The sequence below is a fragment of the Emydura macquarii genome, unplaced genomic scaffold, assembly GCF_026122565.2.
Source record: "Emydura macquarii macquarii isolate MOO-44397 ecotype Brisbane River unplaced genomic scaffold, CSIRO-AGI_Emac_v2 contig_2768, whole genome shotgun sequence".
Classification (NCBI taxonomy): domain Eukaryota; kingdom Metazoa; phylum Chordata; order Testudines; family Chelidae; genus Emydura; species Emydura macquarii.
The window spans coordinates 22392205-22464293 of record NW_027132905.1 but is presented as its reverse complement, the minus strand read 5'-3'; positions in this window follow the sequence as shown (position 1 = coordinate 22464293).

Below are 72089 nucleotides of genomic sequence, written 5' to 3'. Positions count from 1 at the left end.
TTTCACTCTTGAAAGTCAGGGGCTAATAGTGACTATAGGGCTATTGTGAATATTCATTGGATTTAAATACTGAATTAAATGCAGATTGTTAGGATTCATATAAAATTTAGACTTGTACAAGTATTTAGGCCTGTGTATCTGCCTGTGATGGTATTCTGGGCCTGCTTTCCCGTCTGAAAGCTATTGTCCTCAAGATATACATGTAAACAAAGAACAAAGACATTGTGTGTTACTCTTGCCTACCCACAACCAGATAGGTTTTCTTTATTACTGTGAGAAGAGCTAAGGGATGTAGTTAAAATGTTTCGAGGTGCAGTGGGGGTTTGATATATGAATGTACAAATGAAGGAAAGGTCTGACTCCTCTTCAAGACAGATGCCAGAGCAAGGTCAAGCAAAGGGAGTAGAGGGGATAAAGGAGCACTAAAGGGCTATAAAAGTGACCAGGGCCAAAACATAACCTTGTTCCCTATCCCTCATATAGGGTACAAAAGAGGTGGTACTGAAGCCCCCAGACTCAAGACCCTCCAAAATAGAATATGACCATAAATTGTACAGGAAGGTACCAGGGGCAGGCACTACAAGTATAATTAAGCCTACCAAGAAGAAGGTGGGGAGGAAGGAGCTCTATCGGCATATAGAGCTATGGTTAAGGGAAGAGGGAGCTCTATGGGAGTATAGAACTATGGTTGGGGGGAAGGAAACTATCGGCTTATAGAGCTACGGTTATGGGAAAGGAAGCCTGGCTGGTGTGAAGGGCTATGGTTTTATGCTTACTTGTTTAGCTGCAATAAGCATTGCATTACTTGCACTTTGGACTCTGGCCTGCCGCTTTCTGTCTGTGAATGGTGTCTGGGAACAGAGAGAGACAGGGGAGCCCTAACACAAGTTTCCTCCCACTTCTGAGCTTGCTAAATGGTAACAGAAGTACAATTACTACAGTGGAAATTGCTATGTTTTTTGTGACTTGACTGCTCAGGTGAGAATGTCATTTTCTTTTTTTGAACTAGAGCACAGGTTCTGAAGGAATGAAAATCAGCTGAGAAGTTTCATCAGCAAAAGCAATTAGACCTACAATGAGCAGAGTTAGTGAGCGAATCTCAGATGCAGGTTTGTCCTCTGAGGCTTCATCTTTCCCTTTACACAGATCAAGATTGTCAATGGGATTGGATTCAATAAGCTTTGTAGATGGTGGTATTACTGATACTTTAGCAGCGTGATATAATTGAAATACAGGATAAGAAATTGACACTGTTGGTCCCAACACTAAAAAAAAATAAATCAAAGAGTGAGCTGAAAATATTCAATAAAACTGTGCATTAATTCTTCACAAGTGGCACTAAGTAATCTGAAAGCTGGTTCAACCAGTTGCTTAAAGATTCCCACCGCACTAGGGAGTCCTCAGATGGTGTAGAACCATTGTAGCCTCTGGCACAGAGGATGTGGCTGAGTGAAGGAGGCATCCTTCCTTAGCAATTCCTGGCTCATAGATCAACCTCTTGGGGCTGTGGGCAGATTGTACAATTTATAGCTGTCACACTGTCTGAATGAGAAGGGCCCTTGGGATGTATTCAGGAACTCTGATTACTCCTTTCTACACCAGTCTTGCATTGGGGGTGTCATGCTGGGTAGATGAGGGGGAGAGCATTTGTTAGATTGTTTGACATCAGTATGTCAAAATCATAATAATCCATGTAAGATATGTCATGTCAGGTACTGTTAGAAAGGTTGTAATATGCTAAGTCATGTGGAATCAAAGAAATAAGCATTACATTTATTAATAGAATGCTTGGCCTGAAACTGGTCATGGAAGGCCTGGCCTGAAGTTGTAGCCTGAAACTGAAATAGAAGCCCCAGGCTAAACCATTAACAGAAGGCCTCAACTGAAATTAGGATAAAGATGTTAAAGTCCCACAAGAGGTCTCTGAACCACACCCGAGAGGCAAGTTCTCTGTTAAGCCTTAAGTCTTATTGAAGTCTGTGAACAGACTTCACCTGTTTGATAAGTACCAGTACTTGTCCCTTTGTCTTACCGGCCCCACAGAGACTCACATCATTGTATACTCAAGTGACTCATTGGGCGTCTCTGGGAGGGCGTCTGGTGTGCCCACTATGCATTGTGATTGTCTACCTTGTTAAGTATAAACTGTTAATCCAATCCCACTATGCGATCAACATGTTAATGAACCTAAGCAACCCCTATATAAGTCTTTTGTATCTGGTAGCCAGGGGAAGTACATTTGCCCAGCATCCAGACATGCTGCTTGACTTCCCTATAGCCACCTGGGTTTTCCCTATGGCTATAGTATTCCCCATAGCTATGGTTATGTGATCGTGTGTGTCACAATTAAAGCTGCACCCAATCCAACTCTAAAATGTAGCAGTGTGATTCTTTTCCACGACAGTCAGATGATAATGCTTATGTTCATGTGTAATATGTGAAATGGAAGTTATAGATATATTTGATATATCTGTATTTCAAATTGTGCTATCTGGGTAACAACTCAGACAGGATGGATGCAGAACAATAGCCTGCTTAATGGCCCATTAAGACACTCATGGATGCAAGGGGCCCAGGAAGAAACTAAAGGCATACCTGAAGAGTTACCAGGATTGGCCCATGTGACTCTGGACTCCATTTTAGTTCTTGTAACATTCCACAAGACCACATGGCCCAGGGTCAGAGGGTATATAAGGCAGAGGCCTTGGGAATCCATTTTGTCATCAGTCACCAGTCTTCTATCCTGAGCTTTAGCCACCTACCTACCTCTGGATCAAGTCATCTGCAACTGAAGCTATGTAACAAAGGACTGAGACCCATCCAGGTACTGGATGTATACCAGAGGGAAATGTACAATCCTGCAATTCCACATTTCTTCTAGAAACTTGATGTATATGGACTTTCAATCATTTGTATGTATCTGATTTGCTTTGACCCTTTAGCATTTTTCTTATGGTTCATTTCTTTCTTTTTACAATAAACCTTTAGTTTTAGTTACTAAAGGATTGGCTGGCAGCATGGTATTTTAGGTAAGATCCAAATTCATATTATTCTGGTACTGTGGCTGACCCTTTGGGGTCAGAGGGAATCTTTGTAGTAAAGAGCATAGAGTTTAAACAACTGGTCTCTTTATTGGACCCAGTGCTGATTTGGGAGCCAGAAGCTGAAATGCAGTAAAGGGGCTGTGTGTATTTGTATACTGGCTTCTGTGGGGATTCAGAAGTGCTGTCTGTGGCTGGTTGGGAAGTCTGGCTTCAGTGCCACCCACCAGTGCTGGGAGAATCTGCTCTCTGTTTGCAGCCTGCCCTGACCTTGGCATTTTCAGGGGATACACTGGGCACGGGACGGGTCACAATAGCTGCTCTAAGCAGTGCCTTAGAATCAGAGCATTACCTGGCAGCCGGAGGATCGAGGGAGCATAAAAGCGATAATGATGGAGATACAAAGGATACACCCAATGTGTCTAAGTAAAAAAACTGGATGCAGTGGGAAATAAGTGTAGGGCTTCAAAGTTTTCTTTGGCATCTTTTTGTTCTGTGTTTGTACAGTGCCTAGCACAATGGAATCCTAGTAGAGTCTTGATTCATGAATGCAGTACCACAATTCAAACACAACCACCCTTTATGCTATATCTTAGAACTAAAGGAAGGATTGGAGGGTACTGGCCCTGTTATTAATTTATTAAAATTACTGGAAGAAATTGTAGAGGATAATTTTGAGACCTGTTAAAATAACAAAAAATATTTTTAGTCTCCTAACAATTCACACTTTAATGAAACAAAATGGAGCAATGGGAAGGGAAAAACATAGGACTTTCTTACGTATGTTTTCTTCAGCTAGGCTCTGATCCAAGCCAATAGGCAGGGTTTTTTTTGTTTTGTTTTGTTTTGTTTTTAAAACACTGCAAAGGCATCTGGAGAGGGCCTGCAGTGAACAATGTGGAATCCTACTTTGCCCAAGGAAATTCACTGTTAATGTTTCCTGACATAGCCAGGTGACCCAAAGCCAGGAGATTAGAACTTAAATTACTGAGAAATGATTTAGTAAATACTATATATATATATTTTTTGCTAAATGTCAAATCCTTTTTCAGGAAAAAAATGACAACTGATTATAATAAGGCTAAAACAGTGATTTTCACAATTAATGCCTCCATGTTAGCTCACTGATCAAACTGCCAAGAAAGTAAGTGATTCTGACACAATTAAAAACTTCTTCCTCTGAGAATTTAATTTGGCCTTTTCTTTCTTTTCTTAATTTAATTTTATGGTCTTTATATATTTCTATAACTGAAATAATGTGTGTAACTGACTTGCATAGATAGCTCTTGTTCCTGATGACACAATCTATAGTCCTTTAGGTCACATTTTTCTTTTTTTTATTGAGATTGATTTGATTGTTTTGTTTATGGATCTGGAAATTATAATTAAAATGGAATGGCTAAACCTTGAAGTCCCATCCATGCAGGAGTAAGTATCTATGGTTGCAGATACCTTGGAGGGATCTGGGCCTTAGTTAGCAAAAGGCTTTCAATTTTTGTAATTTTTTTTAAAAGTTCTATCCTTTCCAATGTTTTCCCCCATATTTTTATTCTGACTAAAAGCACTACCTCTATTAGTCACACAAAGAATGAGATTAACATGTTATTCAATGGGACTAAATTGCCACACACTTCTGAAAATTGTGCATTGACATTTCAGAAGAATTTAAGTTTCAACAGCCATTCATATTTCCTAGGTAGCCTGTATGGAAAAGCCCTTCACAATCATTAATCCTAAAAGGGCAACTTTCCAAGAAAAGCAAAAATAAAATCATATACCTTGAGACTAGTTTACTAGCTCTAAGAGCTGTATATCCTGTCTTCAGATATGCAGATGGAATAATCTTTGTGCATGATGACAATAAACCATAATCTTCATCTCAACCAGATCTTGATATCTTTCAAAATGTATGGGCCAGATTCTGCCACTCTGACTCACACTGAGCAGTACTTTACTTTGTGAGTAATCCACTGAAATCAGTTAGACTATTTATAATGGCAATGTACCACTCAGTGTGAGTGGCAGAATCTGTCCCAAAGTTTAAGACATCTATGTATTCCCTCCACATTTGTGCTTAAAAATGTAGTTGAACCAAAGTCAGAAGTTTAAGCCTGAAACCACAATTTTTCATACTTTAGCTTCTCGAGTGAGCATATCAGGAAAATATTTAATGAGTGCAATTTATCCCTACACATTGTGGACTTTGTGTATTTATTCTCAAAAGGACCCGAGCACCTCAAAGTGCTAAAACAGTAAGGCATTTCAGCACATACGTATGTCCATCCCTCTGTGGCAAATCACTTAGGCATGTGCTTTCTGAGCATGTTCTTGAGTCCCAGTGACTCCAAATGGGACTTAAACAAGTGCATAAGTGCTTTGCTGAATCAGGGTCTCAGTTACTAGGCTTCTATTTGCACTTGGACAATTTCCTTTTAATGCATAAAAACCATGTTTTTTTAAAAATACACAACTGAGAACCAAATATAAAGACTAGCATGTGGTTGGTGACATTTCCTCAGGGACATCTATATCCATGGATGAGTGCAATCTATTCTTAAATGTAATTGCTCCATTTGTGACAGTTACAATACAGATAACATTTCCATTTAGGAAGTAATCCAAGTACAATCAGAACAAGTTATTAATATGAGTTAAAACTATTCAACTTTTTTCTAAAACTGTTTCCGAACTCCATTCAGTGAAAGTACACAACAGAATGGACACATGGAAAATGTGAGCAGCATTCCACCTCTCTGGGGCGCATCCCACATGTCATGAAATACTGATGTAGCTACAGTATGTCTTGAATGTCTGGGCTACAATTAGGTGATTGTATAAACCCTAATTAGATTATAAGATTTAAGGGGCAATTCTGAGATATGGTGTATTTCTGCTTATGCCTATGGTGCATGAGGTATTTAGACCTTACTATTTCAGACGAACCTTATTTATCCCTCTGAGATGAAATTCACTGGCACAACTAGGCATCATTTAATGCCCATGAAAATCCTCAGACCAGGCCTTGATCTGACCCTTTGCATAAGTATGAATCTGTAAAAGGTTCAAAGATGCTGGAAGCATGGGTAGGACCAGTGGTTTGTGCTCATGAAAATCCAGTGGCCTTTTGTGTATAAGGGGACACTGAAAGAGTCCCTAGAACCAACTCCAGTTTAGGGATGTAGGTTTTCCCCACCTCTTAATCTGTCCAGTTGCTCAAGTTTTCTAGGAGATTCAAAGCTTTCACCTGTAAAGTTAGTCAAACAATTATAATGGTCTTTTTTTCTAGTAAAGAAAGACTGGAAAATCTCTTCTGTATCAGATACCCATAATGAAGCATTATATACAAAAATGCAGAAGTCGAGACTGTATTCGTCTGTCAGAAGTGGAGGGGACTGGACTAGAGTTCCCTTCCAGTCCTACATTTCTATGATTCTAAGATTGGGCCCTGGTCTACACTTACCTGGAGATTTGGCGGCAGTTGACGCAGAGTAGCTGGCGTAACTCCCGTTGACTGCTCTGCTTGTCTTCTGCGCGCCATCGTCAGTGCACTGTGCCACCTGAGGAGGTGATTTTAATACGTCGACTTCCTGATCGATTGAGTGGGTCTACACTGACTGCTCAATCGATCCAGAAAGATCGATCTGATGGCGATGACTTTGCCGCCATCAATATAGACATACCCTGGGTCTGACAAAGAACAGAATCTAGGTAAGCCAGAGATCCAGCTGAATATACATGATTAATGATGGACATTTAACGGTACACAAGATAGTCCTAAATAATCCCGGATTCTGGAGTCCCATTTGCAAAGAATACCAAAGCTGGTTTTGTTCAAAGGTTTCACTACTTAATCAAGGAACACATGGAAGGACAGCATCAACAGACTGAAAAACTCAGCAAAGGATTTAAAAGTTGGAAAAAATGTGATGTGAATTTTTTCTTCAAATTAATATTCTGGCAGCTACATTTTGAACAAGCTGTAATTTGTACAAGGCACCTTCTGTTAAAATTGCCAGCACAGAGTTACAGGGAACAAGCCAAGTTGAAATCAAAGCATAGCTTGGCATCAATACATTCCTTCATCCTGGCTAACTGAGGCCTATGTTCTTGAGATCAGGATTTTTTAACAATAGAATGCACGTTACCATAAAAACAACTCTGCTAAAACAAACAAGAAAACAAACAAAAAACAAAACAAGCAACTATACTGGCTTCTGATTCTATAAACACATTCTGTGCCCTCCAAAGAACAGAATGTAAAAAGGGAGAAGACTTAAATAAATGACTGACCAATACTCAAGCTTTGACAGCTACTATTTTCTATTTTATTTCAGTATAACACAAGCAATTTCATAGCCAAAACCAAGTTCTTAGGTGCTGAATTTAAAAAGGAGCTAATCAGCCATTCTGTCAACACTTAATTAACAGAAGAAGATGAAATATTAAAACAATTTGCCAAAATCATGAAGAGAAGGACAATCCACCTACAGTTCACAGTGGGATATGGAAGAGATTTCTGAATAGCTTTGTGTATTGGGTTGGGCTAGGAATAGGCAGAACAGGGGACTGGCTTCTCTGCAGCAACATCCTCTGCTAACGCTGTAGATATCCAAGCAAAACTCAATGCTTCCTGAAGCAATTCTAGTTTTCTCTTGATCTCTTTTGCAGCTGTTACTAAGCAGCCACAGGGCACAAGCAGCGTCACTATAGCTCCTCTTGGAGTTGTTTCCCTAGAGGGAGGTCAGGACACTTCTTGCAGATGGCTCCTGCTGCTGTTGGTCCTGATCTAGAGGGTAGCATTGCCTCTTTTCCTGGATGACATGCTTGGCAGGAGGAAATGCTGGTCATTCAATGGTCCTTCACAGTTCACCTTGATTCAAAAAGACAGGAAAAAACATTCCCACCCACATTTAAAGTCACCTTTGAGATTTCTGCTCTTAGGCAAATGGAATAATCATTTGCCTGCATAGAGGTGTGATTTACACTGCAGTGTAGTAGGGAGTGGTTATCATCCAGATGTCAGAACTATTCAGAGTGGGATCTCCTCACTGAAGACAATCACTGGTGGAGGAGGAATATTTTCAGAGGGCATATGGAACATCTCTGATCTTCTTACCAATATTTTTCTCCCTCAATCTCTTGTCTCATTCACTTTTGCTATAGTGAGTGGAATAATCATAAAGAGGAGACAGATCTGGATGTATTTTATTTTAATTAGCTTATCTAAAAAGAGTTGCCAGGCTGACTGAATAGTTCCATCAGCATTCTATTTCCTAGAGCATCTGAATAATTTCTCTCCTTACAAGTGAAGCAGAGCCTTCTTCTATCACACCATGGACTAAAAAGGTGAAACTGTTATTGTTACATGTTTCATGCAGGAAACGGATTTCCATTAGTAACTCTGGGAAGAAATTGTTCCAATGACATGTAATTTTTTTCTCAGCATGGGTGAATCTTAAAAGTATTGTGAAACAATATCTTAAAATAAACTGATTTGTATGCACATTCTGTGGTCACATTTAGGTTCTATTTATAAAATCTATTTTGTTCTGGACTCAGACAAACAAAACTGAAATGCAGCTGTGTAACACATTGATAATTTTCATTAGTTCTTAAAAGCCTCAATAGAATTTCCCATTTTATTCATTACATCTAAATAATTCTGGAAAACTTACACTGAAGGTAACCTTACTATATTATCTTATTTGTTAATGAGAAGAAAGAAAAAGAGGAAGAAGTCTTAATAAGAAACCAAAAAAGACAAAGAAGAAAAAGTAGGACGAAAAATAAAAATCACAAATGTAAACACTGGAAGCCATGCTAGCTGGGGGCACTCTTGCATTACTGTAAGAGGCAGATGTGAGTGAGAGTAACCCCTTGTAATTTGAATAGTTTTTCTTTAATCAACATATGGGGGCAGGGCTTTGCCTCAGTTCCATTATTTTTAAATCTCAAATCCTGATGTTCTTTCAGAGAAAGTGTCAAAGCACAGCTACAACCAATCTTTAAAAACCAACCAAACAAAAAAAACTTTGTTCTGGCCAAAGAGACAGGTCTTCCTTTTCTGAATTAATTCAAAGTTCAAAATCCATCACAAAATATTTGCAAACACTGAAGGGCAAACAAATAACACTCTTCAGGGAAACAAATTAAATTAACTTTTTTAAAGAATTAAATTTGGAAAACAAACAAATATGCAAAAGATATTTAAAACTCACCCCCCCCCCCCGTTTGCTATTTTATATTGTATGAAGAAGGCATGCAAGAGTAATTTATTTTCTTCCACAAAAGGGTTGTTAGGTTATTTTTGCTTATATTTGCCATAGTAGATAATGCCTGGTTTTCCCTAATTTTGTTGAAGTATCTCTTGGGGTTTTCAGAGAAGTTTGTTGTTTAACTGCACCTTTAATGACATTCTTTCTCCATACAGTCATTGGCATTATATATGTTACCAAAACCAACATATTTTAAACACCCTGACTAAAGATTCCTCTCTTGTTCAGTTTTCACTCTCATCTGCTGTGATGATTAATTCTCCAGTTAGCAATGGGTCTTTCAGGGTAGACAAAACTATGTGTTTCAAATGTAGAAATCAAGCTGGCTAAAAAAAAGAAATTCTGACACAGTCAGGCCTTTCTTATTCGTCACAAAGAAGCCAAAATGGCACAAACTTTTTTTTTCCCTGTCACCTTAAAGAAACTGAGGGAACGACTTCCATTTTGCATGCTGCATTTTGAGACCATGATGGATTGAGAAGGTTTCCAAAAACTCAGCTTTGATGCCCCCAGTATTCAGACATGAATAAATGGACTTTATGTACTTATTTTGAGGATATAAGAAGTGGTTCAGTCTATTACTGAAGTGATTCAGAATATTGTGTTGGTATCTACATTCTGTGAGTTTGTCAGCATAGATGGGCTGATAAAAATGATGCTCAGTAGGCTGGACTGTGGGATCATGTGAGTATCAAACTGTGTTGCTCCTTTTGTGTTCTTAGTTGATCACAGTAGCCATGGAAAGCACTTGGTCTGTTAATTACTAGTGCATGCAGTTATCAAGACAAAGTGTATGGATTGGTGGATTTAGAGAACCAAACTTCAAATAAGCTATGTATGGTATTTACATACTGCTGTGACATTGGCCTCTAGGGGAGCCACACAGAGAGCTTAAACAGAGCAAAAGTGCAAAGAATGGGTCAGGCAGGTGGTTTCTTCCATAAGATATACCAAGCCAGCAGCAAACTGCTTCTGATCACTTTACTGGTTATTCAGAAGATAAAAATACAGTTCCCTTAAAGCTATCCAACCCTCTGGCTTCCACTCAGATGGTCAACTCAAATATGAAGGCGAGTGCTGAAAATCTTTATCTATCATATGTAAAAAAAGTTCTACCAATCTCAAAGTATCAAACCCATGACCTTTTATTTATATTATATATTTATTTATGTGTGTGTATATATATATATGTATATATATGTATATGTATATACACACACACACACACATAAAAAAGAAAAGAGGACATTAGTTAAAAGTTTATATACATACAGAGGAGAATAACAGCTCATAAATCATTTTCAAAGTAGAGATAACTGAGCTGCAAAATTCTTAATTTGCAAAGTCTCTGGAAATTACCCAAACAGCTTGGGGGTCTGTTGGATGGCTGTCGGATCCGTCCAGACTGCTGCAGCCCTTCCTCTGGTCCAGACTCCGGGGAAGGCCACAGCACCTTCCTAAATGGGGAACAGCGTCTCCGTATGCATCGTAGTCCGGACCCTCAGGGAGGGCAGGCGAGCAAGCAGTGGTTCCACTGTCTGCAGCGGTATGGAGGTATAGGCTCTCCCGGGATGGCTAGGGAAGGGAGGGAGGGGGATGCAGGCCCATCCGTCTCCACTGCGTCCCAGCCCAGGGCCCTAGCAGTGGCAAAGGCATTGCCACTGAGTCGGCGGGGCTCCCGACGCAACACACCGACAGGGTCCTGGGCCACTTCCTCCCTTTATCCCCAGGTACTTGTCTCGTCAGGGTCTTTGGGGTCGTTGGGGTACTTGGTCCGGGGTAGGCCCGCCAGTCCCTCCTCGTCGGCAAGGTGGGGAGCTCCTCTGCGATGGGCAGCTCCTCCAGGTCACAGGGCTTGTGGGATGGCTCGGCATCAGGCAGCTCGTCCAGGTCCTGTCCCATCTCTGGGGGCTTGGCGTCGGTCAGCTCGTCCAGGTCCTGTCCCATCTCTGGGGGCTTGGCGTCGGTCAGCTCGTCCAGGTCCTGTCCCGTCTCTGGGGGCTTGGCGTCAAGCAGCTCCTCCAGGTCCTGTCCGGCCTCGGGGGGTATCTCCCATCCAGTTTGCTCAAGGATCTCGGTCCAGTCCCGGGGTTCTGGTAGCTCGGTCCAGTCACTGTGGCCTGGTGGCCTGGTCCAGCTACCTGAGGGACCTACCCAGTCTCCAGGCCCTGAGGCAAGATTGGGGAATAGTCGGGGTCTCTGCTGTGGGAGGAGAGCGTCCCTGGGGTCAGGTCAAGTCGGATCCGGGCCTAGGCCTCAGCCAGTGGGGCAGCATGTCTACCTCCAATGGCACTCTCTGCCCTACTGATCCCCGGGGCCTGCCTTTTATACTGTCTCTTCCGATAGAGACTCCGCCCCACTGCTGCTGATTGGGCTGAGCGGCGGTCCTATCACTGTCCGGCCTTTCGGTTGCTGGGCAGACTTGGCTGCTGGGTCTGGTTTGGTCCAGCCTGGCCACTGCGGCCCTTCCTCGGATCCAGACTCTGGGGAAGGCCACAGTGCCTTCCTACAGGGTCATTAGTCTTTGTTTTAAGCTTCCTTGTTAGAAATCCAGTGCAGAGTAAGGAAGCAGGAAATGAAGACCAAATAATCCAGTAGGTAATCCTTGAGTGCCTAATAGCTGGCTAGTGGCTTTGAAGTAACATCTCCCATTTTTTATGCACACCAGTAACTAGCTATATTAGCATAAGGCAATCAGCAATTGAAAACCATTCACAGGTACTTCCCCCAGGGATACAGAAGCCCTGGGTCCCAACACTTTCTGAACTGGCTCACCAGACTGAGGTAGTCACGCAACCTGGGAACCTAGCCTGAGAGGGGGGCTGCCACAGACCCTAGAAGTCCACCTCAGGATTTCCCAAGTTGTTGTCTTCTGGGAGCCTGGAAGTCCTGAGAGCATGGTCCTTTGTTGAGAGTTTATTGAATCTGAGATGTTTCCACACAATAGTTTGGGCTCCATTGACATTTTCATGTTTCATCAGAAAATTCCTGACCAGCTCTAGTCTGTTCCCTCTGTATATTGTACTTCCCTATGGGGAATTTTCTTCTTCAGGGAATATAGCTCTGACTGTGTTGGTCTATTGCTGTAAAACAGGATTCCCCTTCCCCTGCCCAAATAAAGGGTACTGTACTTCTCCACCCTCAGAGTAACAAGGTGTGGACAAAGCCAGACACTGAACAAAATATGCTTCCCAGGGACACCACAGAAGTGCTATGAATTGCAGATGGCCACAAATGAGGACAGAGCAGAGGGAAAGGAGAACAAGTTGTGTATTACTCTACTCGCATAGAAAGCTATCACATTCTGGCCCTAAAATGTTCTTCTTTTTAGACTAAATATTAAAAAAAAAGGATTTTGGGGAGGAAAATCATAAACAAGGTAAGTACCTAAGGACACATTTTGGGATAAAATTTTCAAAAGTGGCTAAGTGATTTAGGAGCTTAAGTCCCATTTTTAAAAGTAACTAAGGTTCCTAAAATTTAGATTCTTGAAAGTTTTTGAGACTTAGGCTCCTAAGTGTTTAAGGGCCAGATTTTAAAAAGTATCTAAGCACCTAAAAATGCAGCTAGGCACTTCTGAAAATTCCCCAAGGCACCTATCTGCATCTTTAGACACCTGAATACCTTTAAAAAGTGATAGACAGTTTAGTCTTATTTTCAAAAGTAAATTAGGCACTTAGATGCCTGAGCCCCATTGATTTTCAATAAGACTTAGGCTCCCAAATTCCTAAGTCACTTATGAAAATGGGACTTTGCCATGTAATTTAGTCTTAGCAGAGCAATGCCTGAATAACTTTAAAAATCTGGCTCTAACTCACTTTGAAAATGGCATACAGACTCCTCAGTCACTTAAATGCTTTTAAAAAATTGACCCTCGGTTTCCTGAATATCACAAAGCAACAGTTTGTGTGTGTGTGTGTTTGGTTTTTTTAATGCTACTAAAAAAAATGTAAATTACTGTGCAAACCACTGTTTCTTTAATTCCATAAGAATGAGATAATGGGGATAATGAGGACTGTTCCTTCGTAATTCTAGTGTGATATTTTTGTGGGTGGTTTTTAAAGCACATGGTATGCAATTAGAGATAATATAGACAGCTCCTTTGTTTTTCTAGTGCATATCATTCAGTGGTTATTTATTTATTTTAAGTGTGTAACATGTGATTGGTGATAATGTGGACATTGTCTTTATTTTGCTGCTGTTATGCATCCCTGGGTATTTACACTTTAAAATAATATGATCTGAGACTTATGATGCAGATTTTTAAGCCACATAGTCTGCAGAACATTTAGAGGGAATGGGGATTCTTTCTATCCAGGCACAGTTGGTTTGATTAAAGAATGGTGATTATGAAATACATCACAGCTCATATCTAGTTTGAGGACCATTTAGCAGTAGCCAATGGGAGCTACTTCTGAAATGTTAGAAAACAAAACAAGAGTCTGAGCTAAAAACCATACTGTACTTTATCTAAAGGGGTATCATTCTGCTGTTTATGTATGACTAGATATTCAAAAGTGTGGAGCATCTGCAGTTCTCATGGACTTCATCTGTAATTCTGAAAATTGGGAAAATTCTGAAAGAATAGTGTCTGACTAACGTTCTGAATCTAATAACTCTACATCCAGTACTCATATACCTATCTGTGAATCAAACCTCCACACCAACTACGATACTTTTGTGACATCTCCTTATGTAACAGTGCTGCATCAAATATCTCAACTTTCCTAAATTTACAATTAAACAAATTAATTTGCTAACTGTCAATGCTACGAATTCTCCCTGAGATTGTATAATCCAAAAATCTTTGACTACAATTGTACTTTGAACTCAGTGTAGGGCAAGAAAATGAACCACTCTTTTATTATTCTGAGACAGCTGGTTTATAAGCATTTGCTTACCAAACATAGTAAGAGACTGCAGATAATACAGTCTATTCCTTTGTTGTTTCAGTGTGCATCTTTTAGTGTTTGTTTATGAATAATATCCCCAGGGTACTGATAATATTTTAAAAGATTTTTTTTTAAAGTCTGTTTTTCATTTTGTTTTTCCCTTTCTCACTTTTTAATTATTTTTATTTAAGTTGAGAGGAAACAAAGACTAAATTCCTGATCCTGTAAATGGGACTCCCCAGGGACGTAAGATACCACCCACACACATCTCTTTGCAGTACCAAAATAACTTTACACAATTAACTGCATATTTATGTAAAATATCTTGACCTATTAAGCCACAGTTCAGGTGCTGTTAGTCGTAGGAGTAGTCTTTTAATGTGTTAGTCATAGGAGTAGCACCACAATTTTTTTTTTCAGGAAATCTAAAACATTCCATTTTATTTGGAATCATTGAAAGAGTTGTTGAATAGCTTTCATGGAGCTTTACACAAGCAATACAAGTGGGGGAAAGACTAAAATTTGCATATGGATACATGAATGCAGTTGTGATATATAGCATCATTGCTAGACCATTTTAGATTACATTTGTTACTAATATAAATTAGTAGATTAATATACATTTAACATTATTATTAATTAGTATATTAACATATTATACATTGATTATGTGCTGTCCCTTTCCTTTTTCAAAATTAAAAAATAAAACCCATATTATAAGCATAAAGGAATAGAAAAAATTGTTTGTATTCCTTTGTCTTGATGTCAGTAATAGTGACTGTTGCATTATTTAAATATCTTCCTCATCACATTGATTTTGTTGATTTATTTTTGAAGAGTTAATAAAGAATTATTTTTAAAAAGCATATACTCCATTTGCCTTATTTGTAAAGACTCTTAAATTTTCAGGGGGAAAAAGTTCAAAAGAATAATATCATTAAAAGTGTCCAAGGGCTTGATCAAAAGTTATTGTAGTCCATGTAGGTTTGACTTGAATGGACTTTGGATCAAACCCTGGCATAGGAGTTCTCCATTTCCTGGAAATTTTCATCATATCACCTTGATCGTATACAACAGTTAATTTATAAATCAATTTTATTAAAAATCAATACATTATATACATTATTCAATATTATATAATATTATTCTAAATTTTGTCATGAAAACATTATAATTTCAGCACCTTCCTTTGTAAAATAATCTCTCATAAATTTCCTTTGAAGTGTCCAGAAATATTCAAATGTTTTCTGTAACATACCATTTTTCTTCTTTTTAATATAAGATTTTGTCCATCACCCAGACAGTCAAACACCCTAACAAACTATAACAGTTATTTTACAAGTCCTCCATTAATATTACAGTAACTAAAATTTGAGAGACCAGGCGTCTAAACACATTTTCAATAGACAGAGATAAATCAAATACAAAGCTGTATCATACCAATTTGGCATAGCTCTACATTGGGCAGAATACCTCCCACACCTCTCCCTGGTCAGTGGGAAAGCATACAAACTACCACAGTTCTGTAAGGGGTGCAGCTTACTTTCCCTCGCATATCTGCCTTATATAGGAATCTCACTCCTCCCTACTACTTTGAGATACGGTGCTTCTTAGGTCGGAGTGGAATTTTGGTAGAAGCCATACACTCCTCCAAGTTCAGGGGTTGCAACTGTGTTCAACATTTATATGGGCCATATAACAGCGAGAAGGCACCTTCCTCCCTTTACCCTCATGGCATGATTATGTAAGGGCCAGGAATAATCTACACTAATACCTAACATTTACTGTTCAGATGGATGTGTAAACTTGTAACTACACCTTTACCCTCTTATCTCTCCTTTCAGTTTAGAGTTTGGAGATTAACCACATAAAATTAAGGTGTGTATAGTCCTGAATTGCCACTTAATTCAACAAAAATGAAGGTGCTCAGCACCTGACAGGAGACCCTCAGCACCTTGGAGGTGTGAGCTTTTTTTCTTCAAAATTATTAATTCAGTTTTTTCTCAAATTAAACTTCTGGCTAATTATTTAAATTACCTGATTCATTTGATCTTGTGCCTTTACAAACTCCTGAGGATCTTTTTCACAGCTGATCCATTGACCTCATCTTTTTGATCAAATTACACTAAATTATCAAAGGAATTCATCCATCTTCCAGATTAAAAGATCCATTCCCAGTAGTTTAATTTGCCTGGGGGAGGCCAAAATCCTGGAGGATGCAGCCTTGCTTTTCTTTCTAGTGTGCATTTTTGTATTTGCAAAAATTTTGCCCTCCTTTTGTCATGGCTGTGTTCTTCAGGTTTTTTCCATTTTCATTACACTGTATTGTTTTGATCATTACTGTACCCACAAAAAAGGTTCTTCCAAAGTTTCTATTTTTCCTCCCTATTTTACATTCTATATACTTTTGATTCTTTTTAACAATTCTGTCAGTTATTGAAAGGCATATATTGTAATGATATTCAACCAGAGGGAAAAATCAGTGTGCATTTTTTAACATCTTCAGCTAAAATCCCTGCATAGGTCTATATTTTAGGTGCATAGATTTACACTCACAGATATTAATTTATTATTAATGATTACTATTGCAGAAGCACCTAGGAGCCCTAGTGCTAGAACAGAACTGCATTGTGCTAGACACAATGCAAGCACTGAACAAAAAGGTGGGTATTGATATCACATTATCATTGGGCTTTCATCAGATACAAAGAGGCATTACCACAAAGATTTATCAGGAGTTACAAAGGATGATAAACTAAATTAGAGTCAACACAATGCAGTTAAAACCCATACCAAGAACACTGTAAGGATGATCCATGACTTAAAAAGATCAACCACTGAAGGTTTAATTAAATGAATATGTGATTATCATGCCCAGTTAAGGACCTTCTTGCATATTCTGTGCATCATCCTTTCATACGAGAGAAAGATTCATAAGCTGGAGAGGGTTCAGAGAAAAGCAATACAAATGATAAGCTAATAATAATACCTAGCCCTAAGATCTGGAAAATAAAAAACCATTAACATACTTAGATGACAAACTTGACTTATTCAGTGTAGGAAGCAAAAGCTACTTCATCATGGAATTGAACTCATATAATAAAGACAGTGTAATACTTATCATTGAATTGTGATGTATGTCATGACATTAGATTAGTTCGTGATGCTTCTGGAGTGCTATGACTGAGTGTCAAGATAATACAACATAAAAACTATTCCCTGATTGCTTCTGAGTAGGAGTGATTCTTAGTTTGCAAATTGGTTTGCAAACAAATCACTGTGTTTATGTGAAATCCCACCTCTTTTGACTGGGATGTCTCTGTTCCATGACTGGCTAAGTGTAATGTTCAGAATCAAGTTTATGGTGTGAACATTCAAATTTATGAACCCCAAATTAGCTTTAAATAGGTCATACAAGAAACTTTGAAGAATCTATTTTGATCTAAGACCTGTGAGAAATTGATAGCAGAGATGGAGACAGCCATAAAGGGAAAACAGGTGTTTTTGCAAAACCGAAATCAAAATGCTGGATTGCAGTGTTTGAGTCACAAGAAATTCTGGCCCCGTGGAAGATAATGGGAGGTTTTCCATTAATTTCCATGGGACAAGATTTCATTCAGAGACTGAAACTAGCAGTAGGTAATGCGGTGAACCCGTTCAAAAACTTCAGAAACAAACGCATGCTGTACCCAGTATTCCACCCAAAAACGAAAGAGAAGTTGAAGTCAGCTGTCAGCGGAGCATCACAGCTTAAAAAAAAAAAAAAAAAAAGGGAAAAAAGGTGGAAAGGCTCCTTATTATATAAAGTGGATTGCTTTTGATTTCCAATCAGCTCATGCTATTTCTATACCATTATCTCTCTTATTACAAAGCCAACAGAAATAGATAAAAAGATTCAAAAGAAAGATCTGTCTGCTGGAAGGACAACAACAACAAAATAATCCACTGGTTTAATTAAAACTCTTGTTTTAATGTTGAGTGCCCTAGAGGAACTCAAAGATCTTCCAGCAGCTTTGCAAGGAAGAGATGATACCAGACACCCAACAGCTAGCAAGTTGACATGCAAAAGAACAGAAGGGACAGTCGTTAGAGGAGATATCTGGGGTGAATCTATTCAAAGAAATTGATACCTGGGGGGAACCTTCATGCAGGCCAATTATACTATGCTCCTATAGACACCATGGCAGTAAACCTACATGAAACCACTTCTTCAGTAAGATGAAATGTCTTGTGTAACATTCTTGGGGGATTCCACTGTCAACTGAGTTTGGAGAAGCTGATTTTTATGAGCTCTTACTTTCCTGAGCACCCCTCCCACATTTATTGTACAGTACTAAGTACTATACATGAAGTTCACAGATCTCATGGAGGACGGCACAGATCCAATTTTGGTAGCTGGCAGAAGCTTTGGGAGTTTATACATGCTGTGGGCCAAACAGAAGTCAACCAATACTGAAAGCGAAACAGGATTCAGCAAAATTAATGACGTACATCCACAATAATCTGCCTTTCACACACTGATCATCATTAATGCTTTTCATCTCTTGTTGCATTAGTGTTAAAACAATGGGCGCCAGTAACATATACAGTAGTGACTAATTAACAGGCATTCTGCAGACTACACAGCATGTAGGACAAGAAAAGGAGAAAAACAATTAACACATTCGGAATGAAGAGGATCACTTTGCTAATTTGGAGACTGAGAACCATTAAGCAATTATTCCCCGCCTTCCCCCCCAAAGTACTGTTGGAGTCACTGAACCCAGAGGGGTTTTCAGAACCAATGTGTTTGGACTCCATTAAAAGTGAAGGCAGTAGAGGGTATGAGCAAGTGACAGAGAATGTATCGCTCTGAACATAGAGGGAATGTGACTTAGTTTTGGTAGAAGCAGGGAAGAGGTTAAGAGGTGAATTTAGTGCTGGTGGAAAGTGCCTGATTGACCGCTCTGGAGATTGAAGCCTTCTATGTAGTGGCAAAAGAGGTATGGTACCAGCAGAAATAATGTATATTTACTTACCCTGTCCTATGCCAATGTGACCTGGAGGGAAAATAGCTTGGGATGAGAGGATAGTTCATTCTCCATAATTGTGCACTCCTTCTGTTTAGACATCTGACACAGTGTGGCAGGGCTGCTGTCTGTTGACTCAGCCTACTAATAGTTTTTGGAATCTATCAGGAAGGTGCTAACTCATCCTTGCTGACTCATTGGGACAGGTGCCAAGTGTAGCTCATTAACTCCATACTGGATATAAGGAAGGAGGGAAGTAGCTCTCTGGGTAAAGAAATCTCTGCTGGGAAATCCTATGAACAGCCAAGTACAGAGTGAAATTTGAGGCTGCAGTTTACAGTTCTGTCATTTGAATTACCAGTAAACTAGCCCACAGGAAGAAGGCATGTTTTGAATAAAGAATATGCGTAGGGTCTGTTTAGAGTAGGGTGGGAACAATACCAGATTATATATATACCAAATGTGGCAGTGAGGATTTATGTGATATAGACACTGAGCTGCCAAGAAGTGGACAGAGCCCAGCCAACTTATTACACATAGGTGTGGTCTAATGGTTAGAAACAGGGATGAGAGCCAGGACTTCTTTCTCTAGCTCTGCCTATATTTCACTGTGTGATCTTGGGCAAGTCACTCACTCTTCCGAGGCCTTGGTTTACTACAAGGTGTTTAACATTTAATTAAATAAAATAAATTACTTTGAGACCTTTAGATGAAAGGTCACACACACACACACAAATTATTAGTATTGAACAGATAGCAAAATATTTGGCACAAAGGTTTACCATAATGGCATATTTACTCTGTTAAAGGCAGTAAACTCTTTTTTTGATGTTAAGAAATATATAAGGAATTGAGACTGGGGCTACACTCTGTTAAGTCCAGCCAGACTAAGAATTGCACAAGGAGGGCAATCTTATGTTTATTCATCACTGGCAGATGCTAATACACTTCTGGATCAACGTTTGGCAGAAATATGAAACAACACAAAGAATTCACAATCAGGTATTGAGTTAGAATGCTGAATACTACTGATGGATTGATTATGTTTTTGAGCTATTTAGATAATTGGACATACTAAGCATAAAGCTTTTTTTTCTTTTTTTTTGCAATGATAATGGACCTGTCCTGTTGTGGTCTATTTAGTAAACACTTTGACTTTTTTTTATCTTTAAAAGCTTGTTTACATTCCTGTACATCCCGGCTATATTGATATTCTGTCCTTTGAATTATAGTGTCACGCTAGTGATGCTATAGAAATAGTTCAGTGGGCACTTACAATATAAACCTCTGTTTTCAGAGGGCTGAAACAATAAATCAGCAAAACATAATCATTCTTTAGATCTTCCAAGCCTGAAAAATGACATACTGGGCTAAATTCAGCTTTCAGTTACAGACATGCAACACTATAAACTCTATGGCCCCAATTTAGAAAAACACTTGAGTATGTGCTTAAGCTTAATATTATATGGATTTACTCATGTCCATAAAGATAAGCATGTACTTAAGTGCTTTGCTGAATTAGGCCCCATATATCCTACTATGTCCTTAGGAAAGTATCTGAGCATCTGATTTGCCCAGCTATAACAGATGAAGAATTTAACCCACTTAGGTGTCAGTTCTGCAAGGTATGTATGCATAAGCGTAACTTTAAACACATGAGTAGTACTAATGAAGTTAGGCATATTCCTGAATTAAGTGCATAGGGCTCAAACTCTATCCCAGTGAAGTCAATGGAAAAAGTCAACTGATTTCAATAGTGTAACATGATCATAGTGTAATAGTGTAACATGAACATGTAACATGAAGGGCATGATCCTGTAAGGTGCTGGTCACTCCTAACTCTCACTACAGTCAGAGTTGAGGGCATTCTGTACCTCAGGCAATCAGACCCCCAAAATGGGATTAGTCTGGGCTTTTTTACATTTGCCAAATGTTCAGTTACAAGCATCTGTATAATTTCAGACTCTTCAGGGCTCATACAAAATCTTTGTTTAAAAATCAATCAGAACTATCTGGATACTAAGGTATAAGTGCCATGGAAATCCTATAAAATACAAATACATGCATTTTTAATTATTCACGTTAATAGTTGTCTTTTTGGGATAAGAATTAAAAGGAACAGTTCACTTTAAAAAAACTAGCTACATTTTCTTAAATAATTATTCACTACAAAGCTAAAATGTATATATAGTATGCCATCTAAATTTTAAAACATGGCCTTTACTGCTCACATATGACCCAGAGGAAAAGAATCAAAATACAGAAAGGTAACATACCACATGATCAAATATTTCTTTTTCCCTTCTGGGTACCATTACCTACATTGTGCAAGTTCATTATGCAAACTAATGTTAAAACATTCTGCATCTTACCTGTAGGGTCATACAATATTCAAGAAAAGTTTTACTAAAAGAAGTTAATTTAGGAATAAAAATCAAACATTTCAAAAAGAAGATTGTCTTATATTGTTCTGCAAAAAATGAGTCCAAATGGAGGCTTGAAAAGGGACAAGATGTCTGCACTACTGTAGATCCACAAGTGGAACCATCTGTAGTGGGATGACTTGCCGACATCAGTTGTAGGCCTATTTTAAATCATTGCTTGTCATGCATAATGCAGTTTCTCAAAGTTCTGTAAATATGAACCACTATCTCAATTTGTTAAAAAATAGCTCTGGCTGGATTCTCAGTCAAATACATTATAAAAACATACATAAGATCATTGACCACTGTATGACTTTAATATCTGAGATTTATGAGCATTGTATTTCCCGTGTTGCAATTATGTGGGTTGCAAAGGATTACACAATACCGAATCACCTTATGTAAGCAAGTTTAGATGAATTTCCATTGTGTGTTTTATTTTATAATCCCAAGATATAAAATTACATTAGATGCCTCATCTTTTCAAAATAGTTTCTTCTTTTTTTTATTATTATTATTATTAATCCCTCATGCAAATCAGAAAAGAAACTCTAAAAAAATCATCTAAAGCAGCTTTGCTGGTTTATTTATGTGGTTTATGGTTTAGCTTCTATACAATTTATTTCATCAGAGGATTCATATTCTTGGTCCATAACTCTATTTTGCTTCTTAAAGTAATCATTCTATTAAGTATAGACTGGAGACATTAGTGGTTTGTTTCTATTTCGTTCAGGCTCCTTATTCAAAAGGTCTTTCTGCAATCATAATCAGACATGCTATTGTGTGAAATGGATGTGTGAAATGAAGGGGCAAATCCTAACCCTCTCCCCAACTATCTTGGAGCTGCTTAGACACAGTGGAACTAATGCATTGGGGGATTACCATGGCAAGATCACATGTAGGGGTCCCCACTGCATGCATGCAGTGAGCTGTGCACAGCAGTGGTTTTGGAAGTGGGGTGGATGTGGAAAATGCAGATCCACCCCAAAGAGAGGGGACTGGGAGCAGCTACTGCAGCCATGAGGATGAAGTAGTGGCTGTGCAGAAGCTTGGGGGGATAATTTGTTTGTCTCAGCAGAACATCCCAGTGTACAACCTAGTTTTCTGTGCCCCTAATTGAATAAGTATCTGCCAGATTAAAAACCAAAAAAAAAAAAAAAAAAATCATTATTGTTTATTAGAAAATAATTCTTGCTTGCTCCTACAAGTAGGGTTGCTCACTGCAAATTTAATGAATTAGTTGAACTCACTCTCTAGTCAACAGTAATTCAAATCACAGAACTGTCCTGGGGCATGGCAAAAGTATATATTGCTCTGTTCAAAGGTGTTCAAGACTCACTGACAATGGAAAATTAGGTAATCTTCATGCTCTAGGTCCAGATGTCTCCAACTGAAATGCATTACAAGAAAAAAGGCAAGTTTATTACCCCTACCTTCAACTTGCAGTGTAACATTTTGCTTTATAGTATTCTAAATCTTTCACCTCCCATGAACAATGAACTTCAGAAAAGAATACGAGGAGAAAAGCAATTTTGCTTTAAAGAAAATAATTTTAGAAATGATTCTCTGAAAAGAGTTTTGAATGAAAAAAGTTTGGATAAAAGATAAAAAAAGGGCTATTCTATGTGCTTTGTAATGATTTTGATTTAAGTCCCATGTAAACTTGAGCCATTCAGGGAGGAACGGGGTAGTAAGTGTAATGAATGGGTTGTCAAAATGGTATAACAATACTTAAAGCCTACCTGTCTTTTACTATGCAGACTATTGTGCATAACTACAAGACGCTCCTTATCTGCCATGGGTATGTAACTCCTACAAAATAAAAACTGCTACAGTTGTTAGCAACATTTTTTGCATTTTGTTCAAACTCTTTTAATCAGCCAATTTATCCATATATTTTATGAAACCAAATCCAGATAAATCTTCTGTTGCATAAACATCTAGCAAAGAGGACAAACTTGATTAACTGAAGTTTTCACTGTTATTGAATCAACCAGCAAGCTACTTAACTTCAGCAGGTTTTTCTCTGGGCTTTCTTAATAGCCAGTGGGAATTATAGTCTGCTTTGCCCCCAACCCCTGAATACAATAGAGAACTAAATCAAAATTCAGAAGCTCACCTCTCAACACCAGAACAAAACATTGACCTAAACATCAATGCTATGCTGGACGCCTTAGGAACAGAAGGGACTGACTGTTTCCATAAATTGATTATTAAAAGCGTAATAAATGTTCAGATTGAGAGTCTGTCACATTACTTTAAACCCTTCTCCACGCTTCCACCCTTCTCTCTTTTTGCCTAGCACAAATAAATAATTAATTGAAGTCAAAAATGCTCAAGGAGTAAAAAATGCAATAACATGCTTCTTCCCTATAATGTATACTGGGAAACTTCTAATGAAAATTAGGATGGGGAAAGGTTGAACAGACTCTGATGGTTTTAAGGAACCAAACTGCACATAGCAAAATGCAATTAACATTGCAATCGTCACATTACGCAATACAAGATGTGTTAGAAATTGGGCTGAAAAAACCCTGGCTTGTGACTAGCTGCAATCAGACAAATGATTGTGTGTGTTAATAGAATTTCATACTCTCTCTGATATTATTCTATCTTTCTACCTTTCTTGAGTGGCAGATTCTGGTGTCCTTGACTGAGGGCCCGACTCAGCAAAGCACATAAGCAAATATATCATTTTCAGCACATGAGAAATTCCATTACTGAGCATGCATTTAAGTGCTTTGCTAAAAAGGATTGAGTTTTCTTATATGTTTATATTTAAGAACATGCTTAAGTGCTTCTCTCTAGAGGGACCACTGTGAAAAGTTCAAACAAGACCAGAACAAAAGGAGCTTCAAGTTCTCCTTTCAAAGACAAACTCAGCTGGAAAAAATAATCTTTTCTTATTTTCTTTTCAAGTGTTTCTCTTTAAAATTTTAATATTTTAAATTTACATTATAAATTATTTGGGGTTATTCTCATCCTTAATTTTTTTCAATTTTAAAAAGCTATATTTAGTTTTAGCTCCCATTTTTCTCATATTTCATGTTTTCTTTCCCTTGGGAACCATATAGTTAGTCTAATACAAATGCTCCAGAACTCAGGCTGGGTGTAGTAACAACATGCCACAGCATACATACCATGTGATGACTTAGGTCCTGACCACTCAAACACTTACGGATGTGAGTAATTTTACACATGTGAGTAGTCCCTTTGAATTCAGTATGATTACTGGGATTACTATTTGTGGGATGGGTATTTAGGCCCTGATCTAAAACCCACTGAAATAAAAAGAAAGAGTCTTGTAGACATCAGTGAACTTTGGATCAGGCTCCTAGACCCTGTTATATTAATTTAGATGGAATGTATGAGCCCAAAGAGTCAGAGGTGTTAACATAGCCCAATCACTGTCCAGACTAACGATTTAGCGTTGGCTTCTAACTTGCTAATTGCTTGTAAAGTATGCAGGCAGCTTTTTCTTTGCTTTTCATGAAAAACCCTCAAAAAAGAGAATGAAAATAGTTCCCTCCAAAGCATTTGTGTGAATGTTCAAAACAGCCACCATCTGATGAGAAGTGAAAGGGAGAGTAAGATTCTCTTCTGAAGTCACTATTGTAACAGATGATAGAAAACTCACACAGAGAAGAACTGTGATGTCTGTTCTTTCCAACTTTTGTTTTGGTATTAAATGGCAAAGGTGAAAAACATTCATTCTTCACTAGATTTATAATTTGTTTTAGGAAGAGGTGGACTGGGTGCCTGCTTTAGTAGATAAAGCGCTAATCCTTTCACCTCTAGGACAGCTGTTTTTTTTTCTAACATAAGTTCCTAAATAAACAGAATTTGGTGTTCTGCTCACAGAGAGTAGTTCATCAGAAAACCAATCGCCACATGTATTTCAGTACAATTGGCAGTCTTTGGCAAAGTGAGACTCCAGATTAAGCTTGCATGGGGACTGAATCATCTGTTATCCCCAGAAAGGGTGCAATCTTCAATCCAGGGCAGAGGTCAATCACAAAGCTGTGTGTTGAAAGCATACATTTATGACTAGATGCACTACATCTGGTGTATGAATAAAAAGTACTTCCCCAGTACCACTATTCTCTTGACTTTCAATTAGCATAATCATTCTGGGGTGGCAGGGAGGGAGGAAGCAATAAAAAGGGGGAAAAGAAAAGAAAATTAAAATGTTAAAAACTCCATTATACTTTCATACATGACCTTTAAAAATTTTAGACTTGAAAACATTGGCCCACGTTGCATATAACAAGGTCTGACAGCTGTAAAGTTATAGATTTTTTTTATGCCTTTCCACCAAAATCAAGCAATAAGCAGTCTCTGTGAGTTTCAGACTGGCTGTCAGTGAAAGAAAATTCAGAATTTTGATCAGTGCTTAACTATTGGAAGAAATACACTCTGAGAATCAGAACATCCTCTGTTCTATAAGCTATTCGCCTTGTTTGTCTATGAGTGAGTTTCTGCTAATAAAACATGCAAAATGATGCAGATTGAAGTTCTGCAAAGAAAATAAGCTTTCTTGAAACTACTATGTTAGCTTATTTGCCTACTTACCATGTTGTGACAGCCTCAAGATCTTGAAACTGTCTACAGATATACACAAACCATTAAAAACTCCAAGAAAAGCTGCATTTCAAATAACAGCAAGTGTCAATATATCCAGGAAAATGTAGGGCACTAAAATATTAATAACAAAACAGCTGTTTAACAGCAGCCTACCAAACATTTACAACATGTTGACGCTATTTATAAAAGAAAAGAGGGTTCATTATATTTGGAAAAATGGTGGCCTATGGTTTCCCAGGATGTCTTTAAATCACAGATCAGAAGTAAAATGTATGGTACTTAGCCACATTTAAATTTTACCACTGTAGTAATGAAAGTGACATCCCACTTAGATAAAAAAACCTCTCTGTATACACTGACTCTCTTCCTTTGACAGCTTTCAGCAAAACAAACTAGCTAATGCTGTTTATTCTAACATTAACATTTTTGTTACCTGTCAATTGTGTGGGTTTTTTTTAAACAACCAACCAACCGAACACACAAAAGCAGCCAGAAAGCCCCTATATTCTTTCAGGATGATTGAGCTTAAGCGGATACATATGACCTCTAGACGTAAGAAAAGACTAAAAGTAATTTGAAATAATAAATTGAGATGATATAATGAATATTTACAATACTATGCATGATGAAAGGTCACTAAAAATTAATGTGACATATACAGTGCACTGAAAAAGATATTTTGAAGCAGAAACTTAATGGGGTAACATGGAGTAACATTTTCAGATGAGCTGAGACCCTGGCCTCTTTTTATATGGACATAATTTGCACTTGTGCCTAGAATCAGATAGTGAGAAATGGAAGCACTTGGATTGGAGCCTGCAACTGAAGAAGTGTAAGAACAAAGGATAGCTGCCCTAATGAAAATTTACTCCATAAAGTCTTTATAATCTGATTTTCTGGACTCTGTATATAAGAAACAGGATCTTTATTAGGTTGTGGAGTTTTGTTTATATTTTAGATTGCTGTTTTCTTAATGAGAAATTGATGAATGATGACATCTGGAAGAAGAAAAAAAGCATATGGTTTAACTTGCTGTTTCTACAGAGGTTAAAATAGGCTTTGTGATTTCCTCTGGTTGCTATTATGACTGACAGATCATCAAATAAATCACTGACTTTTTTCCCCCTTAGTTCTGGTCCTCTGTATCATCAAAGACACTAGGGGGTAAATTTGCAGTGTGGCTCATGAGGAATTAGACACGCAAGGCAAATTAACATAAATGGGATTTGTGCACCTAATTCCCCACACACCATGCTGTAAATCTACCAGTAGTTTATAATGTTCATATTTTCTTTTTCATTCTATTTTTAATTTTTAATTATTAATTTCAGATATAATTGGTTTCTTTAAAAGTATGAAATGCCTGGTATATTACCTACAATATTGTTTAAGAGCCTTTGGACTTAATACTGAAGAGGACAGGGAAAATATGTGTATGTGAAACAAAGAAAATAGGACTAAGCAGAGGTTTTATATGGGTGGGCTAATAATACCATTAAAATCAGACCTTCTTTTCTTAGTAGCTACCAATACCACCAGGCTACTGTACCTGCCTTGCTTCCTTCCTTCCTCCAAACTGTAACTAAAATATATAAGTATTTATCAGGAAATTCTAATTAAATGAGAAAAATGTGTAATGGTTTTAAACACATTTTAGGGCCAAATGGTCCCCCCTGCCTTTTTTGACAAGAAGGAATCCTGGCACAGGGGAATGGAATGAGAATGTGATTCCTCCATGGCATTCTACTCCCTTATCCCGCAGCCCTACAGCACCTGTCAAGCTCAGTAGCTGAATTTGTGGGGGAGGACAGACCAGGAAGGGGATGGAGGTGGTCACACACTACTGCATTCTCTTCCCCCAGCGCAATGGGGCAAAAAACCACAAATCCCATCTGTCACGCTGGCTGGATCATGGGGGCCCTTGAGGTGTATTCAGGAGCTTTGATTACTCCCTTCTACTCCAATCTCGTGTTAGGGGTGTCACGCTGGTTGGATTGCGGGGGAGCATTGATGATATTGTTTGACATCAGTATGTCAAAATCATAATCATTCATGTGAGATATGCTGTGTCAGGTACTGTTAGAAAGGCTATGTGCTAAGTAAGATGATGTTTATGTTCATGTGTTATATGTGTAATGGAAGTTATGGATATGTTTGATTATATCTGTATTTCAAATTGTGCTGTCTGGGACACACCCTAGACAGGATGGCTCCAGAGCAATAGCCTGCTTAATCGCTCATTAAGACATTCCTAGGTGCAAGGGGCCCAGGGAGAGAAGCCAGGGATATATCTGATGAGTGACCAGGACTTGCCCATGTGACTCTGGCCTCCATCTTATTCCTGTAAAATTCCACAAGCAGCATGGCAAAGGCCAAAGGATATATAAGGCAGAAGCCTTGGAATCCATTTTGTCTTCAATCCTGTTCAGCTTTCAACCACCTATCTACCTCTGGATCAAGTCATCTGCAACTGAAGCTGTGCAACAAAGGACTGAGACCCATCCAGGTACTGGATGTACACCAGAGGGACTATACAAGCCTGCAAACTCCACAATTCTTCCAGAAATCTGATGTATATGGACTTTCAAATCATTTCTATGTATCTGATTGCTGTAATCCTTCAACATTTCTCTTATAGTTTGTTTCTTTCTTTTTATAATAAAACTTTAGTTTTAGTTACTAAAGGATTGGCTGGCAGCGTGGTATTTTGGGTAAGATCTAAACTTATAATGATCTGGTACTGTGGCTGACCCTTTGGGGTCAGGAGGAACCTTTTTGGTAAAGAGCATAGAGTTTAAATAATTAGTCTCTTTACTGGACCTAGTGGCAGATTGGGGGCCGGAGACTGAAATGCAGTAAAGGGGGCTGTGTGTATTTGTGTACAGTCGGTATAAAGATACCCTCCATGGTATCTGTTGGGGTGCCTCAAGCACCCTCTGCTGCCATGCACCACTGGCATCAGCATAAAGGGCCCAGCCAACCCCGAGGCCCCTCAGTGCCTTCCTTCTAGAAACTCCGAAGCAGAGGGGTAGGAGGGCGGGTTGTGGAATGGACATGGGAAACACACCTAGAAGAACAACAGTTATGAAGGGTTAGTTACTGTTTTTAATTCTTTGAGAGACTGCACATGTGCATTCTAACTCTCAGGCAGTTAAATAGGTGGAGGGATCGGAGTTCAGGTGCACACAGACTGCAGTACAGCTCAACCAAATTTGGCATCATCTCTTGAATTTTGAGTGACAGTCTAATAAGAGACGAGAATGTGCACCAATGATCAGATTGCTGCTATGCAAATGCCCAGGATAGGGACCTGTGTTAAGAGTGCAGTTTAGGGTGCTTATGATCTTGTGGAATGCCAGTGCTTGTCTAACGTTCAATGTGTGTAGCCATTGCTCATACCTATTTGTGTGGTTTGGGGTAAAATACAATTAGGGTGACCAGATAGCAAGTGTGAAAAATTGGGACACGGGGTAGAGGGTAATAATTATCTATATAAGAAAAGCCCCAAATATTGGGACTGTCCCTATAAAATCAGGACATCTCTTCACTGTAAGTACAGGCAAATAAATGGATTGATTGATATGAAAACTTGAAAATACCTTAGGGAGAAACCTCACATGAGGGTGTAAGTACACCTTGTAGGATGCAGAAGAATATTGTGACGCGAATATAGCATAGTGGACAGGCTAGGCCCGATGGCCCAGGCAGGACCCCGAGATAAGGCAGAAGTGTGCTAACTGCAGAAATGGTTTAAAGCAGCTTGAAAGCAGTCAAAGTAGTAAACAACTAACCACAGTTTATAGCTGACTGGTACCAGGAAGGCACCAATAGTAAAAGGAAAAATAAGTGCCAATAGCCAATCCTTTAGCAAATCAAAAGATAATCAATTAGGATGAAGGAGTGGGTTATATCATGATAGGGATGACACGCTGAGATTGAAGCTCTCTGTAGACCAGTCGGCCGAACAATGCTGCAGATAGGTCCGCTCCTGGTGCAGCTCATTTATAGAGAGAAATAGGGCGTCCTTCCCTCATTGTGGTAAGCACCTGAATTATATTGCTGGCAGCTTAAATAAACAAATCTTGTGGGCACTGGCTCGCCCAACTGCTCTTTTCTTGCCACCGAGATCTGAAACCACAAACCCTCTGTCTTGGCGGAGTACACACCTTATCTTTAAAGAAGTCTGTGTATGGTGGTTTGGCTGTGAGAGTGTGAAGTTTGGAGACTCTTCCGGCAGAAGTGATACCAATTTGGAAAATCATCTTCCAGGAAAGATGTAGTAAGGAGCATGTTGCTAGAGGTTCAAATGATGGTCCCATAAGTTTAGACAGAACTAAGTTCAAGTCCCAAGGGGAAATATGCTCTCTTTTAGTTGAGGGTATAATCTTTGCAGGCCTTTAAGAAATTTAATTGTCATGTCATTAGAAAAAAACAAAAAACAAAAAGAACAGTTATCCACATGAGTATGAGGGTGGAAAGCTGATATTGCTGCCAGGTGAACCTTGATAGAGGAAATCACTAAGCCTTGCTGTTTCAGGTGCAGCAAATAGCTGAGTATTTGTTAGATGGACAAATGCATTGGTGAGACTTCTGTCTGATAAACTCTCATAGAGAACTGCTGCCATTTTGACAGGTGGGTGGTGCTGGTGGAGGGCTTTCTGCTATCTAGTAAGACCTGCTAACTTACTCTGAGAAAGTCTGTCTGTGGCATTTAACCATGGAGCTTCCAGGCTGATAAATGAAGGGATTGCAGGTTTGGATGGAACAGCTGACCATAGTCCTGAGCGATCAGTTTCAGGTGCAATGGGAGTGAGATCAGAATCGCTACCAAGAGGTCCAGTAGAGTGGAGAACCAGTGTTGGTGGGGCCATGCTGGGGCTAAAAAAATAACTCAGGAGTGATCCCACTTGATCTTGGTAAGCACTCTGTGTAAGAGTAGGATTGGATGTAATTCAAACCTACTTTGTTTCTCTCTCTGGGGCTTTTCTAGTAATGTATATAAGGATGAGGCAACCAAAACTGGATTCACTGCCACAAGGCACAAATCCTCCAATGCAGTGAAGCAATTCTGCACCATTTAACTGGGGCAAACATTCCCTAAAGCCAACTTAGCCAGCCACCCTGCCCTTCAGGGTGGGGCAGAGCTACTATAGTACCTGTAATGCCACATGCATATCCCAGTACGGCTGGGGTATTGCTATTGCCAGCAGTGAAGGAGAACATTGCCCTTGACTGCCTTAACAGCCCTCTGGGGCAACTGGCATTGGGTGCTAAAGGAGTCTGGGGAGTCAACCAGTGCCAAGCAGCCCTGGGACTGTGGGATCGCAAAGAGGTCTTTAAGCCACCTTTGCACTTCAACCTCCTGTCTTGCACTAAGGGCTCTTGGCTGGTCTCAGGCTCCAAATGAGGGTGGGTCATTCTTTGATATGTCACTAATGTATATTATTGCAACTACTATTTTCTATTCTTTTCCTGACGCACCCCAGCTCCATATTTGCTTTTTAAAAAAACTGTTACTGGGCAGCTTGCTCTGTGTAGTAGGTTGACATAGTGACTCCTAAACTTTTTTCTGCCAAAAGGTCATCCTCAATTCAGAGAATATGAGAACTGTAGGTTATTTTTGCATATGTGAACTATTCTCTGTACATCTAATTATATTTTATCGCACTGAAGTCCTCCACTATGCTTAAATCCAACTAAAGTTTCTCTAATCCTTCATAGATTTAAAAAAAAACAAAATAATTTAGCGTCAGGGGAAAAAAAATCACCTCACTCTCAATCATTAATATATTAAACACCATCGGTTCAAACTACTAGCCCTTTAGTACCCTCAGCATTACTGTCTCTGCACTCTGAGGAGCAGCTGTTCACTGTAAATTTTATTTACCCTCCATTAACAAGTTTTGAATGTATGCCTGGACTTTACCCCTTACCCCATGTTTTATTTTTTCCATTAATAGGCTCTTTGGAGAATTAGATACAAATAAAACATCAGAAAGCCCTGCTTATAGGCCTTCTGAATGCAGAAAGAGAATGATGCAGTTTGCTCCAAGTGAGAATCCACAGTTTACAGATTCAGCCGAGTAGACATGGAAACAGGTTAAAAACAAATTTTAATTCACTACATAATACATGCAACACATCTAGACTTGCCATCATCTAATCTCCAGTTACAGGACATTGTGCATTTTTTTTTAAAGGAAGAGGTAGTTTAATTCTTTGTTCAGATCATACATGGCAAAAGCAAGTGGAAAAATGAGATTTGATGAGATTAGCTATTAGTATACTTGAATGGGGTTTTACTCTATAACCTATGTAGAACTGTAATCTTGAGCTATTATTTGAATGATTTGTTTATGGTAATGCCTATAATGTGCTAAGATTCATGAAGGAGATGATTCTTGCTTTGAAGAGCCCACAAAGGACAGACAGACAAGTAGGCAGAGTTTTGGGAACTAACAAAAGGAAGCTAACAAATGGGTTGACAAGGCTGGGGGTATTGGTGGACCAAAGGAAACAAGGAGTGAGGTAAAAAGTAATTAGGAGTGACTGAGTTATTAATTTTAAGGTGGTGTCAAGAAGGTTAAATTTGAATTGGGTTTTTCACATTAGCTTTTCAGTGGTATACATTAAAAAAACCCGTCTTTAGCTGATAAATATTCAGCAATTTGCCAATACAAAATGTTAGGAAATCCATTAGCCTTTGTATATTGAGTTTGTTTTATATAAGCTTTCCCCTTCTACTTCTCCCCACCTCCAGGCCCCCTACACTACAGGGAAATGCAGCTGAAGAGGTCACTTCAGGATACATCCTCAAAGGTGAAGTGTAAAGCTCTGTTTTACAAAAAACCAAACCAAACCAAAAACGAACAAACAAACCCTCCCCTCAACAAACCAACCCCCCAATCCACAACTGCTTCAAATTCCAAACTCAAGACACCCAAATTTTACAACTCTGAAGGCCACATAAGCAATATTTCAGGAGCCTGAGATCTGCACGTAAAATGCACATTAAATTAATGTAATTATTATTCACTACAAATCCACACAACTATAATGTGTTTTTACCCAGGTCTTCTTTGAGATGGACAGAGACTGAAAGCAAATGTACAGTTGCTCAAGCTAGTACCATGTGTTAGTGATCATGGGCTGACCATTTTATGAATCCACAAAATTTGGGCAGTTCTGTGTCCACCTTGATTTCACAAATTAAGAGTTCAGTGTTTTTACAGCACAGTGGGATCCTGGTCAATGAATGGAAGTCCTAAGCACAACCATAATATAAATAATAATACTGACTTTAAAATTAAAAATATGGAACTGTTCTCCCCTGCCACAGTTGGTGAAATCACAACCAGCTAAAGCATGCATATTAACTGCATTCCTGATTCACTTCATTTTCAATGCCTATGATGTCATCTTTTCCAGAAGAACTTTGAATTCACATCCAGGCAGGTTATTGTTAAATCCATACATTTATTTTGCTCTGGATGTGTGTGTGTGTGTGTTGGGGGGGGGGGGGAGGGGGGTGTCTTAATTTTAAAAATATATCTATAAAACTCTTTTCATTTTCCTTTAAGAACTAGCTTGTCTTCATAAAATTTGACATGGGACTATTTATCTGTCCTGAAATGAATGTAGTATTTCATGTGCCTTATAGAATGGGACTATTATTTTTTGTCCTGAAATGGGATGCTTTTGTGTATGCAGCCCAGAATAACATTGGCCATTTTTGCAGTCATTTCCCTTTGCAGACTCATATTTAATTTACTTTCTATTATCACCCAAAGGTCATTCTCAACATTATCACTTCACAATAATTTTTCTCAGTTGTATTAGCCTGTATTTTCGCATGATGAACAACATTTTCTAATCTCTCTTTTGTATCATGCCTATTTTTCTCAACGGTGTTTACAATTCCACCCACAGCAGTATCCTCTGTGAATTTTACTTCTGTGTTCTTCACTCACCCTTGCAGGTTAATAATAAAGATATCAAATGAGTCCTAATAGTGATCCCTGTGATACTTCACTACATACCTCCCTTAATTTGACACATTGCCATATTTCATTATCCATTGTTTACTGTCTTGTAGACAGTTTTCAGTCCTTATGACAGCATTTTTACTCCATCTTAATTAATTTTTCAATTAAGATTTCCTGAGACACAGTATGAAATCTATTAATAAAATGAAAAATCTATTACATCTGCCTCATTCTCTCATACACTAATTTTGTAATTCTATTTAAAAAAAGGCAACTGATGCCAGAAACAAGACTGTAAGTTTGTCTTATTTTACTTTACAAAAAATAATTGAGCTGAGCTCTGAGAACCCACACACCATCACCTACAGTCCTCTGACATAATCATACCCCTTAGGTTTCAGATAAAGGGAGCTGTATATTTATAAATCAATAGATTAATTTTAGAAGTAGTTACATAAATATCAACAGGGTAGAATTGTTTACTTCATTTGTCTTGATAAACTACATAAACACTGAATAGCTTGAGTGATTTGAAGCCAGTACAACTGCCTGAGGGTGTGTAGGATAATTTCTTTTTGTACTCATTCAAGCATGAACATGCTAAAAAGATAATTTCTTGGTTGGTCAGCATAATTTTGGATCCACATTTAACTTCACACACTAGAAGCAACCTCCACTCCATAAAGGAAACACAATGGGCCAAATTCATTCCTGATATAACTCAGATGAAGAGTCATAATGATTATTGACTTATATAGCATCATAGAAGACTTTACTTCTAACAGCCCAATCCTGCAAAGTTACTCAAATGTGTAAATCTTTGCAGGATCAGGCCCTAATAAATCAGGACTAGCTAAAGCAGTCCCTGTTAATGTTTAGGTTCCCTTGTTCTGACACACTTTAATTCTTCTTTCAAGACAAGTGTCTTCTTCATAAACATAGTGTAGCACAGTAGTTTTTGTTACAAACATCAAGCTGTGATAGTTGCTGCAGAAAGTGTTAAGTACCCCTGTGACCCTTTTGTGGTTACCCAAGGGGTAAAGGGTGGATTGCCACTGCCTGCTTACAGTGCTAGGGAATGTTATATCTGCTCATGGGGAGGAAACTCACCCAAAACCATTGGTGGATGGCGACACAAGCACCCTGTCCGCAATCCCCGCTCTTTCTCTCTGTAGGTTAGCAATTTGCACACCCCAGATCTTAAGTTCCCTAAGTGAGTCCCTGGGGCAAAGCAGAGAGAACCTGTGGCTATATCTCTGGAGACAGTCCGCCCCCAGGGTTCTGCTCTGGCTCCATGGCACAGATCCCTCCAACTTGTCTGTACACCCCACTTTGTTGGACTCGAGTGCTGAGTCCCTCGACTTCTGGAAACTTGCAATGCACACGGAGTTGCAGCCTCCATGGAAGCAGTGCCCCCATTCACTAACTTCACCTAAATTCAACACTCCCCTCAGCACACAGATCTTACTCATATCTATAGTAAAACCTAATAGAAATTATTTGACAAAGCTTAAGATAAAGATTCAAATATAAGGATTGGAAACGTGGTTACAGATAAAAGAAAAATATAAAATGTAATCTAGCGCCTATACTTATTAATAAGTTTCTTTCCAGTCTAATATGTTTTTTCTCACCCAGTAGTCAGTCTGTACAATGCTTGTCCTGTCAGTACAGCTGGGATCCACTTTGCATGAGACTTTCATGCTGGCAGTGTTGCCTCCATAACGGCCTTGTGCCTTTCTTTCTCCTTTTATACAGTTCCAGACCTTTTGTCTCTTTTCATAACCAGGCATTTTGTTAACTTCAGTCCATCGCTGATGGTCCCCCTATTCAAGGTTTCTTCTTCATCTCTTTTGTGCTTTGTAAAAGTCCAAGACTGTACCTTGTCTAGACTGTAAATAAGTGTCTGGGCTAGGTTGAAAAATGTCAATTGTTCTTACTCTTGACTGAGATAGCACTGAGATCCACCCCACTCCAGGTGACCAGTTTCACCTCCAGCAGCTTTGGAACACTATATTCTATGTCTTACATAATTCTTAAAAAATTTTCCCATACATACATCCCACAATAACCATGACAACCAGCGAGTTCTTATCTTTCGTCAGAGACCACACATGGCCACCAGTGTGAAATATCATGAAAATGGTGAACGCTGGGGAAACATGCCTGTCTGGGCATGTCTAGGCAAGTCCCTGGGTATAGACTCATAACTGTGTACCCTTCATCTGTTGATAGTAAGGGCACATGGGGCACAATCCCATTCCCCAAAATATCTTTTAACAATTGACACTTTCTGCAAATCTTTAAAAAATATCCCAGCCATGGATGTGCTAATGGGACAAAGCTGAGTAAGGATGCAAATGCTATTTTTCTGGAGGTGCAAGGATCTTCTTGATAATATTTAGTCCATTGTGTCATAATTTAATTGGACCTGCTCCTTGATTTGTTCCTCTGAAAATGGCATGGTTTCAAGTGGTTGTGGTACCACAGACGTAGAAGGCATCATGAACTTGTCTGTGCCTGCCTCAGTGCTGGAATCAGAAGTGCTGGTTTTGGTGCTACCTGGAAAGAAGATAGCTTGGATTTCAGCTGCACTGTACTCTGATCTTCATCCTCAAAGGATCCTCTCTTGGCGGTCCGTCTAGAGGTCTTATGCCTCTTCCGAGACAATGGAGAGGGAGAGTGGTGCCAGGTCTCAGGCATCATAGGACATGCACTTCTAACTGAAACCGAAACGCTTGGTGCTGAGATAGGACAGCTAAACTCTGACGGAGGTCTCAGGTCTGCCTCCATGAGCAAAAACTTCAACCTGTCTTTTTTAGTCCTTGGCTTAAATTCTTTGCAAATTTAGCAATGAACCCAAATATTAGCATCCCCCAAACACTTCAAGCAGCTTGAATGTGGATTGCACACAGGCATTGGTCTAAAACAAGAGACTCAGGTCTTGAAGTCTGGAAACTGAGGCAAATAGATAACAATTTACAATTTATGAGCACACTGACAGCACTTGTTAAGGCAACCCAAGCAATTCCAATGACTGTCACTGGTAGCAAATAGTAACTGGCTTTGGGGCAGCTGGGCCCTTTATACCAGCACACAGTGGCAAGCAATAGCAGAGGGACATCAAGTAACCCAAATGAGTACCACTGAAGGAAAAATATCTGACGACGTGTGAGGTGTCAAGAGCAAAATGCACATGTGCAATGACTCGAAGAAGAAAAATCAGCTAGCACACAGCAAAGTCATGTGGTATTTGCTCACCTGTTACTGAGTACAAATGATAGCCCAAAAGACCTTTTTTGGGGCTGTTTTTACTTTTTAAGTATTTTTTAAAGAACATTTTAATCTTTTTTATAGTCTCACTTCAAATCATCATTATATTTCACCAACAAGTACACAGAAGATGTACAGTATTTGGTTATTTCTTTATGGGATAGTCATTAAATTGATCAACTTAAAAATGGACAGGCCTCTTGTGTGGATATGTTGAATAGCTAACAAGTATATTAAAAAACAATAATTGTAATAACTATCTGACTATAAATTGATTTGGAAAGGCTAGATTTCTCGGTTAACTGTCTGTCTTTAATTGAGCATGGTTTGTTTCCATGCTAAATCATCTCAAGCTTGAAAAGACTGATATGCAAGCAGACAGAAACCTTTCTAACTTATTTCAACATATAATATATAATAGTAAGATCATCATCAAGTTGCTGGATAAAAGGGACAGTGTAATATCAAACACAACCAGAAATGTAGGTGGTGTAAAAATAAGAGCAACAAAAATATTTCCAGATTTTTTTTTTCAAATTTAATTTTCATACAGGTGTTTTAAAATAATTACTTCCCTGCACCATTTGCAAACCCAAAATTGCAGCAGTGTACTAATGCCACAAAGCGAAGATCTGGCCTGTTACTTTTAACTATCATTTAAAAAAGAAATGCTAGATTAGCTTCTCCTTCCTTAAAAGAAAACTGATGTGAATAGGCATAACAATAAAAATATTTACTGAATATGAATATATAGTTAAAAAGAATTTTAAAATAAAAATTTTAATTAAAAGTCACCATTTCCTCATCCTCCAGGATGTGAATGGTACCAGTGTGAATGCGAGTGGTCTCAGCCAAAGATTCCATTAGTACTGACACTTTCTAGCAGTACCTCCACTCTGAAAATATCAGTTATGATCTGGTATGATAAGTCCTACTTTCCTAAAGAGTGCCAAAACCCCACCTTTATATCATTGCCTCCACATAAGTTTCCCAACCCTCATTGCCGGCATCACAGCTGCTGCCTTTTCTGTGCTGCAGTTTGCTCTGGACCACAAGCTGCACTTATGTGAGCCTTCTTACAGTGCGCACAAAGGGCAGTCCAAAGCAACTGAGTCAGCACTAATTTGCACAGAGAATCTGGTTGTGATTTATTTTGTATTTTCAGGAGAAGCAACAGAGTACACTGGCTGTTCCCTAACTTCTTACCTTCCTGGGTGGCCAAGACATCATACTGCGGTCCTCACAGACTTGAACAATTTGATATGGGGGACCTGAAGATGGTAGCCCAATAGGATAATAGCTACATACTGATTTGTGTAGTCTTCTACAGCTCTTTGTTTTTGCATTCCTTACAGCCATCTGACTCTCTTTGCACTGTGTAATGGAGGACTAATCCAGTAATTAACAGAGGACCTACATGATCCGCCACTCCCAGGCACAGCGGTGGAGTGGCAGATGTGTGAATTATGTGGCTTCAGATCACAAATGTAATTTGTCTTTCAGTGTTCTAGTGGTGGAATGACATATACTGAATGAGCCACTTCTATTGACAACTGCAGGGGGGTAAATGAATGTCATATAGAACTGCAATATCATCTGTGGAAACACAGCATTCAACCTGACCTGGAAATAGCAAATGTATGGGACACTTCCACTGACCTTATGTTGGCTCCACAGCAGGACCAAAGAGAATGAACAAACCTTAAATATTGATTCCAAAGGAGAAGTGCCATTTAGTTAATCTGATGTAAACACTGGCCGCCTGTGGCTACATAGCACTTAACCAACTTTAATCTTGCCCACGATGGATGGAGAGATGAACATAATGCTTTATTTGCATCTGTTATTAAACTCTTTAAAGGTAACTTGCTCAGAAAGAACACATCTCACAGAGTAAGAGTATAATTAATTGCATTTTATGCAATAGTTTGATATGGCTTCAAAGCTCCCAACAATGCATGAATCAATTGCATTTTATCCAGAAACTTGATGATAATCTTAATTGCATGAATAGATTGCATGAACCAATCATCTAGTTACATATATACGTAGGAAATAAAGCTAATAGATAAAGCAGCAATGCATAGCAAAAATAAGTTATGATTACAGTTAGTTGAAAATGTAATTTTGCAATCATTTTAATTGAAAATGTCAACCTTTTTTTTGTCAAAATTTGAAATTTTTCTTCCAAATTTTACTAAAGATGCAAATTTCAAAATTTTCAATGAGCTCTGCCTCTTAAAGGGCCATTTTGAAATACTTATGGTGAAAGCTCTAGTTTTAACACAAGGCTGGTCGACAGGTAACCTGAGTACTATCCCTCCTCCACAGCTGATTCACTGCCACTTTGGGTCAGTCGCTTAACCTGTCTATGCTCCATCTGTAAAATGACGATAATAATCCCTATCCATCTTTGTAACAAGCACTTTGAGATCTGTATGTTAAACACATATCCAAAGTCCACAAAAGTCAACAAGATTCTTTCTGTTGATTTCAATGAGGTTTAGATCAAATCCTAAAAGTGCAGAGTATTATTCTTATCTATTATCATATGAATTGCTTGTTGGTAATTATATTCATGATTTTATATTTCCACATACAAAGAGCAAAACATGTACTTTGAATCTAATTAATTTTCCTTAAGATTAAGAAAAACAATACGATCAAAAATAAGTGTCCATAACAGTAGAATGTGCTGTGTGTGTGTCTTTTCTGTTATCAGTTACAGCAACTCTCTAAACAAAATGGCTGATGTACACTACATATAGTAAGATTTATTAAAAATTTATGGTTGCTAATACAATTTCACAGCTACATACACTGTGTGAGAGAGAACAAAATTAACTTAAAAATTGAAACAAAGTAATTTTGAACCAAAAAAACCAACATTTCATTTCTAAAACATCAAAACAAAATGTTTTGATTTTTGGGGGGAATGTTTTAGGTGTTTGTTTTGTGTAAAAAAAAATATTGACAAAACTGAAATGAATTTGTGAAACGTTTTGGTATAGTGACAAAATCTGCATTTTTCTCCAAAAAAAAGTTTTGAGCAAAATTTTTCACTCAGCTATAATGGCAAGCATACAGGAAGTTAGTTTGTTGACTTCTACTTATTGTATTATCTATATTACAGAAACCCACTGGGAGGTGTGTGGGGAGCGAGTAGGGCCTTTTGGAGTTGAAGTGGGGGACAAGAAAGGAGTGTTATAGAATAAAAAAAGAGGAATGGGTAAAAGGAAAGAAATGGAGCCCAGAGGGCAGTAGGAAGGAGAAAAGAGTAATGGGGAGAAAAGAAGAGAGCATAGTTGGGGAGCTGAACGGGACAGGAAAGAATGACAGAAAGAAGTTAACCTCTGACTTGCTGCCTTTTAGGCTTCTATGTACGGCATGGACTGAGATTTCTAGACACTTAAAACTTCTTTCTTCATGATTTAGAACCCCAGGGAGTGTGGAATGTTTTTTCTCACAGCAGATCCAGCAAGAAAAGCAAGTCCCACTACATGTAGAGAGAAATATCAAACTTGCTGGCATTTAAAAGAGGGTTAGATTATATTAAATTAAATTTTAAATGCAGGTGAAATTCATAATTTGTGGTACAGCTGCTGACATTTTTGTTTTTCCCAAGACCCCTGTAGAAGCTAGATGATTGTATCTTGATTGGGAGGAGGGAGGGAGGCAGGGAGAAACTTCCTGGTAAACTAACGTGTAAGTAAAATTATTCAGCTTGCTGCATCTCTTGGTTTTGATCCTAAGCTTAGCCTTTTAATCAGCAGAGCTCACTGTCAATAAAGGGAAGATTTTGAAAAGGGAGAAAGGTCACACAGGCATCTGTGCAGAAAAATAAAATCAAAAGGAAACTGTCACCTTTCTACAAAGGAGTCAGATTTCTAGTCGAACCAGTAACTGTTCCACTAGTACTAACCAGTGGGGCCTCACCTTGTGTACTCATTTTACCAGTGGAAATTGAGTGCAAAACACTCAAATATTCTGAGTTGGAAGAATTTTACATTCTGCACTGGGAAAGTGGCTATCCAACGTGCAGGACAACAGATATCCAGGCTACCAGTTTCTCTGCCTACAGAAAGAATGAAGCAGGAGAAGGACCTACATTTGTCATCCTCAGATCTCTTGGTTTCCAACTGCTGTAGAACTCATTGCTGTTGCCATCTTTTTTGTTTTTGTTTTTTTGGCTGGTCTTGTTATTTCTTCACTAAAAGTCCAAAATAAAAAGCCAAATAATCAAAAAAGAAACTGTCCGTGTCTTGAAGAGCTTACAGTATAAGAGGGGTCAAAGAAAAGGGTAAGACAAAAACAGGGCAAAGTTGACAGTGACAAAATCATGTTGTTATTAAGGTTTCTTTTGCATGTATTTTGGCAATTTAAAGAAAATACAGTAGGTATGGTGTTCAGAGTCTAAAATGATGTAAATGGTTGCTGCATGGTTATTCAGTTAATGCAGTATCTCTCAACATCTTCACACTATACATGATTTTAGTAGTATCCTTGGATGAAGAATTAACTAGAAAGAACAAGCAGCTATTAGAGCCATGCAAGACATTCACTTCAAAGCTCAGATCTATTTCAGTTTAAAGTGGGGCATGAAAATTGTCACGTTTGCAAGATCCTCATCACGTGGTCACAAACTGTTCATCTCAAATGGGCTGGGATTAGTTGAATACGCTTTTTCTTTGAGGTGAGTCTCTCACATCCACCTACCCACTGGTCTGAGACCTTTCAGTGTTTTGGAGTGATCTGGGTCACGTGCATTCCCTACACTATCTGGGTGGCTCACTACTTGCTCCGCAGGAATAGAGTTTTTGAGTGCCTTCATTCTGATGTCAACACTTCAGAAAAACAGTGACTCACTCCTTAGGCTGCATTTAATACTCTCAGCTCTTGTCCTCAATAGCCAGGCAGCAGACAATCATACTTAAAAGACAGAATGAATTTCAGCACTTTGAGGAGACATGGGAACCTATTTTTAAAAAAATGTATAACATGGTCAGACAACACATTTTGTCTGGTAAGCCAGAAGACATCCCAATTATCATATATCATCTAAAGTGAAAGGGAAACATTCTGTCCAGAATTCTGGTTTCACTTGGTCTCTGCCAAATGGTTGAGGACCCAATCCAGTTCCCAATGAGGTCAATGGGAGTATTCCCACTGATCAAAATGAGAGCTGGAGTGTGCCCCAAACAACTTACTACTGCTTAACCCCTGTGTGTGTGTTGCCTCACCTCAAAGCACTGATCTTTAGTGACCAATGGAGTCACACTCTTATACTCGTTACTCTTTGGAAAGGTGCCCCAGAGAGCAGCAGTCAATGTGTTCGCAAACCTTGGTTTATGTTTACTTCGTCACAGAATTCCATACAAATAAATAATTCAAGACAAAATTAAAAAATGCAGATACTTCAAATTTGACTATAAATTCTGAAAGTATTGTTCCCCATTACGTGCGGAGTCATGGCTATATCTGTGGTTATAGTTTCACTTTGTGTGCAGTGCTGTACAGCAAAGTTGCTGCAGGGAAATTGTTTGTTTGCTAACATTTAAGTGTGTACTAAGAAAGAGAGCAAAGTGCAGTTGTAAAAAGGGACAGGGAGGAAAATAAAAACAGGTGCCAAAGGAAAGAACTCCTAAAAACCAAGAGAGCACAGTATAGACTCGATAAAAAATCAAGGGATGAGGAAGAACTAATGCCAGTAACTGTGGTTATTGAGGCAGACGCATGTATCTAAATGGCATTCATACAGACATCTCTTCCATACTAGTCATCCAAATGAGTCATTGAGTGTTCAGCACAGACCTAGTGTTGCAGGATTCCCTAGTCTTCATCTTCTAGTTCATCTAAGTAAGACTGGGAACAGAATATAAATGCACTGGAGACTGCTGAGGATTTCATAAAATCCTCTGATTAAGGCACCTGTAAACCCTGCAAGGGAATCATAGAAGTGGGCCTTTACATCAACCATGTCTACTGCAGATGACAGCAGATGACAAAAAAATTGGTGGCGGGACAAACAATGACAGGTCAGTTCCACAGAGAGCTCTCAGTCTCATGGTATTCTGGGAGAATGACAGTGAAAATTCATCTATAGTCATACATCAGGTTGTTTTGTGCTTAGTGTAATGGACCTGTTGATATTCTTAACCTGTAAATAATGATAGGGCAGCAGTTTGATTCAGGTGTCTTGTTGTAAGAAACTAAATATTCTAATAAAAATGTGTTTTGTGTGCTACTGAACCACACCTAAGCTGCTAGCTATCTGTTCTATGCTTCCTATTTGGCTTTCACTTACAACATGTGGATGGGAAAAATAGGAGAATGAGGAAATCCCAGCTTTTAATCCTCATTATGAGCCAGATCCAAAGTCATGGAGGTCAGTGAAAAAAGACTCCTGATATTTCTCATTCTCTAACTTTGATAATGGTTTCAAAAGCTGCTGACTTTTTTTTTTTAAACTGGCTTTCACACATACAAAACCAAATAAACTCTAAGAGGCCATAAGAGCTTAAAAAGAATTCAATTCAAAGAACCATGTACCTGTAAGGGTTCCTGGTGGGACTTGTCTTTTGTTGTTGTGGTTATTTATTATTTGCACTGTAGTAGTGCCTGAGTGCCCCAATCATAAGCCAGGACCCCACTGTGCTACACGCTGTACAAAAACAGCTCCCTGAGAAGCTTACAATCTAAGTATAAAACAAGGGAGAAATAGATACTATGGACAGAAAGGGGGAGCACGAGGTAACAATGAGATAAAACTGGCTAGTGTTAAAAGCAGCGGCCATAGCACACCAGCTGCCTAACCACTGTAAAGTTTTTGTAGACATCACAGCAGAGGAGTATTCAGGACGGATTTGAAGGAGGACAATAAGGTAGCTTGGAAGGTGTTTATAGGGAGCTCCTCCCATGCATGAGAGGTTGCATGGCAGAAAGTAAAAAGGTCTGTGTTTGAAAATGTAATGTAATGGGCAATGAAGGCTGGCACAGTTGGCAGAACAGAGGCAGGAAATGACACTTTGATGGTGTATAAGAGATGATAGGTAAGGTGGGATAGACTGTGAAGGGCCTTAAAAATGAAGATGGGTAGTTTGTATTTCCCATGGTGGATAAGTGGAAGCCAGGGGACGGCTGCACAAAGAGGATGATATTGTCAAAGTGAAAAGCCATGAAAATGATCAGGAGGGTTTGCATAATTCTGCATAAAACTGAAAACTATTAAAAAAAATCTGAAAATTCACCAGATATCAAAGATTTGCCATGAATAGAATAAAGATTTCTCAGGTGATTTGCCTGTCTTCTACTGATACAAATACATCATTGTGTTGTGCATCTGCTGCTTTAAACAGGAACATGCTTCCCCCCCCCTTTTCCTCAGTACAATCTACTTGTTTTCAGATGTCACCAATAGATAATAAATATTTTGCCTACTTTCCCCAGCAGGACACAGGCTTCAAAAATAACAGCCCCTTTTCCCCAGTGCAAAAGTTTAATACTCCACTTATATCCTTTGTTCTAAGGGCAAGTGGGATGGAAGTGATATGAAAGGCTGAGTTTCACACTTGGGAAGAAATATTCACAGATTCAGAAGGGCCAAGGAGAACCCATTGTGCAGCACCACCTCTACAGCTGGGCTTGCAAAGCGCATAGGGTGAAAGACTTCCTAAGGGGACTTAGAAATTTGTGTTGATTATGGAGCTGAGCTCCATAGTAGCCCAGTCCAGGTAAGCAGGCAAGGGCTGTTAGCTGGTCAAGGGAAAGGCCAGTGAGTCTGTGAACTGTAGAGAACCCTCAGCTGCAAAGCCCGCATAGGGGAGAATATTCTGGAGCATGGTTGCTACTCAAATTCACAAGCCACGGACTAGTTGTGTGGTTGCGTGGTGCTCTGGTTCTGGGTTGGAGAGACAGGAGTCTGTATTCCCCACAGCTATTTTAGTTTCCCTCCCCAAAATAGAGACCAGTTAGTTAAAGTCTGACTGAAGAAGGATGCAAATTTAATCATTATTTGAGGATTAAGAAATTCACTGCCACAATCTGAAGAAACTCTGATCCCAACCCATTAAAATAAAAACTAAATAGAAGCACTGCCTTTCACAGCTATCAGGTACAACTCAGTAGCATGGTAAGCCATGAACTGAACTATTGGGATCAGCATTTGAATCAGGATTAGATATAAAAGGAATGCATCAATTTATCAAACCTTGGGGTGGCGGGAGAAGAAGTTGCCTGTTAGAACATTTTCTTCTTACACACACACACACACCCACCCACCCACACACACACACACACACACACACACACACACGACTTATGCATGAGAGAGGAAAAACAAAGAACAGAAGGCAACCTCAGACTTTTGAACCAGGGGCATTGTGTTGTGGTTAATGACTAACACTAGAAAGTGTCTAAAAAAAGCTGCAGCAATAAGCATAAGGAAAGCTGAAGTAATAGCACAACCATTCACAGTTCTGAAATCTCTCTCTGGCATCTCTGGCAAAGAGGCTCAGCTGAAAAGGGCTGGTACATGAAGGCTGCGGCAGCAACAAACAAAACTGCATTGACTGAGTTATCGTACAACTGGAGTGCCCTTGAGCCAATGGGGCACAACCGAAAATGACCACTGACTGAAGGGAAATAGTTCCTTCTTGCCTAAAGTCAAAACTCAAAGGGAGTTGATATCAAGCCTGGGAAAACTGTGATGACATGAAGTACATTAGCCCCCATAACTACATGAAATTATGTGTACTATTTGAGAGCAGCTTGGTGTCTGTAGGTGGCATTTTGAAAAGAAACTACAAGCATGAAAGGGAAGCAGTGATTTAATAACTAATGCCAAACACATGGGAACTTTTACCAAGTAAGGACTGAGCAAGGTCCTCAATCTTTGGCCCATCAAGGATGAACACAGGCATAAATGGCACAAACCAAAACAGCAGCCTTTTCTGTTTTCCCTTCTGAACGTGATCTTTTCCCACAATTACCTTGCTATAATTAGGAATCTGGTCAGAATAACAGACGCAAATGTTGCTCATCCATGTATACCATCTGACTGCCGTGACCACCATTAAAATGGCAGCATCTATGAAACGATGCAGTCTGACATACCACAGTTATTCCGTGCACTTAAGATAGGAAGGAACTCTGGTATCTGTGGGCAAATATTTACTTTTAATGGCAACCACTGCACCCATCTTTCTTGATGAGCCTCTCATTATTCTTTCAGGGATCCCTTCCCCAACCCCTCTCAGATGTAAAGGTAATGTCCAAATATAAGGCTTTATTTTGTAAGGAAAAAGGATACAGCAAAAGGAATAGCCTTTGTTTTCAGCAAGACAAATCTGGACAAAGTGAATGGATATGTTGGTTTACAGGACATTGCAAGGTACACCAAAATGCATTAAAGGACCTATTTAGTGCATACAAGTGATATACTGCAGGTAAGGCAACACATCACCTGATGACTTAACATAGTCAATCCAGCTAGAATTCTCAATAAATAGAGCATTTTGTGCCTTAGACTATTTTTCCCCCCATTTCCCTGTGCCCCTCCCCCCCTCACTTACTTACTGCAGCTTGTTTGGCAAAGTACCTTTTAAGGTACGGCTAGAAATAGCTCCCAGCTACTAGGGGGATAATTTCGTCAGCATAATCTCCTTCACAAGACTGTTGAAAACTGTAGGATAAAAGGGGAACTGTGGCGATTTACCTACTAATTAGTTGCTCTTATTAAGAAGAGCAAGATAATTGATTTTAGGATGCACTACCCCTTATTAGGACCTAATTAAGCTGTATATCAAAGACTAATTAAATGGCATTATTCCATCTCACTGATGAGTTTTGATGCTTGGTGAATAGATTTGGGTGGAAGATGAACACATTGGCATAGATTTCTAAGATAGACAGATACATATAAAATAAGAAGCTGAGTAAAAGGAATTTTTGGATTATCTAAACCTAACACACTTACTGGTATTTCTTCAGTCTGAAGTGCAAAAAACAAAATATTTAAATACTGGCTCAGCTTTGTAGGGAAGGAAAAAGACAATGCAAGTGTTCCCTCTGTAAATTCCATAAATACTTCAGTAATTTCCTAGGAGTCAAGAGTTGGATTTATGAAAAGGAGTGCATTTTTATAACACATTTCTCAGTTTATTCTGAAGATCTGTGCAGCTATTATTTGAGATTCCACTTACAAGGAACACTACTTAGTTGTATTGTTTCTAGAGAACATTATAAAAAACAAAACAATCAGCCCCTTTTTTCACTTTAAGAAGTATTTGAATTCTTCATTATTCAAGTAGTGTGTGGAGCCTCAAGGTTATTTATTAGTCAATAAGAGTAAAGTGAAAGGACTATCTGCCTCTGGCTCTTCAAAAGTTTACAGGTTGAGATAAAAATAAAATACAAGCAAACAAAGTGCTTTTGAGAAAAAAATTGTAGGAATTGAGATTATTAATAAGGTTTGTGTTTTTGGCACTTCATTCTCCACTTCAATGAACTCACTCACCGTGAAGTAAATCTTTAACAATCCAGTTGTTTGTTTGATAAAGAGGGCCTCACACTAAAATTTCTATGTGCAATGTAAATCAATTCATAGCTATAATCCCATCAGACTAACCCACATTACCCATACTGTGTCTTCAGGATGGTATTACTCTGACAACACAAACTCATCATTCTGTGTAATCTATGAGGTCATGACCCCACAGATTATGGTGGGCTCTCTCTCAAATTCCCTAGTGCTCTATAATGCAACGTCTTTTGGATAAATCACAAGATACCCACAGAAAGTAATGATTTCACTGTACCTCTGGGATGTATTTGATTGTCTCTAATAGTTACTTTCACCGGCAGTATGATAATTTGCAAACAATAACATCAGTCATATGTCACTTTTGCACTCATTACTGGCCAAGGTATAACCCTCTAGATCCAATAATCTATACTTTTCAACATCTAAATTAAATGTCATTCTGCACTAACTATAGGATATTCATCTGAAACTGAACTTTTGCAGGTTTAAGATGTATTTTAAATTATCTGAGAGACATTTACCCTTGAATTCTCTTTGCATTAATACAAACAGAAATGGCAGAACTGCAAAAACAACAAATACAATTTGTGCAAATGAAGAAATAAAATATCTATAATACAAAAATGAGCAAAATATTTTGCAAGCAATTGTTACAGAATGCATGGGCATGACATAGGGGTTGCCGCCTTCTGTGCAATTTGCTGCATAACGCTGTGGAGCACAATTTCTATCTGTGTTTATTCACTTGATCGGAAATGATGGCGTTTGGCAGAATCTGGAAATTCCTACTGAATATTTAAATGGTATTACAGAAAAAAGATAAACTAAAAAAAACTTTGTAAACAGTGTGATGGGGTGTACAAACCCCACACTGGACAACAAGAGGTTAGGCAGCTGCAACTCTGCCCTGCCACACCTGCAGTGCATGCACAGGCTAGAGGAGGGGCTTAAAAGGAGAGAAGAGCTGCTTACTTGCAGCTGACTAGGGAAGAGAACAAACCTTCAGCCCCTGAAGAAAGGGCAAACCGAAGGCAGGAAGGAACTTCTTCCACGTGACTGCTGCCCCTCCCTCCCAGATTCTGATGTACCCTGGAGGGAATCATTCCCCTCTCTTTCCTATTAACTCTGTTTATTTGCATTCATTCCACTTCCTTTTTGTTCACAGACCACTGTGGAAAGGGAAAGACTTTAAAGTGATTGGGGGGAGAGCTGCTGTGCTATATCTGAGCACAAGGAGGTGCTAGTTGTTTGTTAATTCTTTCACAACAGAAAAAAATATCCGAAGTGTAACTTTTAGATATGCATTTTCCTCACTTTTTAAGTATCAGAAAGGTAATGGTTGGACACAAGAACTAGTGTATAAACATCCACCCCCACCATTAATCCCATGCTACTGGGATTGTTATTTGCAGTGCAGTTGCAGCCATATTGGTCCCAGGATATCAGAGACACAAGGTGGGTGAGCTGAAGAACACAGTGTAAGTGTGAGTGGTTGTCTTTTTCACCAACAGAAGTTGATCCAATAAAAGATATACTCGGGCCCTGTGAGCCCCTCAATCCAACTGGCAGAGAATCCCCTATATTGCAACTCACATCAGGCCTGACACACTCATTGCTCCAGCACATGGGCTGTCATAACATACATCTCAAAGGTGTCATGCAAGGTATCATATGTAAACTGGTGACATGCTAGTTTTCAAAATCATTGTGTGATGTGTGTATTGGTGGTGTACAAAGAGTTATAGATGTGTACTGAAAAAATGTTCTTAAAATGTGTTTGGGAGGCAGTGCATAAACTCAATCTGCCCTAGACAAAGGAGTGCATTTACCTGTCTGGCTGGCTTGCCTACAGGCAGAGGACAATGACAGTATTCTTACATATAAGGTAAACAAAGCCATCAAGCTAAACAAGTATAACAGTCATGCTATTAGCAAGTTTATCAGTCATGCTGGGGGACAGAATCTATACCCCAGAAAGCCTTCCTGGTTTTTAAGGCAAAAATAATGGACACTTTGGGTAATATAAAGGGAGCAAAAAGGCCTATATTTTCCAACACAGAGGAAACCTAGGCTACAGCATTCTTTGGAGCCTGTGAAAACTGTATCTCCTACGCTGGAGGGCTAGAGGTGCTGGTAACTTGATGTAACTAAGAAACCTGCTTAGGTAAAGATTGTAACTTGCTACAATTAAGTTTTCATCAGTAGAAAGAATGTTTTGTTTTGTTTTGTTTTATTTAACCATACCTGTCTCTTTTGTTCTTGCTTAATGTCACTTAAATCTCTGTTCTTTGTTAATAAACATTTTCTTGTCTTACTACAAAACCTCTCAGTGCTTGTGTTAAAATGAAGCGTGAGTCTTCAGCTAACTTAACAGGCTGACGTGAGCTCTGTCTCTTTGGTGGCACCCACCTAAGTTTCTGTAAGAGTCCAGTGAGAGGGGGCTGGACACTGCAGGGAGATGTCTCTGGGCAACTCAAGTACTGGGTGTTACTTGCAAGGCAATGTTTATACTGGCAGTCTTGAAGTGTTTGCTGGCAAGGCAGAGGGTGGGGTGACAGGGAACTGGCACACCACTTAGCAGCAGCAAAGCTATCACTCTGGCTCAGGCAAATTGGTAACATGGTGGCTCACAGTTCTGGGTGTCCTGAGCACATCACCACAATTACCTCACCCACCCGGTCTCTCTAATGCTACTGGGATGCATTTTGATTCAAATCCTCTCGATACCACGGAACCAGAGTGCAGCAGATCTGCAGCTATTACTCCAACATTGTGGCTGAAGAAGGCTGTCTGTCAACATTTTCCTCTGCGCCCTACCTCTGTGCATCCTTTCTCCCTATGTCCCATCCATGACAGCTTGCAGAAAGCCCCACAGACCTAGTCTCTGCCTGCTGCATGGGCTCAAATAAACACCACACCAGTTCCAGTGCACTTTACCCCACTAGGACTTCTGCAGGCAGCCTCTCAGTACCACCTGGTGACAGAGCTCTCACATTTAGGCTTTGCTGGCATGCTAATCATTATTCCTAGTCAGCCCTAATACCCAGGTCACTACTATGATAGGTGAGTACTCCAGCAATCCCCTGACTGCCCACGTGGTTGGAGTAAGAGGCCTTATTAATAGCTTTCAAATATTCTTGTGAGGAAAGGAGGCACTTATGGGTACCATACTAATGTGGTGGCCCAGTTCCTAACTGAATATAGTATCCTACTCTGCTTCTGTGACTGGAATCAATAGAGCCACAAGTCTAGAGGACAAATGGGTAGGCAGAGACAGTCTAATCCTCCAAAGCCTTAGTGAAGTTGTACATGAGAAAGTGGCTGGAAGCAAGGACAGGGTTGAATACAAAAGCAATCTTCCAAGGCAGGCTCCCCTTACACCTGCTTGAGAGAGTTCACAGGAGTGGTAGATATGAGGCTGCAACACAAGAGGCCATGCTGAGCAAGAAGGATGACTCTTCCACTCAACATTTCATCACTGGCATCAGATGAAAAGGTAATTTGTATGGGGAAGTTAAATGCTATTTAGCTATCTGATCTGACATCATCTTAAAGGGCAAGACTCATACTCAAAGGCAGCAAAGTAAGTTGTCTTTGCTCCCCAGCATGCATACACAACTAGAAAAAGCTGACAACCTGAATTTTCCAGTTTTACCAGTTATTCTGAGTGCCCTGCAATGATACAATTAAACCATGTATCTCTTAGTAATGGCAGAATTTGCTAATTGGCAAGCTCAGTAAGGCATTGTGATACTGTGTCAGAGACTCAACATTGAGTTTATATGCTTCCATTTTCCCTATATATGGTGGGTTTGGTTCCTTTCTGTGAGCATAAATAGGAAGGTAAGTTCTGCACTTTTCTCAGCTCCCATTCTTGACTCTGCATACTTCTGTCTTGCTAGCACTGATGGACATTTTTGTTCTCTTTTATTTGTCTGTACCCTCAATCATGATCCTCTTTTTGTGTTTACACAGTTGATTCTCTTTTGTATAGTTCTACATAACAATTTTAGGATTAATAAGCATTGAGGTCACAATTCCACATTGGGGTGGTACAGAATTGCACTGCCATAGATTGAGCACTCTCAGGAAGGTGGAATACCTTCCTCAATTCCTGGGCATGCCAAAGATCTTATAGGTTTCAGCTAACACTCACTGTTTTTGCACAACTGGATAATTCTGCTGGCTAGTGCATGGGTTATGCAGAGCCATGGCCTACCTCCTCCTTGACCCTTTTGCAGGAGTAGGGAATTATCACCCCCTGCATTGCGCAGTGGGCTGCAATTCAGACTGGTGCTTACAAGGCTTGTAAAGTTGAGAGTCAAAGGCTCTTATGTCCACTCATCTTCCACTCCGCGTCTACATAAATGCCTGGCAGAATCTGGCTCTTGGAAAGTGAAAAATATTCCATATTGCTATAGGCCACGAACACAAAATAAAAATCATAAAACCATCTGTGGTTTGCATCATCAACACACATCAAGTCAGATTTGATTATCAGTTGTACCAGAAGCAAATGGGTTGCACTGGTGTACAGGAGAGAGGAACAGGGCCCATTGTTCTATCTTATATTCACTGAGAAAGAAACTTTGTTAACAGAAGAGTTAAGCTTGCCTGGTAGTATCGCATGTCCTTTCAGAACGCCAACTTCAACAAAACTCAAACCTCAGAAAAACAAGAAACACTGAGTTACATTACACACCAACACAACCTTAACTGTGCCTCCTCTCTGGACACTGGTCCAATACATCCATAACATGTATACTCACATGCTGCCTTTGCAGATAGTGCACATTACTCAGGGAATAGGACACATGACAATGGGAGCAGAGTCTTCTCTTTGTTAAGGCAAAACTTATTATTTAAGTGAGCTGTACCGAAAAGAAGCTACCTACACCTGTTGTACACTCAAACACACAGCCAGAAACAATCCCACATTTGCTAATTTTACAATCCTTTCACCCTCTTTGCCACCCCTTCACTTTTACTCATAAGATTCCTTCTAACTCTACTCTTCCACTGAACCCACAGACTACTCATATCTCGCCTCATTGCTGACAGTCCCCATGGCAAGAAAACCCCTGTGCACGGTACTGTCAATTTACAGAAGTCAGTGCTAAAATAAGGCATACCGGATCACTTAAGGTGCACATGCCCTGCTTTCCTTTGAGCACACACATGGTGGGGAAGGTGCTCAGACCCACCTAGGGGATCAGGATTACCTCACATCATGATCACAGCTCTTCATGCTCCTCAAGCTCATCCCTCCACCTTCCAAAACAGCAACAGCTAACACAGTGCATGCAGTTGGAGTGCATGCAGACCAATCCTGGTGGCTATTGCCAACTTCAGGGGGGGATGGCCAGAGTTCAAGAGGGGCAGAATTAAGGTTGAGTGGACACGTGCCTGGTTTTCAGAGATCTGTGTTTTGCTGAACTCGATGTTATGGGATGTCATGAGATACCACTGGACAACCTTATCTCTGTGGTGATGAAATGTGTTTGTGAACCTAGGAATAAGGGAAATTATCATTATCCATTACAATTTTTGCAGAAGATACTATGAGATTGGAGTGATGAAGAGATGTGAGGGAAAATTGAAATAAGTACATGGGCAATAGAGGATGTTGATCATATTTTAAAATGCATTTAGTTCAATCACAAATTTTACTCTACATTATTTTTAAAGCCTGTGTAAACTTGATATTTTAGCAGGAACATTTGGCTGATGCATATTGAATCATCTTTTTGATGTATTTTGAATCATATTGAATACGTATGTGAGATAATTATTCTTTTTTTGTGTGATAGATCTAACATACTTTTTGTGTCTGAAATATTTTGTATTTCATTTTTTATTTTTAAAAAGGAACTGTGTTTTAAAGAGTTGATGAAGCTTTTATGGATGACATTTTTGCTCCCATATCCTTTTGTACAGTTTATTTTCCTGCTTAGTGCAACTTAATACCCGATTTTTTTATGTATTCAATTTAGTAATGCAAGCAAGGTTGCAAAGGTCATAAAACATTATGCTGATCCTATCAATTCCACGCAAAAAACTCCCATTGAAATCACTTCCATCACATATAAAACTTTCAGGGCAATTCACAATGCTGGCACACAAAGGATAAATCTAGGAGTTCATCTAACTATCCAGGACTATAATGGGCAAAGAAGTCCATGGTGATGCTGCAATTCATTGTACCATTGTCACTGTCTCCTGCAACAGGCAAGCTGAATTTTCAAATGAATCCAAAAATTTACTGGAACCTAACAGTATGAAGATCTCAACACGCGTGCAATGTTTCACATTGTTCTTCGAGGAATTAGCACTTTAGCTGAGGAATTCTAAGTAAACAAACGTTTTGGAAGACCAGTGTACAATGGACAGTAATAAGCCAGCTATAATTAGAAATAAAGGCCTTAAAATAAGTGTATCCTCTTGAGACAGCGTTGGTTGAATCCTTGCTGCATTGTGGAAATAATAGAATAATTTTTTCCAGTTAACTAAAATGGCAATTAAAAGCTGATTTAGGATCAAAGAGAACCTTAAGTTATAAATGTAAGTAGCTGGCTGTGAAGTATTCCCATCAAAATCATTCAAAAGGGGCTGTCCTCCTCACAAGCTGCTAGGAGGGCAGAAGCCAAAGAGAAATCAGATAATTTTTGCAGCTTTAGAAGGGGTTATGTATTAGGAAAGATTCAACAAAATTGCAATTAGTTAGTTTTGAGAGAAAAGCAATTAAGAAGGAGCTTGACTGAAGAATTTAAGTGTAGTTAGCTGAGGGATATTATAAAATTAAGCTTAATGATCTATTTAAGATAGCTTGAAAGACCAGAACTCTATGGAGCAAACAGTGGGTGCCATTAAAAATTCACTATTTGCCAACATGTACCACAATGTTACCATAATTATTTCTTATTCTCTCCATCATAGCAACTTTGTTGCTAGCAGGGGTGTACATGGCGGGCGGGGGGCAGGCACAAAACATGCCCCTCCGAAAGGGGTCAAATTTAAATTTCTGCACACGCCCCTGGCTCCGAGTGTAGGGAAAAACTGACAGTGCTGCTGACACTGAAATTGTTGACTTCTAAATATTTTTTATTTGCATTTTAAATTATTTTATTCTGTTGTACAATGTCTCCAAACACTTCAGTGGGGGAGAGGAGGAGGTACTTTATACAATTATTGAGATTCTTTCAACAATTTTAAATGAGGTAGTAAAAAGCAGTGCATTATCAATCTATTCCACACATCAATGGCCTACTTCTGGGCCTATACCATTATATAACTTGGGGGGGAGGGAGATGGGGACAGAGTTAAGGCTGAGTGGACTTGTTTCTATGGAGCTTTATGCGTGGGAAGCTGGGATGTAAATCTACGGCACAGTAACCTGCTGTGCATTAAGTGGCTGTGTGTGGATCCTGCTGCCATGCATTAAAAGTTTTGTAGTGTGTTCTGACATATCGCTCTATTGCTTCCAAGTGTGCTATGGAACTTTTAGTGAGCAGCAGTAGGGTTCATGTGCTCACTTAGTGTGCAGTAGGCTGGTGTGCTGTAGATTCACAAACCACCCTGCTGTGCACTAAGTGGTCATATAGACAAGCCCTATGTGATGGAGTTCCCGATAAATATGGAGTTAATACTCTATAATGAATTGCATCAGGGGAACGTAAGCATTTTCAAACTGGTTTAACTAGTGTTAATTCAATTTAACCCCCTCGTATAGACAAGCCCTTAAGGTCTCAATCCTGCAATGAGCTCTCAACAGCTAGACCGCTGTACCTATGGAGAGCTCAATGCAGGATCTGCAATCTGTCACATCACAGAGATGGTCCCTCTGGCAAGAGACACTTTTCCTCACTGTTCTTTATCTGTTCCATTGACAAAGAGAGTCTCCAGGGCTGTTACAATCCCACACCTTTCGCTATCCATCTTCCAAGAACTATCTTCACTTTAAAGATCAATTTCAAACACTGCCAGATATATTACATAAAAAACACCAACCTATACAAAAAGACCATTAAAGTTGCAAAATCAAGCACTCAGAAGTTTGGAAGTGCCAGATTTAAGGTCACTTGTGAACCTTAATTTGCCCCCCTGCAGAGGGAAACCTGTGACAACCAGTCACCTCCCCCGATTCCTCCTAAGCCTCATTGACTTCTGCAGCCAGACTCTCTCTGGCAAAGTCATTTTCCTTTGAAAGCAAACCACAGCATTAAAGATCCCACAGAGAAGAATTAATTATGCCAGAAAAATGCACTTGAATAGCAGAAAAAACCCTCAGCAGTTTATCCATGAAACACCAAACAGCAATGAAATGCACAATCATCATGTTACAGTGCCCCAAACAATACATTTATAATAAAAATAATAGCCAAGGCATGAACTTAGAAAATTATGCTCCCCATTTTGAATTCCCTATTTTTAATCAGCAGCAGTATGGATATAGTATACCCATTTTTACCTGCTTAATTTGAATAATGCTACATCCATTGTGCATGATGAAAGCAGAGATTCTTTATTAAAAGAGATCAGAATGACTAACTGTAACAAGCATATATAGAGAATTTCAAACAAGAAAGCCAGAATTTGTGTGCTGCTTAAATTCACAGAAATGCAACTGAAACCCTGCTAGATTTTTATTTTGTATTCTGATTGGCTCTGAGAACATAAAGCCAACAATAACACAATTGATATAACGCCCACCCTACCCTAAATTCCAAAAGATATCAGCATAGCCCGGAACACACACACTGATAGATTTTAAGGCCAGAAGGGTCAATTATGATCATCTAGATCACCTCCTGCTAAACACAGGCCAAAAAATCTCACCAAGTAATTTCAGCAACAAAATAAAATGTTTTGTTACTAATCTTTTTTTAAAAAGTATGATGTACTTGATGAATTTAAAATCACAAACATTTGTTGGCTGAATTCAAAGGCATCAAATTAAGCTGAAAAACCTTTTGGAAATGTGAAAGTGATAAAAGAGCTTGTACTAAACACTATCCTAGTACTGACAAAAGGTGAGATTCATGGTCACCTTATGAATAAAAAGTAGAAACTTGCAACCATGAACAGTAAACACAATTAATTACTGAGAACTTTGTTAGAAAAGGAAGTAAAATAGTACAGTAGGTAAGATGAGACGTAACCAGCATTACTAATAATATCAGCTCAAGTTGCAGAGGCAGGACACATCACTAAAAGGACAGATAACAGGCAGCTAAAGATGAGGCTGGATACTTGGACCAAACAGGGCAAAAAAAAAAAAAAAAAATACAAGTGGAGAAATGAAACAGCAACATTTCAAGACTAGGATGCAAAGTGGAAGCTGTAGATGATATTTAAAAAGAAAAAACCCTCAACAACAAGATTTGCAGAGGTACATACTATCAAGACTGCGAGAGACTACTGCTGCTGGTGATGAATATTGCAGTACTCAGAATTCTTGCTGAGCAAGAAACAGTTTCAGTAATTTTATTTATGACACACTTTCTGTCATTCATAACGATTACCTTAGAGGAGACTTTCAGCAGGGGCTGCACATTTCACAGAGAGGTGCTTGGATGTTTTCGTCGAATCTGAAAAACAGAAAATCACTAGTTAAAGCCATCAGCTTATGCCACAATGGTAGCACTGGAAAAAAGTGATAGAAAATATCCACACAAGAAATCTTCCCACTGCACAGAGAATATGCCAAAGACATTGGTAAGTTAGTGGGTTTATCTGAGAAGTGCCATGCTGGAGTAGATGAGGAAGGGGCTCACGTGAACAAGAAGAACCTGTGGATCACCAGGAGCCAGGGGTTTTGATTTGGATTTAAACTCAGTTCTGAAATCATACGGTTAACCCAATAAAGCAATTTTATTTGTTGAATCTCAGGTCCTTTTTCTGGGAAGATGGAAGCAGCATTGGAAACATATCAGAATAATTTAACAATCTGTAGACAGGTTAGGAAAGTGATGAAAGGATAGATAAAACACAGACATTTCTAATCTCCCTTAAACAAACTAAAAATATAAGCTGATTCTGGTGGCAAGTGATTTGGTCTTATATGCTGCTTGCAGGCTGCATGTTCTTTTTATATATCATTTTAAGACAGATCATCAGGAAGTCATTACATTGCAAAGATAGGGCCTCTGCACAACTGTGGTATAATTGAGCACTGCAATATGCAAATATCCTGGATAATAAAACAAAATATAGTTTGCAATATTGGACTTGTCTTTTGTCTGCATTATGGTGCCAAGTTTAATCCTGTCATCAAAACTAAAGGAAACATATTTCCCAATCCCTGTAAAATAGATGTTAGCAGATTGGAACTGACTTTGAAAAATAATGTTAAGTTTCAAAGTTGTCCCTTTTTATGGTAAGTTCCAGTGGTTAGTGAATGCTGAGATGCCTTGTAACCAAAATTCCAGATCAAAATATCCTCTAACTTTTGAAGATTTTTATACTTATAAGGGAAAAAGGAGTTCAGGAGAGTTAGCAGTTTCTCAAAGAGACAATATTTAAGGCACAACAGCAAGCTATCCCAATACAAAGGAAAGATAAGAAGAATAGTAAGAGGCCAATATGGTTGCATCAGGAGCTGTTTAATGATCTGAAAAATCAAAAAGGAATCCTATAAAAAGTGGAAACGTGGATACATTGCTAAGGATGAATACAAAAGAATAGTGCAAGCATGTAGAGACAGAATTAGAAAGGCTTAGGCACAAAATGAGGTGCACTTAGCAAGGAACAGAAAAGGTAATAAGAAGAGCTTTTATAACTACATAAAGAGCATGAGAAAGACAAAGGAAAGTGCAGGTCCACTACTTAATGGGGAGAGCTAATAATCAATTACATCAAGAAGACTGAAATGTTTAATGCCTATTTTGCTTCAGTCTTCAATAAAAAGTTAACTGCGGCCAGATGCTTAACACAATCAATAGTAATAACAAGGGGGAAGGAACACAAACCTAAATAGGGAAAGAATAAGTTAATCAACATTTAGATAATTTAGACGTATTCACAGTGGCAGGGCCTGACAAAATTCACCCTAAGGAATTAGGTAGAAGCTATCTCAGAACCACTAGCAATTTTTTGTGAGAACTCATGGAGGATGGGTGAAGAACAAACATAGTACGTGTCTTTAAAAGGGAAACAAAGAGGACTCAGGGAATTACAGACCAGTCAGCCTAACTTCAATACCTAGAAAGCTACTGGAACAAATTATTAAACAATCAATTTGTAAGCACCTAGAGGACAACAGTGTGATAAGGTATTGGCAGCATGGATTTGCAAAAATAAAGCATGCCAAACCAAACTGATTTCCTTCTTTGACAGGGTTACTGGCTTAATGGATGGAGGAAAGCAATAGACGTGGTATATCTTGATTTTAGTAAGGCTTTTGACACAGTCCCACATCACATTCTCATATGCAAACTAGGGAAATATGCTCTAAATGAAATTACTATAACGTGAGTGCACAATTGGTTGAAAGAGCGTACTCAAAGAACAGTTACCAATGGTTTGCTTTCAAATTGGGAGGATGTCTCCAGTGGGATCTCACAGAGCTGTATCCTTGTTCTGGTATTATTCAATATTTTAATTAATGACTTAGATAATGGAGTTGAGAGTATGCGAATAACATTTGCAAATGACACAAAGATGGGAGGGGTTGCAAGCACTTTGGAGGACAGTATTAGAATTCAAAATGACCTGGACAAATTGGAGAATTGATTTGAAATCAACAAGATGAAATTCAATAAAGACAAGAGCACAGTACTACATTTAGGAAGGAAAAATTAAATGCATGTCTACAAATTGGGGCATAACTGGTTATGTGGTAATACTGCTGAAAAGGATCTGGGGATAGAGTGGTTATAACTGAATATTGGCCAACATTCAGTTGCAAAAAAGACAATCACTCTGTGGTGTATTAACAGGATTGTCATATGTAACTCACAGGAGGTAGTTGTCCTGCTCTACTTGGCAGGGTGGAGAATTGTGTCAAGTTTTAGGAACCACACTTTAAGAAAGAGGTGGACAAATTGGAGTAAGTCCAGTGCAGAGCAATATAAATGATAAAAGGGTTAGAAAACTTGTCCTATGAGAAAAGGTTAAAAAAAATGGGTATGATTTGTCTTGAGAAATGAATAGTTCAAATATGTTAAGGGCTGTTATAAAGAGGATGGTGATCAGTTGTTTTCCATATCCACTGAAGATAGCACAAGAAGTAATTATCTTAATCTCCAGCAAGCGAGATGTAAGGTTAGATATCAGGAAAATCTTTCTCACTATAAGAATAGTTAAGCACTGGAATAGTTTACCAAGGGAGGTTGTGGAATCCCATCATGAATAAGTTATAAGAATAGGTGAGATAAACACCTGTCAGGGATGTTCTAGTATAACGGGTCCTGTCTCAGAGTGACTTCTCAAGGTCCCTTCCAGCCCTATATTTCTATGACAGTTGGTTGCAGAGAATTAGTGTTCATGTCTGAATTGGAGAGAGTACTAATCTGGAGGTGTAATGGTAGCACAATACAGAGGCAGCAGTAGAAGGGAGAAGTGAGTTCTAGCTCAAATATTAATCTTTTGATTTACAGGTCAGCAAATGCTATGGCTTCTTTGGAGGCAGCACACTCAGCTCTTGTAATACCCTGAAGCTGATATATATAATATAATGCCAGGATCACATATCGATCGCACAGAAAGACTGAAAAGCTCAGTTTTTAAAGTTTTTATAGTCTGAACTCTTGCACAGGTGCTTCATGCAGTATGGTTGGTATAGGATAGTGATAGGATTTGGAGATATTTGCATACTATCCCTCTTGGCTGTGAGGAATGGTCTGCACAACTTGAATCTGACTCAAGCATGAGTGTGTGCATGTGTTTAAAAACAGAAGCACAATCAGGACTATTAGTGAGTTTCCTCACCTTGTTGAGATCTGAGTAGCCGGAGTGTTATTGCATACTTATTCAAAACAGTTGAACTCAATTTGCCTAATTTCAACTGATGGTCTTAAAAGGTCAGTTCATTCTCAGATATTATTGAGTTCATGTTTTGATTAGGAAAAAACTGATAAAGTGTAAAGAGAAGGAGCAGAAGGGAGCAAAAAAATGAATGAAGAAACAGGGAGAAAAATGGAGCAGAGTAAAAACAAAATAGATACAGAAGTAATGTATACTGTGATAAAGGAAGTGGAAAATAGGAAAGAAATATCCTGATGAAAATATAAATATACCATATGTACATAAGAATGGCCATACTGGGTCAGAACAAGGATCCATCTAGCCCAGTATCTTGTCTTCTGACATGGCCAATACCAGGTGCTTCAGAGGGAATGAATAGAACAGGTAATTATCAAGTGATCCAATCCGTTGGTCATTCCCAGCCTCTGGCAAACAACAATCCCTGCCTATCCTGTCTAATGGCCATTGATGGATCTATCCTCCATGAACTTATCTAGTTGTTTTTTGAACCCTGTTATAATCTTGGCCTTCACAACATCCTCTGGCAAGGAGTTCCACAGGTTGACTGTGCGTTGTGTGAAGAAATACTTCCTTTTGTTCATTTTAAACTTGCTGCCTATTAATTTCATTTGGTGACCCCTAGTTCTTGTGTTATGAGAAGGAGTAAATAACACTTCCTTTACTTTCTCCACCCAGTCATGATTTTATAGACATCTATCATACCCCCCTTAGTCGTCTCTTTTCTAAACTGAAAAGTCCCAGTCTTATTAATCTTTCCTCACATGGAAGCTTTCCCCTATCCGTAATCATTTTAGTTGCCCTTTTCTGTACCTTTTCCAATTCCAATATATCATTTTTGAGATGGGGAGACAAGATCTGCATGCAATATTCAAGGTGTGGACGTACTACGGATATATAAAGAGGCAATACAATATTTTCTGTCTGATTATCTATCCCTTTCCTAATGATTCCCAACATTCTGTTAGCTTTTTTGACTGCCGCTGCACATTGAATGGATGTTTTCAGAGAACTATCCACAATGACGGCAAGATCTCGTTCTTGCATAGTAACAGCTAATTTAGACCCCAATATTTTATCTGGATAGTTGGGATTATGTTTTCCAATGTGCATTACTTTGCACTTACCAAATTCAATTTCATCTACCACTTTGTTGCCCAGTCACCCAGTTTTGTGAGATCCCTGTCTAACTCTTCACAGTTTGATTTGATTTAACTATCTTGAGTAGTTTTGATCATCTGCAAATTTTGCCACCTCACTGTTTACCCCTTTTTCCAGATCATTTATGAATATATTGAACAGTACTCATCCCAGTACAGAGCCCTGGGGGACACCACTATTTACCTCTTTCCATTATTAAAACTGACCATTTATTCTTACTCTTTGTGTCCTGTCTTTTACTGTTACTGATCCAGGAGAGGATCTTCCCTCTTATCCCATAATCGCTTACTTGGCGTAAGAGCCTTTGGTGAGGAGCCTTGTCAAAGGCTTTCTGAAAATCTAAGTACACTATATCACCGGATCACCCTTGTTCACATGCTTGTTGACCCCCTCAAAGAATTCTAGTAGATTCATGAGGCATGATTTCCCCAAAAAATGGTGTGTCTGATAATTCTGTTCTTTACTATAGATTCAATTAATTTGCCTGTTGCTGAATTTAGGTTTACCGGCTTGTAATTGCCAGAATTGCCGTTGGAGCCTCTTTTAAAAATGGGCATTATATTAGCTATTCTCCAGTCATCTGGTACAGAAACTGATTTAAATGACAGGTTACATAGCACAGTTAGTAGTTCTGCTATTTCACATTTGAGTTCCTTCAGAACTCATGGGTGAACTCATCTGGTCCTGGTGACTTATTACTGTTTAATTTATTAATTTGTTCCAAAACCTCCTCTAATGACATGTCAATCTGGGACAGTTCCTCAGATTTGTCACCTGAAATGAATGGCTCAGGTTTGGGAATCTCTCACACCCTCAGCCATGAAGACTGATGCAAAGAATTCTATTAGTTTCTCTCCAATAACCTTATCTTCTTTGAGTGCTCATTTAGCATCTCGATTGTCCAGTGTCCCCACTGGTTGTTTAGCAGGCTTCCTGCTTGTGATGTACTTACAAATTTTTTTGCTGTTACTTTTTGAGTCTTTGAGTTGCTGTTCTTTAAATTCTTTTTCGGCCTTCCTAATTATATTTTTATACTTCACTTGCCAGAGTTTATGCTCCTTTCTATTTTCCTCAATGGGATTTAACTTCCACTTTTTAAAGGGTGCCTTTTTGCCTCCAGCTGATTCTTTTACTTTGTTGTTTAGCCACGATGGCACTATTTTGGTCCTCTTACTGTGTTTTTAATTTGGGGTATACATTTAAATTGAGCCTCTGTCATGGTGTCTTTAAAACGTTTCCATGCAGCTTGCAGGGATTTACTTTTGCACTGTACCTTTTAATTTCTATTTAATTAACTTCCTCATTTTTGTGTAGTTTTCCCCTTTCTGAAATTAAATGCTACCGTGGTAGGCTTCTTTGGTGTCCCCCTCCTCCAAGGATGTTAAATTTTATTATGTTATAGTTACAGTTATCAAGCAGTTCATCTATATTCATCTCTTAGACCAGATCTTGTGCTCCCCTTAGGACTAAATTAAGAATTGGCTTTCCTCTTGTGGGTTCCAGGACTAGCTGCTCCAAGAAGCAGTCATTAAAGGTGTCAAGAAACTTTATTTCTGCATCCCATCCTAAGGTGACGTACCCAGTCAATATGTGGATAGCTGAAATCCCCCATTTTTACTGATTTTTTTATTTTTATAGTCTCTCTAATCATCTGAGCATTTCATATTCACTATCACCATCCTGGTCAGGTGGGCGGTAGTATAACCCTACTGCTATATTATTATTATTGAAGCATGGAATTATTATCCATAGAGATTCTATGGCACAGTTTGGTTCATTTAAGATTTTGATTTCATTTGACTCTATGCTTTCTTTCACATATAGTGCCACTCCCCCACCAGTACGACCTATTCTGTCCTTCCAATATATTTTGTATCCTGGTATTACTGTGTCCCATTGATTATCCTCATTCCACCAAGTTTCTGTGATGTCTATTATATCAATATCCTCATTTAATACGAGGCACGCAAGTTTCCCCATCTTAGTATTTAGACTTCTAGCATTTGTATATAAGCACTTTAAAAAATTGTCACTCTTTAGCTGTCTGCCATTATGTGATGTCATTGAATGGGACACTTTCATTTGACTGTTTCTCATCAGATCCTACCCATATTTTTTCCTCTTCCATCCTCTCCTCCTTTCTAGGATATAGAGAATCTCCATTAATAGATCCTCCCCTGAGGGATGTCTCTTTCCATACCACATGATCTTCCACAACTGTCAGCTTTCCTCCCGCCCCTAGTTTAAGAACTGCTCTATGACCTTTTTATTTTTAAGTGTATATTCTCTACTGAGCCCCAAATGTTCTAGCCATGCTTTTGAGAAATGTTTGTACTCTTACTACACAACAAAGGCTGCCCCATAGCTAGAAAATGTGCTTTTGTTTTATTTTAATAACTCTTGAGAGTGGGAATGAGGGGTACAATTAACAACATGGCCTTAAATTACAAGGAAAAAAGGAAGTCTGTGAACTCAATATAGTATTTTTTTAAACCCACAAATAGTTTGAGAGATTCACAAAACCTCAAACACCATAAGTTTCATGCATTCCTATTGCATAAAATATTGCTTCTCACTCCGTATTGTGCCTGTCCACTTTCTTGTTGTAATTAAGTCTTATATTGAAATTTTAATAGCATTCCACTCTGAGATTCCTGAAAAGAAAACTTCTTATGGACAGATAGGCCTAAACTGCAAAATTCAGATCCAAATGTTGATCACCTCAAAGACCAAATGTATTCTGATATGGCTTCAACCAATTAGACACAAAGGGAGTAATAGTGAAATCTTCAGACTGAGTCGAGATTCTGAACTCCCACCAAAATTTGGGGGCCAAAGGACTGTGGTTAAGACCTATGTCAGATTTTAATCTGCTAATAAGAACAAAGTAGGTAGATACTGTGAAGAAAAATTCCTGTGAACTCACAACAACTAGGAATATTGGCATACTGGTTTAGTTTTGTGGGGTTGCTCAAGAATAATTGTAAAGCATATTGCTCAGAATCCCAATTAAAGTGATAAAATGACAGGAAATCACCCGAAAATTAGTTCGTTTCTTACAGTATCACATGAGCATATTTACAAACACATGACACATCTCTATCAGGATGAATCTCCTACGAATTAGTTATGAATGATGCAAAATGATAGTATATCATGCTCTCACTATTATGGTCCAAGTACAGCATTTGTCCAATAGGATTGTCTATTAGAATGATAAGTTTCCATTTACCAGAAGATATTTAAAAAGCCCATCAACATCATTTTCACAAGATTAATAAAAAATTAATGATGCAGACAGAATCTAATAATCTGGTTAAATATTAATTTTCTATTTTCTATTTTTTTAAGAGCCTCTCTGCTGAACTTTAACACCTTCATCTTACTGACAACATCACAACCCATGTTGCATTACTAATTCTCCCAGTGGTCTCATATACATATTGAGGTTCACAACCCATGGGGCTGAACAACTACCCACAGTAGTCCTCGTAGGCAAAGCTTAGCTGAGCTTCTCTGAAGTGATATAGTCCACCCACTGGGGAGCACAAGCACGTGCACCATTCCTCTGGTCAACAGCTGGCAACCTAGTCTCCAGAAAGTGATGGTTGCACTAATTCCACCACTAATATCTCCTTGAGCACTTCAGACAGCTACCCCTGACAGAAGGAAATATTTACTCAAATTGAGTAGTATCCTGTGCCACCAGTACTCTCACTAACATCAGTAGGGCTGTATGCAGAGTAAAATGCTAATCAACCTGAATGAGAGCATCAAAATATGCCCAAGGGAGGTATTGACAATCTCAAACAACAATGAAACAAATGTCCGCTCTTTAACTTTTTTAAAGGCAAAGAGAGGTTTCTGATGTATTTTATGTGTGGACATAAAAATAGAGATAGGATGAATCACTTTTTATTGTCTGATACTGAATATTATGATACATTGTTGTTGGATAACACATCCAAATCTGAGTAGTAAAAGACACATGGCACAAAAATCTTCCCTCTTGCCGAACATCATGGGGTTGGTTACTCTGTGGATTTTAAGGTGTGAATCCAAGACACAGATGCTCTGCCTGGATTTAATCTCCAGTAAACATATGGATTTCTGCTGACTTCCAATCCACAACCGACACAATGGAAAGGTTCTATTCTGCTCTATTCTATTCTGGTTACTATCTAGCCTTCATAACTGTAGTATCTGAATGCCTTCCAACAGTACATTAAGCGATGTGACTAATATCAGTCTCAAATGGTTTGTTCTCTCTCTCATCCTCTTCTCATGGGGAGAATTGTGTGTGCAGTGCAGTGTTTTGTTTTGTTGTTCTGGTAAAGGCTGGTTATTTTTTTGTATATGCTGCTACGTGTTTATATTAGAAAAGTCCAGGCACTTGGAGCAGAAGGCAATGATGTTTGTCAGGATCTTCGTTCCTATGGTAGTTCATTCCACAGTCTCAGATGAGACACCAAGAAAGATCTCTCTCCTGCACAAGTAAGCTTTATCTTTACGATAGAAAGTTCCATTGTGTCTGAGGTTAGCTTGACCCTGGTGAGGGCAGGAAGACCATGACAGCTATGAGAGAGACATATTGCCAGCATTAGGGCAAATGGACAAGAGTAGGTCTGTCTCCCTGTGGAGATGCTTTGGCCCTCCTTGTAGCCCCTGAGAGCCACAGGTTTTGCTATGGGCCTAGGGTCATGTGTGTGTTTGAATGGCAGTATCTCAACGTCTTCTATGGCCATATAAACTCTGCCCACAGACTGGATTAGGCGTTGGGAACTCTTCTAGTTGAAATGCTAGGCTTCCAATGTAAAACCACCTCTCCCATGGGTTTCTGCATAGAAGAGAAAGATACTATCCCAAATACAGTATACAGTGCAACAGATTAGTTGGAAAACCTGCTGGAGAACCAGAGTAGCCATTAGTACTTTAAGTTAAGTTTGAGGACATCGTTCTTCAAAAAGGAACCAGTGTCTGTTGTCAGACTTCACTTCCAGATGATCAGGCACTACGGCGACAGGTGCAGTATAAAAGCCTATATATAATAAAATTCTTCAGCACAGCCTGAAGATTCTGAACCTAAACCAACAAGATGAGCCTCTTAGAAGACACATTTCTGAGAAGAACTCTGATGAAAGGCAAAGCCAGGTTTGCAAGAGGTGGAAGTCCAGTTGCATTATACAAACCTCACTCAACAGTACCTACTTTGCACTGAAAGGGGTGGTTTGTCCAGCTCAATGGAAGCTTAATTGTGGGACAACTTAATCTGAGAGTATTGGGGTCTGAGAGTCAGTCATAATCTTTCCCGAGAACTTCCTATACTTGAAGGTTCCAAGCGGGCTCTCTTAACTCGGAGTTGGATTTTTTTTTTTTTTTGGCATGGTACTTTATTCTGCTTTCTCTGGTATTTGTCTCTGTATTTCTTTTCAGTCAGCCTGTATTTGACAGCTCTGGCACTGTTTCCCTTAGAGTCCACATTGGAATACTTCTTAGAAAGGGAAGATACATTTTTCTTTTTCATGCCACTGATGCCTTGATTCAGCACTTCCACATCAACCTGGAAAGGCAGGAAGTTTGCAGGTGGCACCAATACAGACAGGCCAGCTCGCTCGTTCTCTTTTTTCCCACCAGAACGCAATATGCGGTGTTCTACCTAATTGTTGTATTGAGGGCTGCTTGAAAGAAAATTGGGTTTGTGACAAAATGAATTTTTTCATAAATAATGTGTGTTTTCAATAGAAAATGTCCATCTTTTTGTTGGAAAACCCAACACCTGAAAACTTTCAGTCAAAAACTGAAAAAAAATTATTTGGGAATGCCACCATCGACCCTCATGAAAGTGGCAGTTCAGATGCCTCATGCCCCCATTCTTCTCCCTGGTCCAGGTTCCTCAGCTGGTCTGCATCTCCCAATGGATAGTAACCCGGCACTCCTATGATGCATCACGGTGGCAGAGCCAGTGGGGAGACCATGATGTATCATGTGAGATGGTTCCAGTCAGGGAGTAAGGATAATGTGGGTGTGACGCACCGAAGATACAACTCCCATTTCCAAATCCACATTTTCAATTTACAGCTGAAAGTTTTCTGCTGAAATATTTAGACTTTCAATTTTTCACTGAAAAGAAAAATATTTCTGCCAACTCTCCCCCCACCCTGACATTTTCTAATCAGCTCTAGCTGTATCCTAAGAAAGCTGTTCCTAGGGAAATCCCATTTGTGCTTGTACCCTGTAGCATTCAGAAACAGCTGCTGAAAAATGCTTTAAAAGACTGATCAGCTTCTGTCTGTTTCTAATAAAGTGTCATTAACAAAAGTTGAAAGCTGTGGCTAGACTATTGCAAGCTACACTGTACATCTCACAAGAGAGGCATGACCTAGTGGTTTTAGTAAAGGAGTGGAAACCATGAACTCCTGAGTTCTAATCCTCTCTAATCACAGACTCTCTTGGTGAGCTTGGTGATCTAGTCGCTGACTGCTCCTGCTTCGGTTCCTTTATCTGTATAATGGGGGATAATAGCCATAGAAATGTAGGACTGGAGAGGAACTAGATAGGTCAGCTAGTCTAGTACCTGGCACTAAGACAGGACTAAGTATTACCTCGGCCATTCCAATCGGTGTTGTCTAACCTGTTCTTAAAAACCTCCAATGACTGAGTTTCCACAACCTCCTTAGATAATTTGTTCCAGTGATTAACTTCTTTTACAGTTAGGAAGTTTTTTCCTAAAGTGTAACCTAAGTCTCCCTTGCTGCAATTTAAGCACATTACTTCTTGTCCTGTCCACATTGGTTTATTACTCTCCTCTTTATAACAACCTTTTATGTATGTGAAGACTTAACACATTCCCCCTCAGTCTTCTCTTCTCCAGACTAAACAAACCCAATTTATTCAATCTTTCCTTGTAGCTCATGATTTTTAGACCTTTAATCATTTTTATTGTTCTCCTCTGGACTTTCTTCAGTTTGTCCACCTCTTTCCCAAAGTGTGGTGCCCAGAACTGGACATATTATTCCAGTTAAGGTCTTACCACTGCTGAGTAGATTTGAAGAATTACTTCTTGGCTCTTGCTTACTTCACTCCTGCTAATACATTCCAGAATGACGTTTTCTTTTTTTGTAACAGTATTACATTGTTGACTAGTATTTAGTTTCTGATCCACTAAGGGAGTTGGCTGAGGTGATTTCAGAGCCATTGGCTATTATCTTTGAAAGCTTGTGGCAACAGGGGGAGGTCCCTGAGGACTGGAAAAAAGCAAATATAGTGCCCATCTTCAAAAAAGGGAGGAAAGAGGATCCAGGGAACTACAGACCGGTCAGCCTCACTTCAATCCCTGGAAAAATCATGGAGCAGGTCCTTAAGAAATCCATTTTAAGGCACTTGGAAGAGAGGAAGGTGATCAGGAACAGTCAACACGGATTCACCAAGGGAAAGTCATGCCTGACCAACCTGATTGCTTTCTATGATGAGGTGACTGGCTCTGTGGATGTAGGGAAGGCGGTAGATGTGATATACCTTGACTTTAGCAAAGCTTTTGATACTGTCTCTCACAGTATTCTTATCAGCAAGTTAAAGAAGTATGGGTTGTATGAATGGACTATAAAATGGGCAGAGAACTGGCTAGAGCATAGGGCTCAACGAGTAGTGATCAATGGCTCCATGTCTAGCTGGCAACCAGTCACAAGCGAAGTGCCCCAGGGGTCGGTCCTGGGGCCGGTTTTGTTCAACATCTTCATTAATGATCTGGAAGATGGGGTAGATTGCATCCTCAGCAAGTTTGTGGATGACACTAAGCTCGGGGGAGTGGTAGATACCCTGGAAGGTAGCGATAAGATACAGAAGGACCTAAATAAACTGGAGGATTGGGCCAAAAGAAATCTAATGAGGTTCAACAAAGAAAAGTGCAGAGTCCTCCACTTAGGAAGGAAGAATCCCATGCACAGCTATAGACTGGGGACCGATGAGCTAGGCAGCAGGTCTGCAGAAAAGGACCTGGGGGTAACAGTGGATAAAAAGCTGGATATGAGTCAGCAGTGTGCCCTGGTTGTCAAGAAGGCTAATAGCATATTGGGCTGCATTAGGAGGAGCATTGCCATCAGGTTGCGGGAAGTGATTATTCCCCTCTATTCGGCATTGGTGAGGCCGCATTTAGAGTATTGTGTCCAGTTTTGGGCCCCCCACTACAAGCAAGATGTAGACAAGTTGGAGAGAGTACAGCGGAGGGCAACAAAAATGATTAGGGGGCTGGAGCACAGGACTTATGAGGAGAGGCTAAGGGAACTGGGCTTGTTTAGTCTGCAAAAGAGAAGAATGAGGGGGGATTTGATAGCAGCCTTTAACTACCTGAAAGGGGGTTCCAGGGAGGATGGGGCTAGGCTGTTCTTGGTGGTGGCAGATTACAGAACAAGGAGCAACGGTCTCAAGTTGCAGTTGGGGTGGTCTAGGTTGGACATTAGGAAAAAGTTTTTCACTAGGAGGGTGGTGAAGCACTGGAATGGGTTACCTAGGGAGGTGGTGGAATCTCCATCTTTAGAGATTTTTAAGCTGAGGCTTGACAAAGCCTTGGCTGGGATCAGATAGCTGAGGTTAGTCCTGATTTGAGCAGGGGGTTGGACTAGATGACCTCCTGAGGTCCCTTCCAACTCTAATATTCTATGATTCTATGATTTTATAATCCCCAGAACCTTTTCCGCAGTAGTCCTTAGACCATCATTTTCCATTTTGTATTTGTGAAATTAATTATTCCTTCATAAGTGTAGTATTTTGCATTTATTCTTTTGAATTTCATCCTATTTATTTCAAACAATTTCTCCAGTTCCTCATGATCATTTTGAATTCTAATCCTGTCCTCCAAGGCACTTGCAACCCCTTCCAACTTGGTATCATCCACAAACTTTATAAGTGTACTCTCTATGCTATTATCCAAATCATTTATGAAGATGTTGAATAGAACTGGACCCAGGACAGATCCCTGCAAGAATCCACTGATATGCTCTTCCAGCTCGATTAAAAACCATGGATGATTATTCTGAGTATAGTTTTCCAACCTGTTTTGCACCCACCTTATAGTAGGTTTGTCCAAACTATATTTCTCTAATTTGTTTATGTGATAATCATGTGAGACAATATCAAAAGCCTTACTGAAGTCAAGATGTGTGACATCGACTGCTTCCCTGCCCCCCTGCAAGGCTTGCTATCCTGTCAAAGGAGGATATTAGGTTGGTTTGACATTATTTGTTGTTGACAAATCCATGTTGACTGTTACTTATTATCTTATTATCTTCTAGGTGCTTACAAATTAATTGATTGAATATTTGCTCCATTATCTTTTTGGGTAATGAAGTTAAGCTGACTCACTTATAATTCCCTGGGTTGTCCTTATTCCCCTTTTTATTGATAGATATTTTTATTTGCCCCTTTCCAGTCCTTGGGTATCTCTCCTGTCATCCATGAGTTCTCAAAGATAATTGATAATCAAAGAGATCTCTTCAGTCAGTTCCTTGCGGATTTGAAAACAGATAACTTCTCTAATTCTTAGGCAGTTTTTAAAAGAAACATTATTATCTCCTGAAATCTTTTTTCCCCTTAGACTTGCTTCCCAAGGGACCTTACCTACCAATTCTTTGAGTTTGCTAAAGTCTGCCTTTTGAAGTCTCTTGGCTTTATTTTGCTGTTTACCTTCCCATCATTCCTTAGAATCATGAACTCTATCATTTTATGATCACTTTCACCCATGATGCCTTCCTCCATCAAATTCTCAACTATTTCCTCCCTGTTTGTCAGAATTAAAATTAGAATAGTTTTTCCCCTACTTGCTTTCTCCATCTTCTGTAATAAAAAGCTGTCTCCAATGCATTCCAAGAACGTATTGGATAATCTGTGCCTTGCTGCATTGTCTTCCCAATGGAAGTTTGCATAGTTGAAG